This window comes from Orcinus orca, chromosome 4 (assembly GCF_937001465.1).
Source record: "Orcinus orca chromosome 4, mOrcOrc1.1, whole genome shotgun sequence".
Classification (NCBI taxonomy): Eukaryota; Metazoa; Chordata; class Mammalia; order Artiodactyla; family Delphinidae; genus Orcinus; species Orcinus orca.
This window is the reverse complement of record NC_064562.1, coordinates 86,352,618-86,424,706: the sequence shown is the minus strand read 5'-3', so window position 1 is coordinate 86,424,706 and position 72,089 is coordinate 86,352,618. Positions and strand designations below refer to the sequence as shown.

General features: G+C 36.3%; 1 pseudogene; it reads right to left on the bottom strand.

Annotated features, from left to right (window-relative positions):
• Positions 1 to 38,733: 38,733 nt before the first annotated feature.
• LOC117200813 (peroxiredoxin-4-like) lies at positions 38,734 to 52,435 on the bottom strand (annotated as a pseudogene).
• Between the last annotated feature and the right edge of the window lie 19,654 nt (positions 52,436 to 72,089).

Genomic DNA, 72,089 nt, shown 5'->3' with positions numbered 1-72,089 from the left:
TTCAACAACACATATTCAGCCAATAGGTAGTTGGCTATTTTTAAATTCTCTGTCATTATGGTAGTCTCCAAAATATACCCTTAAATTTCAATTTCTTGAATTAAAAGACTGAATTTTAATTAATTTTTGACCTATAAAATTTGTGCATAATTAATGTATAAAACTTTGAGTTTGGAACTAAGTCTACACTAGTGAAACCATCACCACAATCTATGCCATAAACATATCCACACCTGTAGAAGTTTCTTCCCACCTTATTATATTTATGTTTAAAGATGAGAAGCATTAACATAAGATTTACACTCTTAGCCAAGTGTTAAGTATACAGTACATTAACTATAGGCACTATCCACACCTGTAGAAGTTTCTTCCCACCTTATTATATTTATGTTTAAAGATGAGAAGCATTAACATAAGATTTACACTCTTAGCCAAGTGTTAAGTATACAGTACATTAACTATAGGCACTATGCTGTACAGTAAATTTCTAGGACTTCTTCATCTTGTATAAACAGAACTTTGTACTCCTTGTCTAATATCTCCCCATATATCCCCACCCTGGCCCTTGGAAACCCCCATTCTACTCTCTGCTTCTATGAGTTTCATTATTTTAGATTCCTCATAAAAGTGATATTTGTCCTCCTGTGTCTGGCTTATTTCACTTAGCATAGTGTCCTCCAGGTTCATCCATGTTGAAACAAATGGCAGAATTTCCTTCTTTTTATATAAGAATATTCCATTATCTTCATCCATTGAATATTTAGATTGTTTCAACATCATTACTGTTGTGAATAGTGCTGCAATGAACATGGAGGTCTTAATATCTTTTTGAGACTCTGATTTCATTTCTTTTGGATAAATACTTAGAAGTAGGATTGTGGGATATGGTGATTAAATTTTTAGTTTTTTGAGGAACCTCCATACTGTTTTCCGTAGTGGTGGTACCTGTTTACAGTCCCACCAACAATGACCAAGTGTTCCAATTCTCCTCATTCTTTCCAAAATTTGTTATTGTTATTTTAATAGCCATCCTAACAGATGTAGGGTAATAAATAGCTCATTGTTGTTCTGATTTGAATTTCCTGATGATTTTGTGACATTAAACACCTTTTCATATGTTTGACATCTGTATGTCATCTTTGGGGAAATGTCTATTCAGTTCCTTTGCTCATTTTTGAATTGGGTTATTAATATTTGCTATTGAGTTGTAGGTGTTCCTTATGTAGTTTGGATATTACCCCTTTATCAGATACATGGTTTATAAATATTTTCTCACATTCTATAGGTTGTCTTTTCATTTTGTTGTTTGCTTTGCTGTGAGGAAGCTTTTTATTTTGACATAATCTCACTTTTGTATTTTTGCTTTTGTTGTCTGTGTTTTGATGTCATATCCCAGATATTCATTGCCAATGTCAATGGCAAGAAGCTTTTTCTTCTAGGAATTTTAGGGCTTACAGTTAAGGCCTAATTCAAGTCTTACATTTAAGTCTTTAAATCATTTGAGCTGATTTTTTGGGTATGGTGTGAGATATCCACTTTTCCCAGCACCATTTATTAAAGAGACTCTCCTTTCCCCATTGTGTATTCTTACCACCATTGTGAAAAATCAGTTTGCTGAATATGCCTAGGTTTATTTCTGGGCTCTCTGTTAAGTTCCATTGGTCCATACGTCTGTTTTTACACCAGCACTATACTATTTTGATTACTGTAACTTTATGATACATTATGAAGTTAGGAAGTGTGATGCCTCTAGCTTTGTTCTTACTCAAGGTTTTTACTTGGGCCATTCAGGGTCTTTTGTGATTCCATATGAATTTTAGGATTGTTTTTTCTATTTCCGTAAAGAATACCATTGGAATTTTGATGGGAATAGCGTTGAATCTGAAGATCACTTTGGTTAATAGGGACATTTTAAAAATATTAATTCTTCCAATTGATGAACATTTATTTGTGAAGAAAGACTGATTTTCCCTCATATTTATTTTTGCTTGTATATGTTCTTTTGTGATCTGTTACTTTTCCACTTTTCTTTCTGCTATTCATAATGTTATTATTGACTTATGAGTCCTGTACAGATGGAAGCTTTTAACATTTTTGTGTGCTGTATTTGAAAAGAGTATTCCTATTTATTGATTTGTGGTATTACAAATTGGGAAAGAAAGGAATATTTGATAAATGGTGATGATAAATTATTTTGGTAAGAATACAGGGAAAAGAGGCTTAGAATAGGTATTAAACCTTTACTCTGTACATTCATAAAAGTTCACTTCAGGTAGGTTGAAGAGGCAAATGTAAAAAAATATTAAATTAAGAAGAAATCATAGGATAATATCTCTGATTTAGAACTGGTGACATCCTTTTTAAGCATAAAGGTAATAAAAGAAATTTGTAAAGGAAAAAGTTAAGATTTGGCCATAGTGAAAAAATAAATAAAACCTACAGTATAGGTTTAATATCCCTTTTTTTTAATATAAATTTATTTATTTTGGGGGGGCTGCATTGGGTCTTCATTGCTGTGTGCGGGCTTTCTCTAGTTGCGGCGAGCGGGGGCTACTCTTTGTTGCGGTGTGTGGGCTTCTCATTGCGGTGCTTCTCTTGTTGCAGAGCACAGGCTCTAGGCATGTGGGCTGCAGTAGTTTTGGCACTCGGGCTCAGTAGTTGCGGCTTGTGGGCTCTAGAGCACAGGATCAGTAGTTGTGGTGCATGGGCTTAGTTGCTCCACGGCATGTGGGATCTTCCCAGGCCAGGGCTCGAACCCGTGTCCCCTGCATTGGCAGGCAGATTCTTAGCCACTGTGCCACCAGGGAAGTCCCTAATATCCTTTTTAAAAAAGATTTCCAAGGGTAAATGACTGACTTTAAATGTAAAATCATCCTAATAATGGGTGAAACCAAACAACATAAAAATACTGTTTAACTCTTTTCTGGAGTCAATATTTTAACTCATATTCTAAAATGCAGAACCATTTTTATAGTAAGATAAGATTCAAGTAAACTGGAATTTCATATTTAAGAATGACACTCATTTTGAAGTAAAAGTGTTTGTATTTTGGTGGTGTTTTATTAAAGAACAATATTGCCTTTCTAATTGGCATGCATTTAATTCCAGAGAGTCCTTCTGTTCGGCCTCTCTTGAGCTGAAGTCCAGGTGGCAGTACTTACTATGGAGACCACACTAATGTCACCCATGTTGTCTGATGACTCATGACCAGAGCCCCAATCTCTTTCTTAGGTTCAGAGCTGATGTTCCTAACTGCATATTAGAGCACCACACCTGGATGTCAGGCTGTAAATTAATCTGTCCCAAGCAGAAGTGATCATTCTCTCTCTCCAGTCTTCTCCTTAGTTATCTCCTCTGTCAGTTAATGATATCATTGATCACCTAGATGCCTGTTCTTGGTGTCATTCTGTACTCCCCCTTGTTTGCCATTGCACAGACCTAATTCTCAATAATCATTTGTGATTCCACTTTAGAAACCCTCCTAATTTTCTTCTTTTCTTTATTTCTTAATGGTATTTGTCTAGTTTAGGCTCTTCTCATTGATCACCTCACTCTTTCAAGAGCTTGCTAATTTGTCTTTTTATCTCTTTTCTTTTCTTCATTCCAAAACCTAGTTAGATGCTAAAAAAATATCTGTAAAGAAACCCTCCTTGTATATTCTGGAATATTCACAACTATGAAGACAACTTTAAGAAAGTGTGCTCTTCATACATCTCTTTCAAACCTCCATATGCCGTCACACTTTTTTTTTTTTAATCTTAAAAATTGCAAGTGTTTCCTAAGCAGAAGTAGTTCTGCCAAGTAACATATAGAGCTCTGTTAAAGCAATGACTGGGTGCTTGCCAGTGATTGTGGGTGAAGGACAAGAAGAGGAAAACATGAGAGGAGAGTTATAGTATTCACTCCTTTCCTCTACCTCCTGCTCAGTTTGCTCTCATCTCCTCCCTCTTCTTCTCTCAACTCTTAACTTTTTAGATCAAGGAGTATGGTGGCCTCTACTCAGTACACTGGCAAGGGATACAGAAATAGCTGAAATTTAATCAAATATGGGTCAAACACTGAAATGAACCACTAAAACAAAGAAAATCTTTCACTTATAAATTGTCTATCTTTAGATTTGCCATAATCAAGTACCTCACAGATATAACTTCGCTTAAATAAGGTTTTTTTTTTCTCCCCAAAGTGAGGAACCCTTGTATTATTCAAGAAACTGAGATTACAGTGATTTTTATGTTAATTGTTGAGAAATTATGGCTTCATCATTGTAGTAAAATGTTGGGACAGATGTCTAATTAAAGCTGATGAAATTATTGAAGTTATCCACTGAAGGGAACAAAATGCTTAGCAATTCTTCTTTGACGTCAGTGTACCCACAGTGATTCTGCAGTGAAATTATCAGCAGAACAAAGATGAGAGTATATACTTAAATATAGTAATTCTATCAAATAATATATTTTCTTAATTGTAAAGGGCTTTGATTTATAAATATATCAAATTCTTCAAAAACTAAATAACCAGCTTGATAGTTGGTTATATAGATGTAATTAAAATGAAATGATCTCTAATTCTCATTCATTACACTGAAGACTTTTCTCTATAAAATGGAAGGTAATGCTCAGTTTGATAAAAAATTTATTTTGGTAATAATAAAATTATTAACTCTCCTGTATGAGTTTCTGTGGAATTTTTTATGAGAGCTAAAGTCTACACGTTCGTAAGCACATATTTATTTGACTGGAAAAAAAGAAAGTGAAAATTTCCTTCAGAATAAAGCTTGGAAATAATAGAAAGTGATATTATTGAAGTATTTTTGCGTAGCATGTTTCAAAAGTATATTTCTTTGGGACAGCCACCCTGTTAACATTGAAGAACTTAGGGCACTCTCTCGATAAAGTATTTAAAGGAAGGAGGTTATTCTGGCCTCTCCCTAATAAATGACCTTTGGTATGGTCTTAGAAGAATGGGGCTAAGCTGTCCTTTACTTTTGTTTTTTGAGTCCCATGTGCTTATCATGATTGTGACAGAGTTTAATTTTCTCTAAGTCCTATAATAAAACAAAACTGTAAATAGAAACCAAAAACCATACAAAAAGAAAAAACAATCTTTCGTATCCTTCTTAATACACACAGAATTATGAGGATTCATTTAGAAGCCTGGTGGGAAATTCAGTATAAGAAGGTATTTAAATAGAAAAAATTAAAATGCTAAGAATAACTGTTTATTGAGAACCTGCCATGTGCCTAGCACCATGCTAAATGCTTTACAGACAATATCTCAATTAATCCTCACCACAACTCTTTTTTAACGCATTATGAAAGAAAAGTGATAATCTGGCACCTACTAAAACAAATGAACCAAACATTCAAATGATTTCTTTAACTACACTTAAGGCAGTTATTGAATACCTCTATGTGTTGGATGCCAAGGCTAGAAAAATAGTCTGCTATTGTCCTCTAGTTCATGAGGAAAATGTTATCACAAAGAAAAAGTTGTCAGTTGAATTTAGGCAAATCTGTTTCAGCATAGGCAAGGAACAAAAGAAGATCTGGAAAAAAACTGAAATGCTTCTTTTCGACTGCCACCCCTGACTTTATCCACTCTGCCACTCCACACTGGTTCCTGGTACCACACCTAACTCACCCCTTCTCTCCTCCCAGTAGAACTCCTCTCAGATAACTCCATCCTGTAGCTCCCCTCTTCACAGTATCTTCATCAAGCATGTCTGGTCTCTGTCCTATTCTATTAGAGCACTTTTATCTACCATCAACTGTGACAGTGAACTAATTGGATAAACGAATCCTTACTTTTGTGTTAATAAGAAACAATAGCTTATAAGATATTCTTCCCAGGTAATTTTCTCACTGAACTCCTCTTGCAGTAAAGTGTCAAAGTATTTCTAGGAACTGAGAAAGGGTGATAGGAGAGCAATTTGGGGGCAGAGTAGAAAGGGCATTTCGTTTCCTTCAGTGTACTCACTCGTAAATTTTTCTCTTGATAAGTTGTCTTTCCTTAATTCAACAAGTGTAGCATCTTTCATATGTAAGGCTAGTTTTAGGTGCTGGGGGTACAATGGTGAATGAGACAGCATAGCCCTCACCAGGCCCCACCTAGGGCTGTTACATATTTCTAGGATCGGTAAAGTGCTCAGAGGAGAATAACATACAGACTCTATGCTCAAGAAGTTTATGAGCTCAGAAGCCATAACTTAAATACTTCGATGATGCTTTTTCTTTACCTATAGAATTGGTCATATATAGGTCAAACACTGACCTCTACTTGCTCGTTAACAAAGCGTGCTAAAGGCTGTTGAATGAGATCACCCGAGTGTGCTTTAGGAAACTGTCTTCTCTGACCACTCTGTTAGGAGTATAACTACAAAGCAGGGTTCACAAACTCAAATATGTACACAGGCCCAATATGTTAAAAAAAAAAAAAAATCAGTGATGTCAATTGAGTGTAAGACAAGATAGGTTGATTGGGACTGTGTTCATTTGAGAAATATGTATATTACTTGATGACATTCAAATACAAAACTTAGAAACATAGTGCCAGCCAACTAAAGCACAGCCAAAGACCCCAGAATTCGATCTCCATGTCACTACATTTTTATCTCTGATTGGTAGGATTGACTGTGATATTCAAAAGATGAAAAACCTTAACAAATCAGTGAATTAAAGTTCTATTTATGCTTCCATGGGCTAACTAAAATTAGCTTAAGAAATGTTATCTTATTCTCTTCAAAACTAGTTATTTCATGCCTACAATGTCTTGGACTCTGTTCTAGGTGCTTGGGATACATTTGTGGCAAGCTAGATGAAAATATCTGTCTTTGTGGGGTTTACATTCTAGCAAGGTAAAGAAGTAAATAACAAATGATTTTTAAAAGTACTCTGGCAAAAGAGAAAATGGGGACAGGTTAATGGTAAATAGAAGATAGTTGTAGTGGTTGCAATTTTTCATAGGCGATCAAGGAGAACATATTTAAAAGGGGGATTTGAGCCATTTCTTCAGAGTCATGGTTGAGTTGCCATGTGATCGGTCAGTAAATACTTTTCAAGCTGAGGAAAGAGCCACCTGGGAAGATAATTTGCGATTTTTGTGAGGCCTGTTCAAGTGACATTTAAGGGGGCCAGTGGTTGGAGTGAAGTGAATGAGGGGTACAGTAGAACGCTAAGGGACTTATAAACCATTTTAAAGACTTGCTTTTCTCTGAATAAAATGGGGATTGTTACATGTTTCCCCCCACCCCAGAGGAAATTATCTAAATTATGTTTTGAGGATTATTCCAGCTATACTGTTGAGGATAAACTCTCTGAGAACAAAGGTAGAAACATGGAGACAAGTTTGGAGGCTATTTAATAATCCAGGCAAAAGATACTAGCTTATAAAATATTCCTTCTTAGTAACATGTAACGTTCTCACTGACCTCCTTTGGTGATAAAGTGTCAAGGTATTTCTGGAAACTGAAATGGCTCAGATGGCGGTGGTAGCTGGGATTTATAACTGTTAAGAAACTTGACAAATCTATTCGGGTGGTAATGACAGCAATGGTGAGTTATCCCCCTGATGACGTGTGATTAAAAGCTATTGTTAGGGAAGAGGGAGCAGGAATGTTCTGAAAGCAGGAATGAGGACTAAGGAACATAAGAATATTATCTTCAGACCCACTTGTACAAAGGCTGTGTTTGTAGGTTTTGGCAATGGTCACTCCATAAGAGAGCCCATAGGGAAGCACAGTCCTCAGGAAAGAACCAGATTTCAGCTTCGGAAAGGAAATAAAGGGAATATTAAGAGAAGAGGCTGAGAATGAATATAGAGCATTTTGGCTGGTGGTGAACCATATATCTCAGAAGGTACAATGGAAGTTTGAAGAATTGATTAGGGATAGGCGAAAGATACAGAAGGGGCGGGGTGAATATATAATTTATCTTCCAAATGGGGCATTTCTTAAAGTGTGTGGGACACCACTGATACATATTCCAGGATAACAGACATATATCAGAAACACTGCAGGCCCACCTGGACTCACGGTAGAGGTGGTAACCCTGATTGCCTTATGAAGATTAGAATGTGAGAGATGAAGGGTACTCTGGCATCTGGGGCTTCCTTAAATGACAGTCATAAATAGGGTTAAAGAGCCTAATGCGGTTTGCTGAATTTAAGGCAGATAATAGCAGCGGAGTTGGAGTGTAGAGAGGAAAGTCACACATTTGAGCTGAGATCTGAATTGTTACTGAACACAAGTTCATGCACCAAGGCACAGTGAGGACAAACAATACCAAAATATCTCACTTTGGAGCAGAGAAAGGTTTATTGCAGAGCCATGCAAGGAGAACCGGGTGGGGGGCCTCATGCCCCACCCCAAACCCTGAACACCGCAGAGGGTTTCAGCAAAGCATTTTTAAAGGCAAAGTGATGGAGGGGGTGGTTCACAGGGTATGTGATCAATTTGTGCACAATTACTCTTTTTTCCTTTTTTTGAATTTTATTTATTTTTTTATACAGCAGGTTCTAATTAGTCATCAGTTTTATACACATCAGTGTATACATGTCAATCCCAATCTCCCAATTCGTCACACCACCATCCCCACCCCCCAGCGGTTTTCCCCTCTTGGTGTCCTTACGTTTGTTCTCTACATCTGTGTCTCTATTTTTGCCCTGCAAACCAGTTCATCTGTACCATTTTTCTAGCTTCCACATACATATGTTTATATACAATATTTGTTTTTCTCTTTCTGACTTACTTCACTCTGTATGACAGTCTCTAGATCCATCCACGTATCAACAAATGACCCAATTTCGTTCCTTTTTATGGCTGAGTAATATTCCATTGTATATATCTACCACAACTTCTTTATCCATTCGTCTGTCAATGGGCATTTAGGTTGCTTCCATCACCTGGCTATTGTAAATAGTGCTGCAGTGAACATTGGGGTGCATGTGTCTTTTTGAATTACGGTTTTCTCTGGGTATATGCCCAGTAGTGGGATTGCTGGGTCATATGGTAATTCTACTTTTAGGTCTTTAAGGAACCTCCATACTGTTCTCCATAGTGGCTGTATCAATTTTCATTCCCACCAACAGTGCAAGAGGGTTCCCTTTTCTCCACACCCTCTCCAGCATTTGTTGTTTGTAGATTTTCTGATGATGCCCATTCTAACTGATGTGAGGTGATACCTCATTGTAGTTTTGATTTGCATTTCTCTAATAATTAGTGATGTTGAGCAGCTTTTCATGTGCTTCTTGGCCATCTGTATGTCTTCCTTGGAGAAATGTCTATTTAGGTCTTCTGCCCATTTTTGGATTGGGTTGTTTGTTTCTTTAATATTCAGCTGCATGAGCTACTTACTTAATTAGAGATTAATCCTTTGTCCGTTGATTCGTTTGCAAATATTTTCTCCCATTTTGAGGGTTGTCTTTTCATCTTGTTTATGGTTTCTGTTGCTGTGCAAAAGCTTTGAAGTTTCATTAGGTCCCATTTGTTTCTTTTTGTTTTTATTTCCATTACTCTAGGAGGTGGATCAAAAAAGATCTTGCTGTGATTTATGTCAAAGAGTGTTCTTCGTATGTTTTTCTCTAAGAGTTTTATAGTGTCCAGTCTTACATTTAGGTCTCTAATCCATTTTGAGTTTATTTCTGTGTATGGTGTTAGGGAGTGTTCTAATTTCATTCTTTTACATGTAGCTGTCCAGTTTACCCAGCACCACTTATTGAAGAGACTGTCTTTTCTCCATTGTATACCCTTGCCTCCTTTGTCATAGATTAGTTGACCATAGGTGCGTGGGTTTATCTCTGGGCTTTCTATCTTGTTCCGTTGATCTATGTTTCTATTTTTGTGCCAGTAGCATATTGTCTTGATTACTGTAGCTTTGTAGTATAGTCTGAAGTCAGGGAGTCTGATTGCTCCAGCTCCGCTTTTTTGCCTCAAGACTACTCAGGCTATTGGGGGTCTTTTGTGTCTCCATACAAATTTTAAGATTTTTTCTTCTAGTTCTGTAAAAAAAATGCCATTAGTAATTTGATAGGGATTGTATTGAATCTGTAGGTTGCTTTGGGTAGTATAGTCATTTTCACAATATTGATTCTTCCAATCTAAGAACATGGTATATCTCTCCATCTGCTTGTATCATCTTTAATTTCTTTCATCAATGTCTTATAGTTTTCTGCATAAGGGTCTTTTGTCTCCTGAGGTAGGTTCATTCCTAGGTGTTTTATTCTTGTTGTTGCAGTGGTAAATGGGAGTGTTTCCTTAATTTCTATTTCAGATTTTTCATCATTAGTGTATAGGAATGCAAGAGATTTCTGTGCAAGAGATTTCTTTAATTTTGTATCCTGCAGCTTTAACAAATTCATTGATTAGCTCTAGTAGTTTTCTGGTGGCATTGTTAGGATTCTCTGTGTATAGTATCATGTCATCTGCAAACAGTGACAGTTTTACTTCTGCTTTCCCAATTTGTATTCCTTTTATTTCTTTTTTTTTTAACTGATTGCTGTGGCTAGGACTTCCAAAACTATGTTGAATAATAGTGGTGAGAGTGGACATCCTTGTCTCGTTTCTGATCTTAGAGGAAATGCTTTCAGTTTTTCACCATTGAGAATGATGTTTGCTGTGGGTTTGTCATATATGGCCTTTATTATGTTGAGGTAGGTTCCCTCTATGCCCACTTTCTGGAGAGTTTTTATCATAAATGGGTGTTGAATTTTGTCAAAAGCTTTTTCTGCATCTATTGAGATGATCATATGGTTTTTATTCTTCAGTTTGTTAATATGGTGTATCACATTGATTGATTTGCGTATATTGAAGAATCCATGCATCCCTGGGATAAATCCCACTTGATCATGGTGTATGATCCTTTTAATGTGTTGTTGGATTCTGTTTGTTCGTATTTTGTTGAGGATTTCTGCATCTATATTCATCAGTGATGTTCTGTAATTTTCTTTTTTTTGTAGTATCTTTCTCTGGTTTTGGTATCAGGGTGATGGTGGCCTCATAGAATGAGTTTGGGAGTGTTCCTTCCTCTGCAGATTTTTGGAAGAGTTTGAGAAGGATGGGTGTTAGCTGTTCTCTAAATGTTTGATAGAATTCACCTGTGAAGCCATCGGGTCCTGGACTTTTGTTTGTTGGAAGATTTTTAATCACAGTTTCAATTTCATTACTTGTGATTGATCTTTTCACATTTTCTATTTCTTCCTGGTTCAGTCTTGGGAGGTTATGCAATGCTAAGAATTTGTCCATTTCTTCCAGATTGTCCGTTTTATTGGCATAGAGTTGCTTGTAGTAGTCTCTTAGTATGCTTTGTATTTTTGCAGTTTGTGTTGTAACTTCTCCTTTTTCATTTCTAATTTTATTGATTTGAGTCCTCTCCCTGTTTTTCTTGATGAGTCTGGCTAATGGTTTATCAATTTTGTTTATCTTCTCAAAGAACCAGCTTTTAGTTTTATTGATCTTTGCTATTGTTTTCTTTGTTTCTATTTCATTTATTTCTGCTCTGATCTTCATGATTTCTTTCCTTCTGCTAACTTTGGGTTTTCATTTGTGATCCAAGATGTGATCTAACCTGGAGAATGATCTGTGTGCACTGGAGAAGTAAGTGTAATCTACTGTTTTGGGATGGAATGTACTATAAATATCAATTAAATCTATCTGGTCTGTTGTTTCATTTAAAGCTTGTGTTTCCTTATTAATTTTCTGTTTGGATGATCTGTCCATCGGTGTAAGTGAGGTGTTAAAGTCCCCCACTATTATTGTGTTACTGTCATTTTCCTCTTTTATAGCTGTTAGCAGTTGCCTTATGCATTGAGGTGCTCCTATGTAGGGTGCATATATATTTATATTTGTAATAACTTCTTCTTGGATTGATCCCTTGATCATTATGTAGTGTCCTTCCTTGTCTCTTGTGACATTCTTTATTTTAAAGACTATTTTATCTGATATGAGTATTGCTACTCCAGCTTTCTTTTGATTTCCATTTGCATGGAATATCTTTTTCCATCCCCTCACTTTCAGTCTGTATGTGTCCCTAGGTCTGAAGTGAGTCCCTTGTAGACAGCATATATATGGGTCCTGTTTTTGTATCCATTCAGCAAGCCTGTGTCTTTTGGTTGGAGCATTTAATCCATTCACGTTGAAGGTAATTATCGATATGTATGTTCCTATGACCATTTATTGTTTCGGGTTTGTGTTTATAGGTCCTTTTCTTCTCTTGTGTTTCCCACTTAGAGAAGTTCCTTTAGCATTTGTTGTAGAGCTCGTTTGGTGGTGCTGAATTCTCATGGCTTTTGCTTGTCTGTAAAGCTTTTGATTTCTCCACTGAATCTGAATGAGATCCTTGCCTGGTAGCGTAATCTTGGTTGTAGTTTCTTCCCTTTAATCATTTTAAGTATATCATGCCACTCCCTTCTGGCTTGTAGAATTTCTGCTGAGAAATCAGCTGTTAGCCTAATGGGAGCTCCCTTGTATGTTATTTGTCATCTTTCCCTTGTTGCTTTCAATAATTTTTCTTGGTCTTTAATTTTTGCCCCCTTGATTACTATGTGTCTAGGCATGTTTCTCCTTGTGTTTATCCTGTATGGGAGTCGCTGTGCTTCCTGGACTTGGGTGGCTATTTCCTTTCCCATGTTAGGGAAGTTTTCAACTATAATCTCTTCAAATATTTTCTCGGGTCCTCTCTCTCTCTCTTGTCCTTCTGGGACCCCTGTAATGCGAATTTGTTGCGTTTAATGTTGTCCCAGAGGTCTCTTAGGCTGTCTTCATTTCTTTTCATTCTTTTTTCTTTATTCTGTTCTGCAGCAGTGAATTCCACCACCATTCTGTCTTCCAGGTCACCTGTCCATTCTTCTGCCTCAGTTATTCTGCTATTGATTCCTTCTAGTGTAGTTTTCATTTCAGTTATTGTATTGTTCATCTCTGTTTGCTTGTTCTTTCATTCTTCTCGGTCTTTGTTAAACATTTCTTGCATCTTCTCGATCTTTGCCTCCATCCTTTTTCCGAGGTCCTGGATGATCTTCACTATCATTATTCTGAATCCTTTTTCTGGAAGGTTACCTATCTCCACTTCATTTAGTTGTTTTTCTGGGATTTTATCTTGTTTCTTCATCTGGTACATAGCCCTCTGCCTTTTCATCTTGTCTATTTTGTGTGAATGTGGTTTTGTTCCACAGGCTGCAGGATTGTTTACCTGTGCACAGTTCTGTTAGGTTGATGTTTAGGTAACAGGGTGGTTAACTTTATCGGTCCTTAGGCACCAGGATGTCCAGGGTCTGTGTGCTCATGATCATCAAGTAGTAAATGTCTTCCATCTGGTGATGGTTTTTAGCATCTGAAAAACTCACGAAATATGCATGGGTCCTTCAGAGAGGAGCTACAGCAGAGGATATGGGAGAGGGGTCTGTCCCGGGAAGGCCCCCTGGGATCCTGCTCCGTTAGAATGACAAACAGAAGCAACCTGTTTCAAAACATGGGAGACACAGGAGGGAGGGGATAATTGGATATATGTATACATATAGCTGATTCACTTTGTTATACAGCAGAAACTAACACAACATTGTAAAGCAATTATACTCCAATAAGGATGTTAAAAAAAAAACAAGCATAAAAAAAAAAAAAGCATGGCATCAAGGCCAGTGTGCCCTAGAGTGTAATAAGCAGGGGAGGCTAGGTGAGTAAAGTAGGCAATGGCTGGATGAAGTGTCTTTTAGGCTAAGCCTCTGTTTATTAATGTTATGAATTGTCATCTAAGCTAGGAATATTTTGAGAATAAAAGGCGTTTCTAATATTGAATATGCTGACAAGAATGTAAACCTGTCCTTTCTTGGGCACACTGGGTCATCTAACTTTTGAAGGCGGTAAATGACTCTAAATTGCTGTAGTGAGACAGTCTTATTTATATTATCCTCCTGATGGCAGTATAGGACAAGGTAGGTTGTTTTCCTGCCCCTCTAACCTGACAGATATTTTCAGGAAGCCTGTGTGTGTGTGTGTGTGTGTGTGTGTGTGTGTGTGTGTGTGTGTGTGTGTTTCCAAAACTCTCTGCAATTTGTTAATTGTATTCATGGAATACATCCATGCATTTTTATTTTGTGGGAACATTTATAGGGACTGTAAAAAAATAGAACATCCACCCTAATATAAAACAGCCTTTTATTCAAAATAGATATAAACATTTCTTAAAATGCTAGTCATACTTCCTTAAAAGGAAAGCCTTGTTGCTTTATAACAAGATTATGAACAAGGTGTATACATTTAAAAGTCTATTATGGGGCTTCCCTGGTGGCGCAGTGGTTGAGAGTCCGCCTGCCGATGCAGGGCACACGGGTTCGTGCCCCGATCTGGGAAGATCCCACATGCCGCGGAGCGGCTGGGCCTGTGAGCCATGGCCGCTGAGCCTGCGCGTCTGGAGCCTGTGCTCTGCAAAAGGGAGAGGCCACAACAGTGAGAGGCCCATGTACCACAAAAATAAAAAAAATTTTAAAAAGTCAATTATGAACTATGAGCTGACTCTTCTTTGGGTTGTTACTGAGTCAGCCTGACATAGCAAATTTAGGCTTGTTGGAGAGTCAAGACTTCTAAATCAACATGCCTTTAAGCTCCATCTTAGAAATTTAATGCCAGACTTTCCTTAAATGGTAGTGTCTAGACTCTGCTACTGGTTGTGAGATGAGCCAGCTTGGGAATCAGAGCCACCAAGAGCCTCTTGATGGGAAGTGCAGGCAGATCAATTGTCATCACCAAGGAAGTCCAGGGACAGCCAGGCAGGCAGGTGGCTTTCTTGGCAGGTTAGTGAAACATGGCAGGAGAGGCCTTTGGCAGAAAGTTATAGAGAAAGCTCCAGGAAATTTATTTATGTCTGGGAACCTTGGTGGTAGAGAAGGGTCTTAATCACATGAACAGGGATTTTGTCCTTAGATAAGGAAAAAGAACAGCTATTTTCAATCACATCTCTCCAACTACTATGCTCAAGGGTGAGAGTTATTGAAATACTGACCGATTCCTTCTAGTTGTCTCTGGGAGAGGCTCAGGATGGCCTCTATAGAGCTGGATGTGGATTCTGAACAGATGGATGGAGGCTAGGACCAGACAAACACTGATAGACCATTACACTACAGAACTAATAACTTCTGCTTAAATAGCTGTGGGCTTTGCTCTGGCACGTTAACCTCCGAAACCACTAGGACTCCCTTTTTAGTGCAACAATAATCAGGACTCATTTTCTTGTCAGTACCATGCATTGTAAGGATCCAAACACTAGATGGAATCTTTAGGAGTTAACTAAGACACTTAACTGACACCAGGAAATTGACTAAGGGGCTCGGAAAATAGGATTTCTAAAGCCCTAGAGCTGAGCTGACCTAGAGTCACCAAACCTACTTTTTACTTCTTTAAACTTATCTCCATATAATTCAGGTAAGAGAAAAATAAGGTGTTTTTTCTGTAATATATTCGGTATTATCACATACACAGAAATCTGCGAAAACCTGACAAAATGTTGAACAAACATAAAAGCAACTTTAATGAAATTTAGCCTTATTACTGGATTCACCTTCAGCTTGCCTTTTCTTCCTGGCATTGGGCAGGTAGGCATGAAAATGCTCATAGCTGTGTTAAATGTTGTTATTAATAGCAAATCTTTCCTTAGTTCTTAGCTAGAAACAACCCATTCCCTTTGCAGAAGCTCAGTAGTTAATTTTATCTTTCATTTACTGCCTAAGACTTTTGTCATTATGATGATTGTGATTATTATTAGCTATAAAAACAATCAGTGTGCTTATAAGTGCAAAAGATATTTTGGGGAGGAAGACAGGGTAAAAGTAGTATGTCTCAGGAATTGTAGGATGCAAAGTTCATTTTTTCTCTTGCAAACTCATATGTATTTTTGAAGTTTCTTCCATTTTCAGTTTCAGGTAAAAGAGTAATGCTGGTTGTACAAATTCATCGTTCGTGTGATTTAAAACAAATAGATAGATATCAAGAGTTTTTCCATGTTGGCTTAGGCTTGACCTGTGATGGGAGCCTGTTATAAATTACAGAAGTTTTAGAAAATGTTCATTCCGGTCACATAATATGCCCATTTTTGAAAGTCATACAAGGCTTTCTTCTAGAAAGATCAAAATAGTGTTCAGAGAACTATCATAAAATGAATGCTACCTCCTTTCATGCCATAAAGAGTCTGATGACTAAATAGGGGAAAAGACACAAGACACAGTGAGTGCTGAAAGGGAAGAGGAATGTAGAAAAGCACAGAATAAGAGAAGGAAGGAAAGAAGTATCTTTTAAAAGGCACTATAGAACATCTTTTAGTTTTCTTTGTATATTTGAAAAGCTGTACTTCTGTGTGATAGTGAAAGAGGTAATTGAAAAAGGTAATATTAGGTTATTGAATCATGACATTACAGTTAAAAGCTGTTCACTTTTTAGGCAGCAATTCTGACAGGGACAAAAATCACAAGATAGGTGCACAGCAATGACTTTTAATACTGAGAAAAATAACAACAAAAAAAGTCGAGAAAGAGTGGTCAATTCGCCTTATTGCTTTACCTCAAGGCTAATGCGTCTTTATGGTAACAATGCTAATGATTAATCTGTCCCTCCAAAGAAAACTGAAAGCTACATTCCTATAAAATATGCTGAATTGAATGAAGCAAAATTGGGAATTCTATGGCCGTTTTCATATTGGCTTCTTTTTAGGTAGGCTTTGAAATTCATAAATTACTAGCTGTTTTCTATGAACTGCTTTCTCTGGAATTTAAAATGTCGATAATGTGGATGTTTGTGAAAATTTTATTTGCTTAACAGCTGGCACCAGAATTAACTTGGGAGGACACATTTTTTGTTTAGAATAGTGGTTTCCTCTGGTTACCCACAGGCCTTAAGCAGCCTACAGACATAATGACCTGAACGATAGATATTAAAATAAGCTCGTATTTTAAACTTAGGAAATTGTACATCAATTTTGGATTCTAGATTTCTTATAAAGCCAGATCGGTGTGCTCACATATCAAACACTTCTTGTAGCTATTATAGCTGTACCCCTAGACTGGGCATGCCCTTTTCAGTTTGTTACTGTTGCAATCTGTTCCTGTTAGCTTCCCAGTACTGAAGTAACACGTTAGTTGCCATATTTCATTGGATTTGCATTCCTTTTTACTGACATCCAGTTTGCTTTAGTCATTCATATTATCATTCCTCCTTGGTAAGCATATGTATATTTACCCTCTTCTATTTTAGAAAAATACCTGTATAGAGGATCATATCTTAAGGACAGGAGCCAAAGCAAATATAGTTCAGTTGAGAGAGGAAACGAAGAGAATTTGATTTCTGTTTCTAAGAAGGAAGAGGGGAGGAAAAGGAAGAGGAGAAGAGAGATAATTCTAAAAGATTTTATAGCACTAAGAGTACAATGGGGCATGGGGTGGCCTAGGAAACTTCCCTGGTGTTAGAAAGGCCAGGGGTCATTTCATTAGGAAGGTTATCTAATTGTCAATTTCTCATTTATATTAGTTTATATGGGATGGCTGGATAGCGCGTTAACTGAGAACCTTCTGTTGAACCATAAAGCTAGAAGCCAAGGAAAGTAGGGGGAGGCCTTTTGTCTTGTACAGGGTTTAGAATGGCATTCCAGAGAGATGTAAATTTCAGGAAGGTAGCAGATACCTTTTGACATGCTTTTACATTATGATTTTGCTTTGGATTATAAAGTCCTTTGCATAAATGTGCAGTTTGAGAGCCCTGAGAAGAGGAAGTAGTAAAGAACTAGATTGACTAAAAAGTATCCATTAAAAAGGAGTCATGTTATATTAACCTTACTACTGTCTTCATGGGTGGATTAGGGAAATGTGGCAGATACAATGTATCTGGGCATCAGCCTTTGCAAAGATTCATGATATCAAATAATAGGCTGCAAGTTATGTTTACATAGTTACTAATTATTCAGAAAACTGTTAGAGTTCTTCTCAGCTTATTTTTGTTGATTAAATATCGAGTCAATGGTATCTGAAGGTGGATAGTTATAAAATAGTGTAAAAAGATTTCCCAAGCAACAAGAATCTGTTGAGTTGAAAATATTTATTAATTTATTTGAAGAGATAAAAATAATTCTTGTCACATTTTTAGATGACTTCAGGCTGAAAATGAAATCGAAATTTATTGTATGAGAGCCTGATTCAAATGTTTCTATAGGTTTAAATACAACTAAACATTAGAGCTTCTCTAGAAAGATAAAATTCCATAATGTCCTGAACTTGCTAGTATGGCTTTATAGCAACATAGATGAAAAAAATGCTTACATATATTGTAGAAAGATAGGCTCACCATGAGCTAATAGTTTTATATGATTGCCAGAATGGCTGTGTTAGTCTTAGAATCTATCAGAAGAAATATAGCATCTATAACAGGTATAAAAAATTGATTTCATCTCACCTGTCAACTCTGATTAGTGACAGGTTCTGCCTAGAATGCAGTGTTGAGGGGGAATCTGAGGCTGTATCTGAATTTGGCAGGAGAGCATTGCCATCAACTTGTGACACCTGTCATGGTCACATCATGGGGAGGTGGTACTTTTATGCACCTGCTGTCTTAGGTGGAGAATGAGGGAGATGGTGGGATAAGCCTCATTTTGCTCTGTAATGGTTATACAGCATTTGAAACCTTTATTTTTTGTGACAGTTTCCACTCTTAAAGCTGGTTTGAGTTTTCACGATGTATATGTGTATTAAATCATCACATTGTACAACCTAAATGTATACAATTTTTATTTGTCAGTTATACCTCAGTAGGAAAAAAAAATAGTTTGAGTCCTTGTCTTTCTTAGATGGGGGTGAGCGGAAGAGAGAAATGAGACCTTGGAATTGGAGATAGTGCCTTTCCTTTTAAAACATCCTTTTGTTTGTTTCTGGGTGTGTATCAGTTACATTTGGTACTTTTAAACTTTTTTTTATCAGATTCCTGGCTACATACTGCCTCTCCCTTTTTGGTATGTTTTTGTCTTCTGTAGTCTTTTCTTGGTAAAAATACATATGCTTACCAAGGAGGAATGATAATATGAATGACTAAAGCAAACTGGATGTCAGTAAAAAGTTTTTCTCAAAACTTCTACTCTGGTAATTTTTCTTTTGTATCAAGAGGGAAAATTCTCTATCCTTGTCCCCAAAGCAGTGGGTCTCAACCCAGGGTGTTTCTTACCTGCAGAGGATGTTATTTTTGGTTATTACAACAGAGTAGTTGCCATTGGTATCTAGGGACCAGAGGCCAGGGATGATGCTAAATATCCTGAAATGCAGAGGGGCCTCAACAACAGAGAATTGTCTAGTCCCAAATAATTGTGCAAATGTTGATAAACCTTGCTGTAAAGTACTGATCCTGCTTTCTCAGTCAAAAACAGGCTGGCCAGAGTAAATCACCGTTCCTCTTCCTTGGGTTCTGTCTAGTTCAAAAGCTAAGATGAGCTGGCATAAATTGTTCTTATTATAATCTACTATCCTTTTAACATGACAGACCTTCAACTATTTAAACAGCTGTATTATGAAAGACGGTACAATATAGAAGACTGTGAACCAGACTGTCTAAATTCAAATCCAAATTCCCCTCTCATTAGTTGTATACCTTAGTTTCCATTTTTGTAAGACAATAATAATAAAGTAATATATAATAGTAATAACACTTAACACATAGGGTTGTTTTAAGAATTAGTGGATATACACACGTGTGTATAATGTGTATACATAGCCAAGATGTCTATATTAATCTTAGACTGCATCAAGAGAAGTGTAGAATCTTTAACGAAGATGAAAAGTAGATTTGCTTTAGGGCAGTAGATGGTATGTAAGTATTATTATTATCCATCCTGAGGTTCTTTTTTTTTTTTTTTCCTAGATTAAAAAATTCCACCTATTTCAACTCTTTAACAAAGAACATAAGTTGTGGCCACCATCATGGGGTCAGTAATTTCAAGTTACCCTCTAGTCTGTCAGCATCTTTTCAAGATAGATAAATCAAGATTCTGCACTGGGTTCTAAAGTTAATCTGTTAGAACCACTTACTTGTTAAACTTACCAAATAGAATTTTTTTTTTAACAAGGAGAAAGACCTTAAAACTTTTCTCTTAAGTGAATGTGCCCGATTTCCTGTAATTGATTAAATTAATATGCAGTTAGTAAGGTCAAAGCCAGTGGGTTAATATTTACAAGGTTGGTGAATAAAATCAACCTCCTGTGATTGAGAAGATTTACAGCTTGAAAATTTTCTACAACGAATTTTAATAAATGTAGTATTTTTTACTACAGAAATTAATATTCTCAAGGATAGGTCAATACTCTTTAGATGACATCACAGATTTTGCCCTTTTAATTTTTTTAACATTTTTTATTCAAACAGAAAGTCACAAAAATTATGATCATCCTCATCAGTTCACTCAGTCCCATGTAATTAATTTTTTTTATCTTGATCTTTTGTTAGCACTTGTATGAATTCATCAGTGTTCATTTAGAGTTCTGAAAATGCTTATTCATTCAGTTCAGCAGTATAGTCAGTTACCAGAAACCTGTACTTGTCAGTCTTTTCCATGAATTCCTTGAAGATGAAACCCTTTTATAGGAACATTTTTGCAAAAGCATCAGAGTACACCCACAACTGTCTGTAAATGACAAAACACTTAAAAATGACCACAGTTAAAGATTTGATGAAAGTTCATAATAATGCAATTGACAAGGAAATTTACTTATTTCTCAGATATACATTTTAAAGTAATAACTAGAATTATGACTTATAAGATTATACCAGAACATACAAGATTTTTAGGAGTTTCATGTAATGTCTGAAACATTTCTATTAACATATTTCCATACAAATAACCCAAAGAAAGTTTAGTATTATTTTTTAATTTAATTTTATTTATTTTTTATACAGCAGGTTCTTATTAGTCATCCATTTTATACACATCAGTGTATACATGTCAATCCCAATCTCCCAATTCATCCCACCACGACCACCACCACCCTGCGGCTTCCCCCCCTTGGTGTCCATGTGTTTGTTCTCTATACCTGTGTCTCAATTTCTGTCCTGCAAACCAGTTCATCTGTACCATTTTTCTAGTTTCCACATACATGTGTTAATATACGATATTTGTTTTTCTCTTTCTGACTTACTTCACTCTGTATAACAGTCTCTAAATCCATCCACGTCTCAAAAAATGACTCAGTTTCGTTCCTTTTTATGGCTGAGTAATATTCCATTGTATATATCTACCACAACTTCTTTATCCATTCATCTGTCAATGAGCATTTAGGTTGCTTCCATGACCTGGCTATTGTAAATAGTGCTGCAATGAACATTGGGGTGCATGTGTCTTTTTGAATTATGATTTTCTCTGGGTATATGCCCAGTAGTGGGATTGCTGGGTCATATGGTAATTCTATTTTTAGATTTTTAAGGACCATCCATACTGTTCTCCATGGTGGCTGTATCAATTTTCATTCCCACCAACAGTGCAAGAGGGTTCCCTTTTCTCCACACCCTCTCCAGCATTTGTTTGTAGATTATCTGATGATGCCCATTCTAACTGGTGTGAGGTGATACCTCATTGTAGTTTTGATTTGCATTTCTCTACTAATTAGTGATATTGGCAGCTTTTCATGTGCTTCTTGGCCATCTGTATGTCTTCTTTGGAGAAGTATCTATTTAGGTCTTCTGCCCATTTTTGGATTGGGTTGTTTTGTTTCTTTACTATTGAGTTGCATGAGCTGTTTTTATATTTTGGAGATTAATCCTTTGTCTGTTGATTCGTTTGCAAATATTTTCTCCCATTCTGAGGGTTGTCTTTTCATCTTCTTTATGGTTTCCTTTGCTGTGCAAAAGCTTTGAAGTTTCATTAGGTCCCATTTGTTTATTTTTGTTTTTATTTCCATTTCTCTAGGAGGCGGATCAAAAAAGATCTTGCTGTGCTTTATGTCAAAGAGTGTTCTTCGTATGTTTTTCTCTAAGAGTTTTACAGTGTCTGGCCTTACATGTAGGTCTCTAATCCATTTTGAGTTTATTTTTGTGTATGGTGTTTAGGGAGTGTTCTAATTTCATTCTTTTACAATGTAGCTGTCCAGTTTACCCAGCACCACTTATTGAAAAGACTGTCTTTTCTCCATTGTATATCCTTGCCTCCTTTGTCACAGATTAGTTGACCATAGGTGCATGGGTTTACCTCTGGGCTTTCTATCTTGTTCCATTGATCTGTGTTTCTATTTTTGTGCCAGTACCATATTGTCTTGATTACTGTAGCTTTGTAGTATAGTCTGAAGTCAGGGCGTCTGATTGCTCCAGCTCCGTTTTTTTCCCTCAAGACTGCTTTGGCTATTCGGGGTCTTTTGTGTCTCCTTACAAATTTTAAGATATTTGTTCTAGTTCTATAAAAAATACCATTGGTAATTTGATAGGGATTGCATTGAATCTGTAGATTGCTTTGGGTAGTATAGTCATTTTCACAATATTGATTCTTCTAATCCAAGAAGATGGTATATCTCTCCACCTGTTGGAATCATCTTTAATTTCTTTCATCAGTGTCTTATAGTTTTCTGCATACAAGTCTTTTGTCTCCCTAGGTAGTTTTATTCCTAGGAATTTCATTCTTTTTGTTGCAGTGGTAAATAGGAGTGTTTCCTTAATTTCTCTTTCAGATTTTTCATCATTAGTGTATAGGAATGCAAGAAATTTCTGTGCATTAATTTTGTATCCTGTAACTTTACCAAATTCATTGATTAGCTCTAGTAGTTTTCTGGTGGCATTTTTAGGATTCTCTATGTATAGTATCATGTCACCTGCAAACAGTGACAGTTTTACTTCTTCTTTTCCAATTTATATTCCTTTTATTTCTTTTTTTTAACTGATTGCCGTGGCTAGGACTTCCAAAACTATGTTAAATAATAGTGGTGAGAGTGGACACCTTGTCTCGTTTCTGATCTTAGAGGAAATGCTTTCAGTTTTTCACCATTGAGAATGATGTTTGCTCTGGGTTTGTCATATATGGCCTTTATTATGTTGAGGTAGGTTCCCTCTATGCCCACTTTCTGGAGAGTTTTTATCATAAATGGGTGTTGAATTTTGTCAAAAGCTTTTTCTGCATCTATTGAGATGATCATATGGTTTTTATTCTTCAATTTGTTAATATGGTGCATCACATTGATTGATTTGTGTATATTGAAGAATCTGTGCATCCCTGGGATAAATCCCACTTGATCATAGTGTATGATCCCTGTAATGTGTTGTTGGATTCTCTTTGCTAGTATTCTGTTGAGGATTTCTGCATCTATATTCATCAGTGATGTTGTTCTGTAATTTTCTTTTTTTGTAGTATCTTTCTTTGGTTTTGGTATCAGGGTGATGATGGCCTCATAGAATGAGTTTGGGAGTGTTCCTTCCTCTGCAGTTTTTTGGAAGAGTTTGAGAAGGATGGGTGTTAGTTCTTCTCTAAATGTTTGATAGAATTCACCTGTGAAGCCATCGGGTCCTGGACTTTTGTTTGTTGGAAGATTTTTAATCACAGGTTCAATTTCATTACTTGTGATTTGTCTGTTCACATTTTCTATTTCTTCCTGGTTCAGTCTTGGGAGGTTATACCTTTCTAAGAATTTGTCCATTTCTTCCAGATTGTCCATTTTATTGGCATAGAGTTGCTTGTAGTAGTCTCTTAGGATGCTTTGTATTTCTGCAGTGTGTGTTGTACCTTCTCCTTTTTCATTTCTAATTTTATTGATTTGAGTCCTCTCCCTGTTTTTCTTGATGAGTCTGGCTAATGGTTTATCAATTTTGTTTATCTTCTCAAAGAACCAGCTTTTCGTTTTATTGATCTTTGCTACTGTTTTCTTTGTTTCTATTTCATTTATTTCTTCTCTGTTCTTCATGATTTCTTTCCTTCTGCTAACTTTGGGTTTTGTTTGCTCTTCTTTCCCTAGTTCCTTAAGGTGTAAAGTTAGATTGTTTATTTGAGAGTTTTCTTGTTTCTTGAGGTAGGCTTGTATAACTATAAACTTCCCTCGTAGAACTGCTTTTGCTGCATCACATATGTTTTGGATCATCATGTTTTCATTGTCGTTTGTCTCTAGGTATTTTTTGATTTAATCTTTGATTTCTTCAATGATCTCATGGTTATTTAGTAACATATTGTTTAACCTCCATGTGTTTGTGTTTCTTACGTTTTTTCCCCTGTAATTGATCTCTTATAGCATTGTGGTCAGAAAAGATGCTTGATATGATTTCAATTTTCTTAAATTTACTGAGGCTTGATGTGTGACCCAAGATGTGATCTATCCTGGAGAATGTTCTGTGCACACTTGAGAAGAAAGTGTAATCTGCTCTTTTGGGGTGGAATGTTCTATAAATATCAACTAAATCTATCTGGTCTATTGTGTCATTTAAAGCTTGTGTTTCCTTATTAATTTTCTGTTTGGATGATCTGTCCATTGGTGTAAGTAAGGTGTCAAATTCCCCCACTATTATTGTGTCACTGTTGATTTCCTCTTTTATAGCTGTTAGCAGTTGCCTTATGTATTGAGGTGCTCCTATGTTGGGTGCATATATATTTATAATTGTTATATCTTCTTCTTGGATTGATCCCTTGATCATTATGTAGTGTCCTTCCTTGTCTCTGGTAACATTCTTTATTTTAAAGTCTATTTTATCTGATGTCATATAGCTACTCCAGCTTTCTTTTGATTTCCATTTGCATGGAATATCTTTTTCCATCCTCTCACTTTCAGTCTGTATGTGTCCCTAGGTCTGAAGTGAGTCTCTTGTAGACAGCATATATATGTTTTTGTATCCATTCAGCAAGCCTGTGTCTTTTGGTTGGAGCATTTAATCCATTCACGTTGAAGGTAATTAACAATATGTATGTTCTTATTACCACTTTTAAAATTGTTTTGGGTTTGTTTTTATAGGTCCTTTTCTTCTCTTATGTTTCCCACTTAGAGAAGTTCCTTTAGCGTTTGTTGTAGAGCTCGTTTGGTGGTGCTGAATTCTCATAGCTTTTGCTTGTCTGTAAAGCTTTTGATTTCTCCACCGAATCTGAATGAGATCCTTGCCAGGTAGAGTAATCTTGGTTGTAGGTTCTTCCCTTTCATCATTTTAAGTATATCATTCCATCCACTCCCTTCTGGCTTGTAGAGTTTCTGCTGAGAAATCAGCTGTTAACCTAATGTGAGTTCCCTTGTATGTTATTTGTCATTTTTCCCTTGCTGCTTTTAATAATTTTTCTTTGTCTTTAGTTTTTGCCTCCTTGATTATTATGTGTCTAGTCATGTGTCTCATTGGGCTTATCCTGTATGGGACTCTGTGCTTCCTGGACTTGGGTGGCTATTTCCTTTCCCATGTTAGGGAAGTTTTCTACTATAATCTCTTCAAACATTTTCTTGGGTCTTTCTCTCTCTCTTCTCCTTCTGGGACCCCTGTAGTGTGAATGTTGTTGCGTTTAATGTTGTCCCAGAAGTCTCTTAGGCTGTTTTCAGTTCTTTTCATTCTTTTTTCTTTATTCTGTTCTGCAGCAGTGAATTCCACCATTCTGTCTTCCAGGTCACTTATCTGTTCTTCTGCTTCATGTATTGTATTGATTCCTTCTAGTGTAGTTTTCATTTCAGTTATTGTATTGTTCATCTCTGTTTGTTTGTTCTTTCATTCTTCTAGGTCTTTGTTAAACATTTCTTGCATCTTCTCAATCTTTGACTCCGTTCTTTTTCCAAGGTCCTGGATCATCTTTAGTATCATTATTCTGAATTCTTTTTCTTGAAGGTTGCCTATCTCCACTTCATTTAGTTGTTTTTCTGGTTTTTTTTCTTGTTCCTTCATCTGGTACATAGCCCTCTGCCTTTTCATCTTGTCTATCTTTCTGTGAATGTGGGTTTTGTTCCACAGGTTGCAGGATTGTAGTTCTTCTTGCTTCTGCTGTCTGCCCTCTGGTGGATGAGGCTATTTGAGAGGCGTGTGTAAGTTTCCTGATGCGACAGACTGGTGGTGGGTAGCTGGGTGTTGCTCTGGTGGCCAGAGCTCAGTAAAACTTTAATCTGCTTGACTCTTGATTGGTGGGGCTGGGTTCCCTCCCTGTTGGTTTTTTGGCCTGAGGCAACCCAACACTGGAGCCTATCTGGGCTCTTTGATGGGGCTAATGACAGACTCTGGGCGGGCTCACAACAAGGAGTACTTCCCAGAACTTCTGCTGCCAGTGTCCTTGTCCCCACAGTGAGCCACAGCCACCCCCCACCTCTGCAGGAGACCCTCTGACACTAGCAGGTAGATCTGGTTCAGTCTCCCTTGGGGTCACTGCTCCTTCCCCTGGGTCCCGATGTGCACACTACTTTGTGTGTGCCCTCCAAGAGTGGAGTCTCTGTTTCCCCCAGTTCTATCAGATTCCTGCAATCAAATCACGCCAGCCTTCAAAGTCTGATTCTCTAGAAATTCCTCCTCCTGTTTCCGGTCCCCAAGGTTGGGGAGCCTGATATGGGTCTCAGAACCTTCACTCCAGTGGGTGGACTTCTGTGGTATAAGTGTTCCCCAGTCTGTGTGTCACCCACACAGCAGTTATGGGATTTGATTTTACTGTGATTGTGCCCCTCCTACCATCTCATTGTGGCTTCTCCTTTGTCTTTGTATGTGGGGTATCTTTTTTGGTGAGTTCCAGTGTCTTCCTTTTGATGATTGTCCAGCAGCTAGTTGTGATTCTGGTGTTCTCGCAAGAGGGAGTGAGAGCACGTCCTTCTACTCCGCCATCTTGGTTCCTCTAGATCTTTGCCCTTTTTAAGCATTAGTGAAATTAGAAACTTAACTTTGCATTGACAATGTCCATAAGATGAATAGATTTAATGTAATTATAGTGGTAAGTGATAGGGAATAAAGGCAGTGAATATTTACCTATTAATCTAAAGTTAATGGTTAAATATGTGCTCTGTGCTTTCAATATCACTTGCATCAACAGCTTCCTAATATATTTTTGGTATCACCTCACAGTGGTCAGAATTTCCATCATCAAAAAATCTACAAACAATAAATGCTAGAGAGGGTGTGGAGAAAAAGGAACCCTTTTGCACTGTTTGTGGGAATGTAAATTGATACAGCCACTATGGAGAACAATATTGAGGTTCATTAAAAAACTAAAAATAGAACTACCATACGACCCAGCAATCCCACTACTGGGTATATACCGTGAGAAAAACATAATTCAAAAAGAGTCATGTACCACAATGTTCAATGCAGCTCTGTTTACAATAGCCAGGACATGGAAGCAACCTAAGTGTTCACTGACACTTAGGTTGAATGGATAAAGAAGATGTGACACATATATACATTGGAATATTAGCCATAAAAAAGAAATGAAATTGAGTTATTTGCAGTGAGGTGGATAGGCCTAGAGACTGTTGTACAGAGTGAAGTAAGTCAGAAGATAAAAACAAATAGCCCATGCTAACACATATATATGGAATCTTAAAAAAAAATGATTTTGAAGAACCTAGGGGTAGGACAGGAATAAAGACTCAAACATAGAGAAAGGAGTTTAGGACACAGGGAGGGGGAAAAGTAAGCTGGGACAAAGTGAGAGAGTGTCATGGACATATATACACTACCAAATGTAAAATAGATAGCTAGTGGGAAGCAGCCGCATATCACAGGAGATCAGCTCAGTGCTTTGTGTCCACCTAGAGGGGTAGGATAGGGAGGGTGGGAGGGGAGACACAGGAGGGAGGAGATATGGGGATATATGTGTATGTATAGCTGATTCTCTTTGTTATACAGCAGAAATTAACACACCATTGTAAAGCAATTATACTCCAATAAAGATGCTAAAAAAAGAAAAGAATTGAGACTTGTGGCCTCTTGTTTAAATTTATTTTTAGTCAGGATTAATTAAAAAATGTTAAAGTTTGTAATAATTTATTTTTGCATCCCAGAAATGTAGGGGCAGACCAACATATTACACTATTGAATTAAAGCCAACATTTCTAAGTTTTTGACATAAATATGACTCTTAAGCCACCCTTCTTATCTTGTAGTTTGACATTTAGTTATAGATAATGCTACCTTTAGTGATACTATTTAGGCATATTTTTCATCATAACTGAATTTTCCTTTGTAGTAATTGAAGCATTGTGCAGAGTAAATGGTAAAGGTGTCCATACTGGAGCCAGACAGCCTGAATTCTATCCATCTTACCTTCAGCAGGTTACGTGATACCTCTTTGCCTCTGTTTTCTGATACATATATGGTGTGTATATATGCTATATGATGATTATAATAGTGACTTTTTAATAGGATTTTTGTGATGATTCAATGCATTCATATATTTAAAAGCACTTAGAACACTGGCTAAGTTACTGGTAAGTCTTAATTATCCACAATTTCAGAAAATTATATTTCCTGTAAACTCAGAACAAAAACTATATAACTGTTTCATGCAAGACCAAAACCCTCCTTTTTTAAAATCAAGGGTCACCAGCATTTTTCCAAGGAGAAGGAAAAATAAATTATGGAAAACTCTTTGTCTTCTTGGCTTGAAGCCTCAAAACAGTAGACAAGAATGCATTTATGAGTTAGTGATCAGAAACCATTGATTATCAACTGTTATCAAATATTTGGGATTAGGGAGAATAATAGCACTGACTTGGTAAAGAGAATAAATTTTAAATCTAACTACATCATTCTCCTGACCTTGAGATGCCTGAAATCACTGTAATAAAATGTTTAAATGTAATTTGAACTCAGAACTATGGCTGCATGGCCAAAAATTACTACTAATCATTTTTTTTTTTTTTTTTTTTGCGGTACGCGGGCCTCTCACTGTTGTGGCCTCTCCCATTGTGGAGCACAGGCTCCAGATGCGCAGGCTCAGCAGCCATGGCTCACGGGCCCAGCTGCTCCGCGGCACATGGGATCTTCCCGAACTGGGGCACGAACCCGTGTTCCCTGAATCGGCAGGCGGACTCTCAACCACTGCGCCACCAGGGAAGCCCACTACTAATCTTTTAAGATCACCTGCATTATGGTGAAGTTGAGGTCTCTCAAGGGGGCATGATCAGTAAATTTGTATTTTTCTAGCTTAGTATTTCTATGTAAGCTGAACACTAAACTGTTTTCTTTTTCACTGTGTAGCAAAATGATAAGACATGTCTAGGATCAGTAATAATAATGGGCATTATTAATTTACTAATAGAGATTTTACTTCTAAGCACTGGGTAGTTTATATAGTTGTTCCATAAGTAATTATTGAATTGGTTTTTGACAAAGTCTTATGACTTTCAAGAACTTTCAAATGAAATGTGTATGTATTCCCATATGCATTTCATATCTATTTTACATGTAAAGAGATAACCTTAGTTATCTTGTGAGTGAGAAGACTTGGGTTGAGTTCCCTCAAAGCAGAGCCTGAGGAGACGGGATTTGGTGCCTCAGCTTTACTGAGGCTGTGCTCTCTAGGGAAGGTCTATAAAGAAGGAAGTTAAGCAAGATAGGGGAGTGGAAAATAACATGTTGCCTCGTGTAAAGTGGAACTGGCTTGATCCACAGAGATGTTTCTGAAGCATAAAAGGCCCATACAAAGTTGTCTCCCCTTGAGGCAAGATGGCCACCCATTTGTAAATTGTATCACTCAGACATTGGCTATAAGTCACCTTGGGAGGGGCAGTGAGGCATAATCCCCATGCTGAGGCTGCTCTGGGGCCATCTCTAGAGAAGTGAGCAGTTTTATTCGATTAGCATGCAACAATCACAGCAGCTAGGGTATGAGTACACCACCTAATAAAGCATCTACTCTAAAAATCAAATTATTCTTGAAGTATTTTCAAAGCAGCTAGCCTACTGAAATATTCAAGCAACACATACTAAAATTGACCTCATTTTTAAAAAAGATATATTAGGAAATGTTTTTAATATGCTCATATTTTCTAGAGCAATTTATTTTAGAATGCTGTTGACGTAGAAGGAAAAGAAATTATGGAAGAGAAGGTATTGATTGTGGAGGTACCCTCCGCAAGAAAATGCCAAACAATGGGGAGAATGAAATGATGACATTAAAACTTGGTAATAGACCTAATGGGGTGAATTAGTATTGTTCCTTTAATGTTTATTTATTTAAAGTTCTTAAAGTGGTTTTAAAGCCAGTCATATTTGAGGAGTTTAAAGATTCCCAGAAACAGAATAAATCTGTTGTGTAACAGGGCATATTTTGGGTTTACCAAAGGGGAACTCTGAAGATTTATAAACTAAATTATTTGGCAATCATTGCAGCTGAATCACAACTCTTTTTGCAAAATACTTCTTTTTCACACTGCCAGTTTCAATCATCTATCTTGAGAATCTAAATGTACTACGGCGATCATTTAAGAGAGAATGAAAAGTTTTGTTGAAGTGGGAAGATTTTTTTTCAGTTAGTGCTTGTGCTGTATATCTTCTGGATCTAGGTTTTAAGTGTAGAAATACAAATGATGATTGGGCTGCTACTACTTTTGAATACATTACAGAACAAACACTATCCTTGGGAATTGATGTTATTGGAGAGTCAGTTTTAGATAATAAGTCATATTAATAAATACCATTTATACTTTAGAGTCTTCAAAATGCACACACATGAAATATATATATGCATATATATATATATATGCATGTATATATATTCCAATTTGATATTTATAGCAGTCCGGGGAGATGGACATATTACTTTCATAAACCTCTTAGAAATGAGGAATATCTTTGAGACTCAGTCATTGGTAATCAACCGTTTACACAGAAGTAAAGTGACATGATTGCTGATTTCTCAATGCAGACTATGTTGGTCAAACCACACATTAGGTTTATATCCTCTTTTCTTTCCTCTTATATCCATCTATCTCTGCACTACTTACTTCTATCTCCACACTGTTTTCAAATTATCTTCTTAAAACACAGTCTTACTTAAAGCCTTTGATGCTTCCCCATTACCCATGGAATGAAATCTAAACTCTTAGTAGAATAGTCATCACCCTGAGGATTGGGCTTTAATTTGCCTACTCATCTTTACACAATTTATAAGACATCCTGTACTAGTATAAAGTCAAAATCATCTCCGATATTTTTATCAGATTAAAATATGCCTGTTTCTATTAAGCTATGTTACCTCCTCTGACATACTCACTACTATTCAAGGTCTTTATTTCCTAAGATATCATTCATTTCTTATCCATGGCTTGTAGGACCTGATATTTACATAGGGCTCAACACAAACCAGTATATGTTATTTTGACAGAGAGAAAGCAGTTCTGCACTTAAAGAGAAGTCAGGAGACTTTCATGTTGAGTTACAAGCAAGTTCAGTTGGTGTAATACAGTAATGGGGGAGACAAAGCAAAATGGAGCCACCCAGAAAGAATTATCTTAGTAAATCCTTATATAGCACTTACTGTATGGCTGGCACTGTCTACGTACTTTGCGTGAGTTAACATCATTTAATCCTCAACTCTATTTCCCTATTGTTAAGTTGAGGAACCTGAAGCAGAAAGAAAGTAAATGACTTACCTCAGGTCTATGGAGTAGGTAAGCTGGAATATGAATCCAGGAAGTCTGGTTATATTGGTATAGTCAATATCCAAGATATGATGAGAGAAGCTTCTGTTCCAATTTCTAGTTCCAGTTCCTGCCAGACCCAGATGTACTTTGTTTCTTACCTTTGGGTTTTTGTGAGGGTCTGTGGTATAGGATACAGCCTTTTTTAGTTGAGCTAATTTAAATATATTTCTATTTATTTCATCCAAAATAGCCTTAGTGAGACTTGCCAATTTCCATTTTAATAAAGTTCTAATGTAATCTCTGATTGAAATGTCTTTTCCACCATTTTTGTCTGTTGAAATGTACTAATGCTTCATGATCTAGCTCTAGTCCTGCTTATTTGTGGCTTTTCAGAATTCCCACCTCCAATTAGGATTGTTTTTCTTCCTCTTTTTCTTAGTGCACGTCTTATTCTGTTTAAGGACTTGAGACATTCTAATTTTGATATTTTAAGTTCTCTACCTATTTTCCATAATATTAATTTGAACCATATGAAACTGTCAACCCTAAAGTAGTTTTAATTTACTAAAATGGCAATTTCTTGTGATTCAATTTAATATGTTGGAAAGAAACTGATTGACCAGTAGGTATCTTAATGATATTTGTATCCTGGATATCTGATAGATGGTAAGGTCTCAGTAAATTTTGATGGCATTAAACACTTCTTGGATATAATAAAATTTTAGTAATTTGACAGAATTTTCCCCAAATAGTTTCTGTGGATAATAAAATGTTTAAAAGTATAAATATATCATTTCCCCCTGTTTTCTACTTCTGATATTATATGTGTCCATTTCCAAGAAAATCCTAAGAGTAGTTAGTGTTCTTGTGTGTGGATAATCACAAATGGAGACTAATTTCACTGCAAAAAATAAAACAAATTTGCATTTACTAAAAGTAGATTCATAAGGATTTTTGAGTTGTTATTTTCTAGTGATATCCAGGTACATGGGTCAGAATATTACAAATAAACAACCTCCCAATCCTCAAAGTTTATGGAATAGTAAGGGACCACATGTAGATGCAGTTATTTGGAAGGTCAAAGAATGGATCTATATCAGGCAGTTATGGGAAATTTCACAAAGAAGCGGCTGAGTAGGAATTAATCAGAACAGGAAAGAATATGGGCTGTTGCAGAATATGATAGGCAGTGTGAATACAGAGTTTATGAAAACTTGGGAGAACTGGGTATAGAACCATGTTGGTAAAGTAGATAGGATATGAGATGAGTTGGGGGAAGTGACAAAAGGAGTCATTTGAACATTTTAAGTAGGGTATTAACATTGCCAGATTTGAACTTTCTAAAGGTTAAAAAGAATCAGGAATTACAAAAGAATGTAGAAACTGCTGATTTAAATGAAGTGACCACTCTGGCTGCAAAGGACTGCAAAGGATGATGGAAAGAGAGCTATGGAGACCAGGTAGATGACTGATGTGATCTGAGCAAGGATGACAAGGACCTTGAATAAGGATGTTGATGTTGAAATCAATAGGAAAGTGGATTCAAATAATATAGGAAAATAGAATTGGTAGGAACTGGAGATCAATCAGGGGCTGGGAGTAATCCCATTTGTGTCTCCTGTCAATTTTATCTAAGTGGTTTATTTATTTAGAGTAGGGCCAGATTACTTTGAGCTCAACTTAATTGTGAATGAAGCTTCCAACAAAGTCCTCTGTGAACTGAATATTCAAAATACAGACATAGCCCAGAACAAATTGTTGCTTCTCCAGAGGTACTCTTTTGAATGAAGTTTCGTATAAATTAAACATTCCATGATGGTGAGCGCAACACACTTCAAATTAAAACATGCAATAATGTTAATTAAACAGAAAGTTGTAAATTGATATTGGCATACATCTTCACCTTCATTCATTTTTATGAAACTGCATTATTAATGTCCCTTCTAAAAATAAAGATTAAATACCATTTTTGTCATTAAAACATGTGTACCTAGACTCCTGTTGTCAGATAACAAGCTAAGAATGATGAGAGAGTTTGTTTTGTCAGACTCATGTATTTTTTTTTTTTGGTATCAGCATTATGTGATAATAAGAGAAAGGTGTTTCATAATATATTCATATTTTTTGGCCTTTTATTTATTTGAAGCTGAACAGATTTAAAGAGTTTAAAAAATTTATAGGTGTTGGAGAATACTTTTCTTTTAAAAATCAAAATGTTTATTGCAGTGTTGTATGAAATGTCATAAAATGTGTATTATAAATCATTGGGGAAAAGGGAGTACTTTAAAGAATAAAGTCATAAAATCATAAATCTCATGCAAATGTAAACATACATTTGACAGTTCATTAGTAAGTTCAAAGGAAAATTTAAAGAACACACACGAAGGCAATCAAGAATGTTGAATGTGTTTGCCAGTAGATGCAAAATAGGTCCATATATATATAGGGAAATAATTGCAATCCACTGGGAAAATTCATTTGTATTACTCTCAGCTTTCTATATCTTCAGAGTTTTAAAATAGCTCAAAGATGATAAAAGGCACATTTCACCCATTTCAAAGTCTTTTACAATTTTACTTGACATAGGAAAAATCACAATAGAAATGAAAATCTGAGAAACATACATAGAGACTGCTTCCCCATGGCACTTTCCAGAGCTCTCAACAAATCACCTTTTTCCTTGCTTAGAGGTCTGTAGTACATCTTAAAGCCAAGTCCAGTTTTGAGTGGGAGAATAAACATTTATCACATTGTTCATTTTGTCAAAAACTATATATTGAGAATTTAGTCTGCCAATTGCTGAGTGACTGCTTATTGGTACTGTAACAGTGTAGAAATAATATTGTGTCTGCCTTCATGGAACTTACATTCTAGAAGGGAATACAGACAAGTAGGGAGGCAATCCTATTGCCATGATAGGAGCAAGGTGATAGATCAGGGAGGTCTCTTAGAGGAAATAAACTTAGACAAGCACCTGAAACATGAGTGAGCATTATGCTGGTTACTAAGATACAGAGGCAAGAAGCATTCCAGAAAGAGGAGATGTGTGATGGATGGACTGGGGTATAATAAGCACCAAGATTTAGGGGGGCTCACAGAGCTTCAACATCTCACAACTCATTTATTTATTTAATAAATTTATTTTATTTTATTTTATTTTTGGCTGCGTTGGGTCTTTGTTGCTGCATGCAGGCTTTTCTCTGGTTGTGACAATGGGAGGCTACTCTTCGTTGCGGTGCAGAGGCTTCTCATTGCGATGGCTTCTCTTGTTGCAGAGCATGGGCTTTAGGCATGCAGGCTTCCGTAGTTGTGGTACATGGGCTCAGATGTTGTGGCATGCGGGCTCAGTAGTTGTGGCTCAAGGGCTTTAGAGCGCAGGCTCATTAGCTGTGGTGCACGGGCTTAGTTACTCCGTGGCATGTGGGATCTTCTCGGACCGGGGCTTGAACCCGTGTCCCCTGCACTGGCCTGTGGTTTCTTAATCACTGCGCCACCAGGGAAACCCTCACAGCTTATTTAATGCCTCCAAATCACGTTGCCAGTTTGGCACATATGTGTTACAAAGGCTAGAAGGAAAATTTCAAACGTCACGTGACATTTTTCTTTGACTTTTTTAAACTTCTAAATTACCATGATCTCTATAATTTATCTTGAAATGAAGAAACAATGTAGAGAAAATAATCCAAACATTTAGAATTTAGGACTAGTTAAATTCATTTTAGTTTTTCCATAGTAGCCTATCCTTATCATCAAATAATCTATCCTCTTCAGTTCTTCCACAAATCCCTTAATCTCTCTACCCCATGACCAATGACTCATTTTGTAAGTAGAGAGAGCTTCCTTTTTTTCTTTTTTTTCCTGTGCAGAGACTATTTTTGCATCCCTCTGTGTTTTTACACAAGTAGCAGTGTAGGAGAGTTCATTTCTTAACATAGTTTACAGTGCAATAATAAAATAACCAGTTCAGGTTAATGTTGTTGCAAAAGAAGTAAGTGTAGAAGCTACAATTTTGACCATAGAAATAATATGAAATAATGAAACTCCACTTTTCACAGTAGAAAGTTAGATACGTCCAAGTTGACATACTGTATTTGGATGAAATCTCTAAGGCCATTTTTTTTTTGTTTATTGCTTTGGGGTTTTCAAACTATTTTGATACGCTCGGCTCTACATTTATTCACATGATAGATTAGGAATCAGAGATTATGAAAGTCAAGTAGGTAGTAAATAAGTGGATCAGCATATAGGTTAAACTATGTGGGAAAGTGCGGGAAAAAAAAAGCCCACTCTATTACAACAGAATGCAATAATTAATGGCTGAAATTATGCCCTTAATCCAAGGGAAGGGTAATTATTTTCAATATCTTCTATTTAAAGAAAATATATATGCATTTTATTTTTTTTAATTAAACATTGTCAATTTAAAAACGTACACAGAGAATTAACGTTTAGCTGCCTTGGTGATTACATTGGTGATGCCTCCTAATTCCAGTCATATGTGATATAAGGACCCTTGCTATTAATAGTATAAAAAGGCAGAGAGCAAAGCTGTAGAGTGCTTGGGTTAAAGGGTGTAGGATCCTTAGGAGAAACTAAGAACACAGGACAATATTCAAGTTAAGAGAGCAAATAAGGAAACAAATAAGGAGAAACATATTTAGCAACAGTAATTAGGGGGTTTCACCCATCCCTCATGCGGATTTGGAAAGGGTTTGTTGCTGGGGTTTGAAGAAGATCCAAATAAGCAGCCAGCAATGATTGCAGGGACTTAGCTCTTCTGGCAGGTGGCCACTACAACAGATTGCTTCATAAGTGCTCAGGAGATTGCTTTGTGCCAAAAAGGTGGTGATGTCTTGAAGAGGATAAAAGTGTGTTGGAGTTCCATGGTGGTCTGGTCGCCATGGGGAGTCTGTAGGACAAGGCATTGGTTTTGACTAAAGGTGGGTGATGGCGCTGTAGACAGTGAGTGACACCGGCCTACACTTCAGATGTTTGATAAATGTTGTGTCATATTTTCAGTTTATTTCATTTAAAATCTGTGTGAAAAATACTAATCTGACATTTTTAGATATTCCCAGGAGAGCTAAGTAAAGGGAATGTGGCCCCATGTCTCTCTGGCTGCTTTCACCCTGCTTTATTTTTCTTCATAGCCTTCATATTCTGATAAGGTGAGGTAGGAAGAATAATGGCCCCCAAAGATACCTGTGTCCTGATCCTCAGAACCTGTGAACATGTTCTCATACATGGCAGAAGGGACTTTGCAGATGTGATTAAGTTAGGGAGCTTGAGGTGGGGAGATTATTTGGGATCGTATGCGTAAACCCAGTCTAATCCCATGGGTCCTTAAAAGCAGAGAGAACGTTTCCTAGCTGAAGTCAGAGGGAGATAGGACTGTGTAAAGATAATCAGAGGGGTACAATGTGGTTGCCCATGAAGATGGAGGAAGGGACCCATGTGAGAAGTTTCTAGAAACAAGAAAAGCAGTGAAACTAATTCCAAGAGCTTCCAGAAAGGAATGCAGCTCTGCCAACACCTTGATCTTAGACCAGTGAGACCTGTGTTGAAATTTTAACATAAAGAACTGTAGGATAATAAACTCATGTTGTTTTAAGTTTGTGATAATTTGTTACAGCAGCAGTTGAAAACTAATACATATGGTATATATTTTTCTCATTGTCCTTCCCACTCTCTATATATACACACTGGAATGTAAACCTCAAAAGGACATGAAATACCTATTTACTTAGCACTCTCTCCCTAGGATATTTTGAAATGTAGCAGATGTGCAATAAATACTTATTGAATGAACTGATGATTGAATGTGAGAAAACTATTTAAATAGGATTTATGAAATTTTGCTCCAATAAATGTGTTAAAATAACAACGTTGAAAGATACATTCTTATAATTTTGAAGCACTGTTGTCTATATTTTATTTGAGCTTCAAAAACACTTCTATCATGTTTTACAAATGTGGAAATAGATTTTCACAAGTAATAAAAATATGGGAATTTTTCTTAATATTTATTTATCAAGACTAACAGCAAACTAACATTTTAAAACCCATTTAAATGTCTCGGAACCATATAAGTACCATATAATTCGATAAAGCTAAGAAACTGAGAAATTTTATGTAAGGAAGACAGCTGACATCCCAGAGGTGCTTCACAAATTGGTAGTACTTTGGGGTCCTTTCTGTAGTCCAAGGCTTTGGCTTTGACCTTGCCATTTCAAATCTAGACAAGGGATACAGTTGTTGCATTTGGAAGCAGTCAGATTCTCGAGGGACAACCCTCATTCATTCATTAAATAATATTGGTGAGTGCTTGCTATGTACTAGGCATGGGTCTAGGTGCTAAGGACATAGCAAAGTACAAAGTAGACAAAAATTCCAGCCCTCATGAAAACCCATTCTAGTAGGGGAGGTAGACAGTAAAATAATGCAAATATAAAGTATAGATCTCCCCCACTTTTTGAAAGTTTGCTTTACACCACTTCACTTTTGCAAAAACCCTGCATTAGTACCTGTTTTCACTAATGGAAAGAAATCCAAAGAGAATTTTCACTTTTCCAAAAAGTGAAAAGCAAATATAGCATTCAGCCTTTGTTTTGCATTGAGCCCTTATAGAGGCAGCACACACCTTATGCAGAGAGAGAGGCACTGCCAAGTGCCTTCCTGGGAACCAGACTCAGCATCAAGCTGCCATAGCTTTGAACTGTGTCTGTGAGCATCTGTGCTTTATCTTGATTGATTTTGTGCATCTGTTAGCAAGATGTGTCCTAAGGTAATTGCTTCTTCACTTTATGCCAATTCAGCTTAGGAAAAGTTTCATAGGAATGTTACATGGCGATTAGATCTGTGGAGGAAAGTATGACAGGGCAAGTTAAACAGGGAGAGAGTGTGTGTAGTGTTTCTTTTATGAAGAGGATGTCTAGGGAAATCTTCAATGAGCAGAGGAAATTAAACAAAGCAAGAGGGTGGGCTATGAAACTCTGGAGGAAAATTATTCCAGGCAGTGGGAACAGTAAATGCAAAGCTTTGAGGCAGGGTCAACCTGGTGTATTTGAGGACTTGCAAGAACATTTCTTATTTATAATACTTTAATTAATTTTAATGTATAAATTTGAACTTTATTGAAGACCTCTAAACCAGACAGCATAGCATGACCTGAAGAAGTACTTTCCAATTTAGTGTATCAAAATGATTCAGTTTTTTAGTTATATCTGGGACTATTGTTTACTTGCTGAGTTTCCAACTGGCAGGTCAGACTTTTCATTTGTTGGTATTCTGGGATGCTTGGACCAAAAGTAGTATTTAAGTGACCTATCAACAGAAAGACCATTCCTTATCATCTGTCTTAGGATTCCTTTATCATCAATATTGAAGTGACCTCTAAGAGTATGGCCTGAATAGTCTAGATATACCCATAATCCTTTGAAGTCTGTTACGTGAGATCTGAAGGAAGTGAAATCATCCTTGTTCCAAGTCTTTGTTCTGAGAAAGGATGATGCAAGTCAAATGAGCATCCTGTGAATCAAGAGAACATGCCATCATTTTCTTATTTATATATCTGAATCACTCAATTCTATCACAAAAAACAATAATTTCATTTGGACATAAAATGTGAAATCAAGTAAGTAAAAGAAAAAATTCCAGGGTTGTACACAATAATCAGTTCACATGAGCTCTTCTTTCTCAATAAGGTTCTGGCTTTGAGATCTTGGTTTTGCTGATGTGTATGGAGTAGCCAAATACCAATACCAGGGAGGCTTCCCTGAGGTTAGGGAGAACATATTTTGAATTATTGAGTAATTAAATGAAATGACAACTACATAACTTGTAATGGAGGCTAAAACTATCTAGTGGTTACATGTACCACTTTTGCCTGGAAGAATGGCTCACTAATGGTAAGGTTCCTTGGACATGGCATGGGATCAAGGTCAGTTAGCATATCAAGAGAAATATTTCATCCTGGACATCTGTACTTCTGTGCCCCAAGTGTGAATCCTACTCATTCATTCATTTGATGAATATTTGCTGAGCATCTACTTAATAAAAGGCACTCTTTTCTGGGCTAAAGATATGGCAATGAAGAAAGTAGTTTGAAGTCCCTAACCTTCACAAAGCTTATACTCTAGTAGGTTTTGGTTGTTAAATAAATTCTTTCTTTTCAGGTTATCAGTTGAATTCTATAGTGTCTCTCTGACTTGGGCAGTGCTGAATAGATAAATGTTTTTCTGCTTGGTCCCTCTTTTAGAGTTGTTATGAAGGTAATTTATTGTGTTTTGGCTTGGCTACATTTTTTACATTCCATTTGTTTATGTTATTGGCTTTAGCTATGTTGATACACACGTGTCCACACTTATGTGTTCCTACACTTTCTCAATAACCCATTTATTGACTGCTTTTTTAGGGTATATTCTAAAAATGTCAGCTCTCAAATACTACACTGAAAATACTCTTTTAACGCTGAAAACAGAATTTATAGGCATTGTAAAAAATTTAAAATATAGAGTGTATAAGGTATAAAATAAAATCTACTTCCCCATTTCCCTATCTTCTCTAACCAGGTTCTCTGATTAATTTCTCTCCTTAGAAATAGGACCTTTCTTTCTATATCTTTCCTCTGAACACGCACCTCTCTTTTTTCCCCAAAACAAAAATCCTACATTACATTTTTTTCTTTTTCCCAGTTTAATCATTATTTGACTTTTTTTGGAGTATAGGAATTTCCTCCCTTATTAAATATATGTTCATGTCTATATTCACATGTTAACACCTCTTTCCTCCATTATAAAGATGAAAGAAGGAAGACATAATTCTCAGTCCAAAAACTTTATGGTTCTCCAGTAATAATTTTATGGGAAGATGATTTTTAAATATATAAAGCTTCTCTAGATCAGATTATTTTAACTAATTTTCCTTACCTCGAGTTTTATTTTTATTACATGTAATTTGTTAAAGTAGAATTTTAAAATTTCTAGTTACTTGTTATAATTAACTTTACATGGACTATATATAGTTATCAAATTGCTTCAGTAGATTTCAGAATTGCAGATAACTGTCCAATATCATGAGCTAAATGAAGCTTATGTAGATTCTCAAATAAAGGTCATAGAAATGTAAGCAGTAAGAACTATTTAGCCATGGCACAGATGTTGTGATCATTACAGGAGTTGTGTCTTTAATTAAATTTGTTCTCTAGTGCCAGTTCAAAAATTGTTTTTCACACAAAAACCCAATTATACAGGCAAAAGATGTCATGCTTCCATGAGTTGAAAGTCAAGAAGAAAAATGTTACAAAATTAATGCAAGCTTTTTATTCAAACGTTGTTACTGTACTATAATAGAGAAACTTTCTGTTATTGCCCATATTGAAATGTACAGATGACCACAATAAATGGGAGAGGGAGTTAAAGATTCTTTATTCTAAAATTAGGTAACTTAAAGGTATAGAGCACTAATGTTTTTTACTAGATGATTAAAATATCTCGAGAAAGTCAGAGTTTATTCTGCAACAATAAAATATGATTCAAACCAAATGGAAATGAAAATTTAAAACCAAGTTTTGAATATATTGACATTTTGTATTTTTCCATCTATTTAGATCTGCTTATGATATAAGGCATGCTATTTTACCATTTGGATTTGTATTTTAGGTAACAGAAATTCTCCTCACTCACATTTGAATCACTTACACTTTCAATTCAAATAGCCTAAGTCTTTTAGAGAAGATCAAATAAATTGAAAAGCAAGTAACATTTCTATGCTTTGATCCAGAATTAATACTATGAAAGGTAAAGTAGCAGAAAAATTATAACATTTATTTAATGTAATGTGAACAAAAAGGCTGAAGATATTGTCCCTAATGCAGTTATCAATGATGTCCGTCAAACTTATACAACACAGCTCTGTATACAGTTATGTCCCAAAATGTATGAATGAAAATTTAAATTTTTAAATATTAAGCTCAAGTTATTCCTTGGACTGTTTACTAAAGAATGTGGAAATTCCAATTGCTTTTGCAGCAGTGAAATTTATTTTTAAAATATTACAATTCTATAATGTCAAAGTCTTGAGCCTTTTCATTTGCATGGTTTTCATGTGAGTAGATTTTCCAGGAAAGTAAAAGTAAAAATTAAAGAAAAATGAAGAATATTTCAGTGTTTTAAAAAAATTTCTTGACACAAAAATCATTCAGTTATGTTTGTAAATCCAGTTTCATTAGATTGATACTTTGTCTTTTTTATTCTTTTGAGGATTTTAGGATGGAACGATCTAGGTTCACATAACATCTTGAGCCAATTTACTAATGTTTCTTTGTGCTCCAATTCATATTCTTGTGTGTGTATGTATGTATTTTATATATATATATACATATATATATATGTGTATATATGTATGTACTTGACCAATTCCTCTAAAGCTGGCTAGAAAAGTCCATATAGAAATTAAAGTGAGATGAATCTGAGAAAAGTACAGGTTGGTAGATCTAACTCTTGAATCTCAAGTGATTCAAAAAGAACACCTGAAGGTGTCTCTATTTCCAGGAACGATATAATCATCTCACTCCACCACCCCAATTATTATCTGCTGCCCTGCAATGGACATAAAATTTACCTTTCTTTTGAAATATATTCTTTATATTTGAGGATGGAGAAGGGGAAAATTAAAGTGAAAACAACTTACTCTAATCCCCTAATGTTGGTAATCATAGCCTAATTCTATCCCTATCATAAAAGGAAATAAGTGTACGAATAAAAGACTTGGTATTGCTACTGACTCAATCTCTTCAGTACCTTTTTGTGTGTTGAAAGTGAGATTTCTAGATTTGCAGTTGGGTTGTTTCTCGCTGTGACTGTTACGCTCGCCTTCCTGACCAGAGATGCACAGTCCGGAGGCAAGTGATCAAATGATTCAAAACCCTGGGTGTACGTGCAACGGGAAGCTGGCATCCTCAGCTGGCTGTAATTCGCTAACCGCTGACTTTCCATTCTCTGCTTAAACCACATCCATTTTCCCCTTGAATTTTGGAAAATTTCTGTGTTACTGGCACTGTTTCTTTTCCCAGCTTTGAAGTCCTTGAGAAGAACAAGGTCCTCAATTGGTTGCAGAATTTTAGGAAGTATTATTAACCTTCAAATACTTAACTGATGTCATGGGAATGTTAATTGCGATCTCAAACTTACTTCCAAGGGATTAAATCCCTACCCAGTTTACACAACAGCCTCTCAGTTAGCTCCCTCCAAACATCACATCAATCTCAATAGGCACAGAATTATCACAGAAGACCAGAGGCACCGGCCTGCAAATGCAGCCTGCCTTCTCTACCCTACAACCTTGCCTGTCATCTGGAGATGCATGTCCTCAGTGGGTCTCATTTAAATCTTTGTTCTTTTTCTTTTTGACTTACGCAAAATTATGACATCAGGGTCAGTCTACTAATGCTGGAAAACTTCACAGCTAGTTTGAGTTTTTTCTAGACATGTATGTCTTCCCCAATTTGTCTTTATCCCTTATATCAAATTACAGAAAGGTACCACGTACATGACCAAAAGAAACAGTTTATCCGTGAATGTCCCTATCTGTAGATATTGAAATACAGCATATGAGAGAACAAGGGCAAATATTTATATATTAGAATAAAGAAAGAGGTTCAGGCTGTGGCTGTGTTTTAGGCATTAGAAGTCTACTTAGCTCTGTTGCTTTGGTTGGTACTTACTATATTGCACTTCAAGCTTGTTTGGTTGTCCCTTGTTTTAAATGTACTTCAGTCTTATATTGTTGCTACTACCACTTTTAGAGCTCACCAGGCATCCATGTATGTAATGGAAGAAGATACTTTGGCAAAAACTTCTACAAAATTCACTCAAATCCATGTTCTTCTTGTTGCTTCTCTTTGGAGACATAGGTAGATAATATTTCCCAATCTCATTTACTGTCAGGTGTGGCCATGTGACTGGCTTCTAGCTAAAAGTCTGAGTAGTAGCGATGTGTGCATTCCAGATCAAGCCTTTGTGAAGGTAATGTGCCTTCTCTTCACTCTCTTTCCCCTTCGCTGGCTAAATGCAAATGATGAGAGGCCCCTAGGGGATTTCAGAATAAACCAGAAGGAGCCTGGATCCCTGAATCACTTATTGAAAAGAATCCAATGTTTTCCAGGAACACCTCTTTGGATTGTTAATGTGAGCAAAAATTAAACTTCCATCATGACTGAGTCACTGTATATTTTGGAGACTATTCATCACAGCAGTTAGCTTCCTCTAATAGAGATCAACCTGGACAATTTTATTAATTGGGTATTCTCATTAATACTGAAATAAAAGAGTAAAACCACTAAAGTTATGAATGTAATATGTATATTGTTGCAACCATAAAAAAAGCCGTAGATAGACGATTTCTGAATTGATTTAAATGCTACAGAAATAAACTCCTAGTGCCAAGTAGAGTTACTAAGCAAGTATTTTTTTTAATTTGGTGAAAGTCTCAGCTCTCTCCAGGCCCTACTTTCTAATCTAATCCTGAATATTGCACTTTAAGACTATAACCATCCCTGGAGCTCTATTCTTGACTTGGCCCATCTGTCCCTGAAAGTCTGTTTTTGATTTCTGGGGCTACTGTGAGTGACGAAGGCACTTTTCTACTGACTGCGTATAGGACTTTGTAGGTTTCAGCCCATCTTGTATGATGCTTCCTTTTCTGCCCTTTAATATGTCTTTGCCTTTGGTCTCATAAATATCCTGTGCACAGTTAACTTTCCTCTTCTTTGAGTAATTTATTTTTGCTAGTTGTATTCAATAACCAGTTCTAAGGACGATTCCCATTTTGGCTGAGCTAGCATTTTTACTCGGAGCTCTCATTGAGTGATCTAGAACATGGCTTCTGTAGGCATCATGTGGACTCTATGAAGTTTGTTCACTTTATTTTCCTAGACCCTTCCAGACTGTGTCAGATAGCTTCTTACTGCTTTAAAGCTAGGACTCCCATTTCCTATCTGAGTGGTGGTGCCGTTCTTAGATCTTCTGCAAAGTGGACACAGTCAACATAACTGAGCTCAGTTAATGAGAGATTTTTCAGTTACTTGTTCATCCACTTCTCTGATTTCTATTCAATATTGAATCATATTGCAAGTGTCAGAGAGGAACGGCCAGAAGTAGATGCCTAGACTGAAATTTAGGCAACTTGGGTTCGATTCAGACCCACTAACTACCAATTAATAATATTCTAAAATATTCCTGATATTTTATCTCTGCTAAAAATTAGGAATAAAAATACTTCTTACTGCAAGTTAAGAACGAACTTGGGTTGCTTCAAGGACTAAATAAAATCACGAACATGGAAGCACTTAACAAATATTATACAAATAGATTATATAAGTGTAGGTATAATGTTTCTAAAGTTCCTCAAATATATCATTAGAGTATATACTGTTTTGAACACATGATGATATGTAAGAAATTCAGAAAATGTAAAGTTCAGTCTCTCATCTTTTATGTTGTGGAGTCTTTTTCTCTTTGTATAATCAAATAATTGCTCTGGCTTTTCTTTTTCACATATATTCTAAATAAAGACATAAAATAGAGGACATTGAGTGGATGAGGAACAGTGTGATGAATCCTGGGGGCCCAGTGAATTTCAGCAGCAGAAAAGCAATCCCTGAGGTCTGCTGGCCTCAGACACATCTGTTTGCCTGTTTCATAGCCTCTTGGTATACAGAATATTGTTTTGGAGGGATAATTTTGTGGTTGAGCATCAAGGCCTCCTGTCTCGGGATATGAGCTGAGACATTTTAGGAGATGACTACTACAACCAAGAGAATAAGCCGATGCTATTAACTCAGTCCAGCAGGAGCCATGAATAAATTACATACCATGAAAGCTTTTTGTGAACTGAATTTTCCAAAGACCCTTCTTCACTTTATGCTCCATTTCTTTTAGCTGTCTCTTTTTCTTTTACTTTTCCCCTGCCTTAGAAATACTGAGGGTTTTTGCCTATGATGCATTTGATTAAAAAATATATATAACACATGGGCTCTTTAGATGAGGCAAAAATGAGATATTCTATTTTCCACAGATAGCAATTGAATTATTACACTATTCTGTGTTGTAATATATCACATAGGTTTAATATTGTACACCAATTATCTAACCTGGGCCCATAGCATAGTTTCTAACACATAGAAAGCATTTACTGTGTAATTTTGAATAAATGAATGATGTAATATACAGTATTAGTTCAGAATTATTGCTTGCATTTTTTCTACACCCAAAAATGATAAAGGAAATTTTCATATCTTTAAAATTTTTTTTCAGGCCAAAGACCTATGCTTCAGATAATCTAGATACTTTTATAAAGATATTCATTGAAAAATATATCCATTCCCTGGAGGACAGAATATAAGATTTTCTTATAGCAGCTTTAGTGCACCTCCAATAATTAATTAAAAATTGACCTGCTTATTTGAGGCAGATAAATATTTGCCTAAAACCTTAATCTTAAATGAAGGAGATTCATTAAGAAAATTAAAGGGTAGTTATTTTGGTGGTCTAACAGCCTTCTGTCTGCAGAATAGACTTTTGTTGTTGTTTTTGTTTTTTTGCGGTACGCGGGCCACTCAGCGTTGCGGCCTCTCCTGTTGCGGAGCACAGGCTCCGGACGCGCAGGCTCAGCGGCCATGGCTCACGGGCCCAGCCGCTCCGCGGCATGTGGGATCTTCCCGGACCAGGGCACGAACCCGCGTCCCCTACATCGGCAGGCGGACTCTCAACCACTGTGCCACCAGGGAAGCCTTGCAGAATAGACTTTTAAAGAAAGTATTTGTCATTCAGAAGATGGTTCTTCTATGTGAATTTTTGGAAACAATTTCTAAGATTGTTTCATTTTCTGAATTTCATCATAGAGATGGTACCTTGGATTTCCTTTGTGGAAGATTTCTTTAATACCATATCTTAACTCTAGACTATTAGAATGAAATATTTGAGTGACTTGACAACAGAAATTTATTTCTCACAGTTCTGGAGGCTGGGAAGTCCCAGATCAAGGTGCCAGCTGATTCAGTTCCTGATGAGGGCCCTTTACCTGGTTTGCAGACAGCTACCCTCTTGCTGTATCTTTGCATGGAGTGGGGGAAGAAGAGGGAGAGAGGAAAATAAGGTGGCTCTTTTTATAATCCCATCCTGGGGCTCCACCCTCATGACCTCATTTAAGCCCAATTATTAAGGCTTAATAATTAAGCCTAATAATTATTAAGGCTTAAATAATTAAGCCTAATTATCTCCCATAGACCCTACCTCCTTATATTATACCATCACATTGGGTATTAGGGCTTTAACATATGATTTGGGAGGACAAAAACATTCAGTCCATAGCATATCACCAGGGAACCTGTGCTATCACTTTACTGAAGGAGAAATGGCTACATCATGGTTAATAGTAAGTGCTCAAATACAACAAATCAAGTTTCAGAAGAGCTTCTAAGAGTTGTTCCTTGAGAAACTTGATCAAGATTATCTGGTGTTTTACAATAAAGAATCAGGTGCAGGGGAAACATGTCTCATATTTTACATTGTAAAGTCAGCACACAGTGATATTAGTGTAATTATCAGTGATGGTCCTTGAATTAAGTAAATAAAGTGGAAAAATTAATAACATTGATTCTTTTACCATACTTACTTTTATTACCTTCCATTTATGCCTAATGGTGCTAGTTTTCCATTTAAGGTATTAATTTAACAGTTCCTCTTGAAAGCTAAACTTATTTTAAGTCATTTGATTTAAAACATATTAAATATGTTCTTAGCTATGACAAAACTCTAAAGTTGGTATATTAGAAAATAAAGTAGAGGAACACTGGGTTGTCATAATTTTAAAGTGTTCCTTCTATAAACACCCCTAGCAATTTATTTTGTGACCTTTTGCAACACTCAGCAATTCTTATGACAAGAGCTCTTATTTATTCAAATTTCATTTGTTGTACTTTGAGCTAATTTCATTTTTGTTTTCCATCATGGTTACCACTACTCCCTATTACATATACTCAACCATTGTATCTACTATTGGAATTATGGAAAATTATATAAAACCAACTCTACAACCTGGTTGGGTTGGTAAGACACATCTGCAAGGGAGGGTAATTACCGTGAATTGCCCTTTACCCAGTTGCAGAATACTAGGAAGATGATAAGTCTTAGTGTCCACATGCAATGTGTACATTTGATTGTCTTTGGCGGTTACTTAAAATTTATGAAGGGATAATCACCAAATGCATATAATCTTCTAAATATGTTTCTTTTGGCCTGAAATTCTAACCTTTAAAATAATTTATAAAAAGCATGTCATTTTATGTAAGTTAAAGTCTTACAAGAAATAGTAATTAGTTATAACAGTGGTTCATATTGGTCTTTCTAAGAGGGAAATATGGTGGTCCAGATACAGAAAGTAAGAGAAAAGAGAGTGTTGAAACAGGAAGTGGCAAGCTTGAAGGAGAAAAGCACACTTGGCCTTTTTTTTAAATTTTGTATGTTGGTGGCATCCTTTTCTTCCAAATTGTCTCTTTCCCTGGAGGTATTTTCAAGTTTCTTAAAAGATGGTTTGAAGAAACTTATCTTAATTTAACTTAAAAAAAGAATGTCACATATATCTTTGGGAAAGAGAGAAGGCTTTACCAGATCAAATACAGGATGTCAATTTGCTTCAGTATACAAGTTGATAATGAAAGGTTTTTGACATTGTATACTAGAAGAAAATAATCTTTAGCCATAGATTTCCATAATAATACATTTGTTTTTATTGATGAGCTAGATCTCAATTCTTGGTGGTATCCTACTGGCTTAAAAAAAAGAGATTTTATATCCTGGGGTAAATATTGTTGAATATTTTTTCTTATGCCTCATTTTCAAACAGCTATATCTGTAAAATACATAGGTGTTAAGAAAAATACCTAGCCTAATGATGGTCTACTGCTATATAACCGCTACCCACAATGACAAATAGTTCTGCCTCATTGCGACCAAAAGCCACATTTAACTTAATACAAGAAGAAGAGGATTATTCCCCAGTTTCTCCTCATACCCAGACACTCCACTGCTTGACCAGGTTGTGTTATTGTCTTTAAAGGAGAAGTTCATGCCAGTTTGTTCAAGTTCACAATAATTAACTGGGCAACATTGGAGTGGATGCTGTGCCCAAGTGGGAGATCACATCATCTGATTGCTCACTTCTACTTCATGTGAGCTAAAGTGGCCAAGTGGGTCAAGAAAACCAGTAAGGATCTTTCTCTTTTGCTTCCTTCCCTTTGCGTGTGAATAAGCGATTAGGTGGGACTGGGGACTGTAGTGTAATGTTGAGTATGTAGTGATGAAGGTGTCATGATGGTAATGATGATAATGATCCTTATTATAACTAATATTTGAGTGCTTACTATTTATCATCCATTATTTGAAGCATTTAACATTAATACGTTCATTACAACTCTAGTATGAAGTGGATATGATTATTATTCCCATTTCACAGATGAGAAAAATGAGGCACAGAGAAGTTAAGTGACTTGTTCCAAAAGTTGGCATTGCTAAGATTGAACCTAGCCATCTTGCTTCTTTATTTTTTACTTCATTCCTCTGTTCATCTATTAGGAATGAGCCAAGATCTCAAGATTTGAATTTGGGAGAGGAGGAGATGTGAAAATGGTGGAGAGAGTAGATCCCAGGACTAAAACATGTGTTTGGACTCAGCTTTTAACAGAGTGCTAAAATAAGGGTATCGGGTGGTATTAGATTCTCATCTTGCTGCTGTTCCTTGTGTATAATTCTTTGAGAAAGCTTGTGGGTAGAATTTAGGAGTGCAATAATTTAATTGATAAGAGCAATAATTGGTCATTTCTTCCTTTAATGTCAACTAACTTCACCCAATACCCATCATTATTTCTAACTTAAATAATATTAATTGCAGCTTTATAGCATGCAACTAGCTTAAATTGACCTTTTTATTGCTTCCATTTATTAAAAGCAACACAAGCAAAATTTACCTTCTTTTCCACAATCTTCAAACATTTGAAACGTCATTGTGGTGGAGTGACCAAAGCAGAGTGACTGCTTGGTCCATACTTTTCCAGTTCTTTGACACTACAAAACAGTAAAGGGGACAGAAAAGTCATTGTGTTAAGGTCCATGTCGCTTTCAGCCTAAGCCTAAGATGTGCTCGTTTCAGGGCAGATAATGAGGATGCTGTAAGGAAACTGTTTTCATAGAGGAACTTTTCAGAAGATAATTCTACCTTAAAAGAATTAGATACGCTTGGTCATATCCCACATTTTTAGAGTTCAGAATTGAATCTGCTCACATGATGATGTTTATTTATCAGATGTGTTCCTTGACCAGCCACTAGGATCTTATTTATATAATCTGGGGAGCAGGGAGAAGAGCTGGGAATGTAAGCGAGAAAAGGGAGAAATCAACCAAGAGATGTAGAAACTGATGGAGATGTTTTGCCTCAAGAGTTCTTAACATTTAGAGACTCAAATCAGTATTTCCTAGATATTCTTAAAGGAAACATGCATTTTTTTTCTTTCCTGTTGAACATACCACCTGGGTTTGGGACGCTAACATTGGATAGAGTTTAACATTGCTTTGTTATTGGCGGTGTTCTAGGGTGTGTAGCTACAGTGCTGCTCAGCAGAAGTAGCACTGAAAGTACTTGGAAAAAAGGAGGCTCTACTTAAGTAGGTATGAAGTGTCTTCATGTAGCTTTGGAGACAGTTGAGGCCTCAGAAACAGTACGAAAAAGGGCCAGGGTAGAAGAAATAATTCTTGGATGCCCTGTGGTTGCTAATTGACATGGTCGTGATGTCCAGGAAATACCCTGCAGGGTGACTGGAGTGATTTTGGAAGGGAATGTTGTGCTCAAAACTGGAAATCCTGCAATAGCAGGTGGGCAGTGAAGGAGCAGAGCCAGAAAATATTTTTTTCTAAATCTGATACTTTTTCAAACGCTGGTCTTTCTTGGCTACATAACAAAGGGTTGCACATGCCTGGAAATGATTTCTAAACTCTCATTGAATTATATGAGCCTCCCTTTGCTAGTTAGTAAATAAGAGAAATATTAATAACAGGTATTGCATATTTAATTAAGGAATCATTTATGAGCACACTATGTATACAGTACTGAGCTAAGTTGGTGCCTCGGGCAATTGAAGGATCCAGTGCTTTTAAGGGGAAAATGGTAGGCAAACATGAAAGTTTTACAGAATGTGCCACAATTTATTGTTTAGGAATATATGTCCTAAATGTTTTTCTAGAGAAGGAAAAAGTAAAAGTGGTTTGGGATGTGTTATAGAAGGTGGCATTAGGGACAGAGTACTTGATAAAGAATTTAAAAGATAAGTACGATTTGGATCAGAAGAGAAAAAAAACAATAGCCCAGGTGAATTTAAGCTTCACACACTTTACAGGCTAAGTTCCACAAAGACAATTTTTTTTTCTTCAGCACTATATGCTCAGAACCCAGGACAGAGCCTGGCACATAACAAACATGTTCAATAAATGTTCACTAAATGAATGAATGCTGAATTGTTAAAACACTTTAAAACTATTGTATTCCTTTTGTGATGACATTTGAGATGATCTAATTAAAGAGAAGTTTTCCTCCTTGGACTTAAACTTGGCAGTGAATGTGGCTAAGGTTGACCAATTTCTGTCTCATATCAATTAAACCTTTCATGGGTTTTTTACTCGAAATTCAGTCATTAATGAGCAGCTGCCCAGGGCAATGATAATGATGATGATAATACATTGCCCTTACACCGTCTCCCTTATCCATGGGAACCTAAGTGCTTTACCAATAATAATTAACATAGCTCTTATGGGAGGTAGGAAAGTATAATTAACCATTTACAGATGAAAATGGAAATAGAGAGATATTAAGCGACCATCTCAGAGAGATGTAGTAGGTCAGCCATTTATTATTTTCAAAATGTCAGCCTTCACATCTTATTAAGGCTTGAGAACAGTGAATGACCAATATCTGTTAACTGTTCAAACCGTAAGTTTGTCTCTCTTTTAGAGATGTTAATAAAATGACAGAAATGAAGGTAAATTTTGAAATTCATCAATCAGTGCACTCCTTGAGACCTAATCTGAATTCTTGTTCAAACTGATGGGTGCTAATAGGTTAAGGAAAGTATGCATCTCTTGAAAGTCTTCTACATGAGTTCCCTTGGCTCATGTAAATTTAGGAGTGTAATAATTATTCAATTCTCAAGTCAAAATGATTGTTTTATCACATGTTTTGTTCCCTGTTCCCAAAACTCTTTTGCTTTTTTCTCCTCATTTATAAAAATGGCCCCACCCCAGACACTAAGATCAATATGGATTCTGTCAAGTGATCTGAAGAATAATTGAGTTACAGTGATTCACCATCAAGATAAGCTTATTTTGTGTTTGATTTGATCTTGTTTTCTCCTCATAGTGATGAAAACTCTCCATTGATGTGTGTGTGTTTATGTGTGTGTGTGTGTGTGTGTGTGTGTGTGTGTGTTTCAGGAACACTAAGTATTTGTTTCCCTCTTCTTTTGTTAATAGTATACTTGCATCAGGATATTTCTGACACAAGTGACAGAAAACTACCCCCAAATGGATATAAGCAAGAACGTTTATTGGCTCTGTTAATTAATTCAGTGGTAGAACTGGCTTCAAGTTTGGTCTCCTTGAGGTCAAAAAGTGTCACCAAGATCTAGTTTTTTCTCTCCTCTTGTTCAAGTCTCATCGGTGTATTGGCTTTACATGTGGTGGCAAGATGACAGCTACTCCTATTACAAATTTTCAGGTTCAAGTTCAGTGGAGGAGAGTATTGCCAACATCCTCGAAGCCTCAGAAGAATTTCCATTGTACCATACTGGCTCTGATTGGGTGACCTGTTCATCCCGACCAACCCTTGTCCAAGGCATGCTATCCAGTGCATTAGGTTGGAAAAATTAGAGCCCACCCTTGATGAGGGGTTGGAGTAAATCATCACTCAAACCATACCTCTGGTTGTAACATTACAATACTTACCTTTCTCCTAACCTTTAGGGACTTGATCCATCACCCAGTGCAACTCTGATTGGTCATACAGCTGTCAATCACAGTACTCCACAGTAGCAGTGCCTCCACCCCCCCACCCCCACCCACAGAGGCTTGATCATAGTGCTTATCCTCCCGTCTAAAGGATAGGTCCAGTGAGTGACCAATGCCAGTTAAATCAATGTCTATCCCTGAGAGTTAATCTCTTATAAGAGGCAGATAGAAACTCAGAGATGAGCTAAGGTGAGAGTTTGAGAAATGTATTCATAGAACGTTGGCTTAGTTTTAGGCACTGAGATTACCAGAACTTCCCTGGTTTCTGCAGCCTCTCCACTGATTCTGTGATTTATCCTAGTATCCCTACAAAATCTTGTTGTTGTTGTTTGTTTAAATGAATTTTAGTTATATTTCTATTACTAACAATAAAAAGTCTTTGGTAACACTCTTTTGTTCTTGAGACTTCAGTTTCTTCCTAGTTCCAGTAAGTGGGCCCTCATCTTGCTTTCCTAGGTCTGAGTACCTGCTTTGAAACATTGCCTAGTTGAAAAGCCCTTTTGTATTTTGACTGTGACATATTTTCAGACTTACAGAAATAAATTTGTATAGTAGTCCAGAGAATTTCTTTATACCCAGGTCACCCAAATGTTAACATTTTACCATGCTTGCTTCATCCTTGTCTTTCTCTATGTAGACATGATTTGTATAAATTCAGACTAAGCTGCATACTTGATGCCCCTTCACCCCTAAATCCTTAGTGTGTTCTTCCTAAAGAAACGGTGTATCATCTTGCTTAATTACCATAAATAAATCAGGAAATTATTGTAGACCAATAATAGTATCTAACCTATAGTTTTTATTCAGATTTTGTTGTCTCAGTTATGGTATTTATAGCAAAAAAACCTAAAAAAACAATCCTGGATCATACCTCCAGTAGTCTTATTTCTTTAGTCTCCTTTAATCTCATACAATTCTTTACTTTTTCTTTTTTTCCTAGCATTGGCATTTTTGAAGATACAGGCCAGTTATTTTGTACTATGACGAATGATCCTGATTTGTATCAATGCTGATGCGAATCTTGATCACTTGGTTAAGGTGGCATCTGCTAGTTTCTTCACAATAAAGTTTACCAACTTTTTCTTTGTAATTAATATATATGTTGTGGGAGGTGCTTTGACTAACATTCTTTCACTCCTCATACTTTTACTCATTTTTGCCTCCCTAGGTCTTTATAAATGATGTCCCTTCTCTACTTCACCAGTTTCCTCTGAGTGATCATCTACTTGCTCTCACCTTGCTGTCCCTGCTACCACTCACTCATATGCACAACAAATGTCCTGTTTCTGGTGCCCCTTCTGTAATCGGAGTCTTGCTATGCACTAGTGCTGACTGCCCTTTGCCTGGCATAATCTTAGGCTTTTGCCATCACCTTAGGCATCTTGTCACTCATCTGCTGGATTTGCCATTTTGCATTTTATTGAAACTAGCCTCTATTAATGCCTACTTATTTCTGGCTTTATCCTCTAAACAATTGACTCTTCCTAACCAATTTGATGACCTTCTATCTGTAGCTATAACCTCTCCCAATTGTTTTGTTTTGCTTTTATTTTTAGACCTTCCAAGTCTCCTAGCTATCCTAATCTAGCTAATCTTATCTTCTTCTGATAATAGAGAAATACATGTCAGCCTCTGGCTGCTCTATAGCTGGTAATTAATAAACATGCAAAATATTGTAGAGCGATTCTACTGTCTGGCAGTAAAGATGATACTATTTCCAGTAGGCAACCTTTGTATCATACTGTTTTTAAATTTGAATTTTACCATAAACTTGTGAAATCTAATCTATATGGTTATATAAGTTACTTGCACAGAGGAATGCGCGATATTCAATCTTGAAATCTTCATGAAGAAAATTGACCAGCTGAAGCAATGGGGGAAATCAAAGTTTGTTCTGGATACATTTTCAGTCTCTGTCTTAAATTCAAGACAAGGTCAGGATACTGGGATGGTGGAGAAGAAGGGTTCTGCTAACCCAAGAAGACAAGTGTAATGTAGAAATAACGCTTTCTATCACTATCATAGCAAGGAAATTTAAAAAAAGAATTCACTTGGGATTATTTCTGTAACAGTTTAGTAACATTTCTTAGGATTTGTGAATTCTTGATGTTATTTTTATCATCTTTTATTTCTTTGTGACAAATAGCAATAAAACTCTTAGTTACAACTGTGACCCTCTGTAGAGGAACAAAAAGGAGAAAGCTAAAGAAAAGGGCTCCTGTTCTAAAGAGTGATACCAATGACAGGAGGAAAGAACAGGTTATGTCCCCGATGCCTGAGAAAAGGCAGAAAAAGACATTGCGGAGAGTTGTTCTGGTCTGAGAAGCTGTCCTACGTTTACCCATAAATGGTCCACAAGGGCTTCCAGACACTGAACACTTATAGATGATTTAAAACCCAAAGGATTATGACTTCTTTATTCATGTTTATGCTGTAGCTACAACATTATCATAGATTCTAGATTCTGTGTACTTGCCTTTTGGAGAGTTTTATAGGCATTTTTCATATTCTCTCAGCATCAGTGAAAAAAGATAAATGGTGTTTTTATTTCTATAGGGTTATTATTGCAAAAGTGAAGAGTTTTGGAGACTACTTTTCAGTCTGTATACTCCATGAGCACAAGAGCCTGTATTGTTCACTACAGTGATCCAGACATAGTGCTAGTTACATGGCATATGTAGCCAATAAGTATATGGTTACTCACTAAGAGGCTTGGTGGCTGCAGATTATAGCACTTTGCCTTTGTTTTATTTCCCCCTCTCGTAAGGATCTCAACAAATCATAGTTTTAACTTTGTGAAAAGACATGCAAGAACTTAAAGAACTTGACATACTCATTTTTACAAATTTGAAAAAACTAGTTTAGGAAGGTTATAGACCGAGTCAAACATCTGTTTATTCTAAACTCTGGAATCCCACTACATACTGAAAAAAAAAGGATAACTGGAGCATATTAGGGTGGGCTGTAAATTAGTAGAATTTGGAGGCTGATTTCTTGCCCTTATCCCCAGCGCTCCCTTTCTACAAGGGCAAAGAGGAAAACCATGCCAAATACCAGACCGAATGGATGATGTTCATGTCTGTTCTCTTTCCTACTTGTAATGGAGCTGCTCCCAAACTTCACAGAGAGCAACCTTGTCTAGATTTATACTTTTAGTTAAGTGCAAATTCTAACCTTAACTGTTAAGAAAGTTGCCATATTATCAATATTAATAACATCCAGCCTGGAGAAAAATATGAAGAGTCTTCATGATTGACTCTTCCTTGGCTGACCAGTGTTCAGAGACAGACCCTAAGGGTTACATTAGCGCTCTCCATACTCACCTCCAGGATTTGATCTCAGTGCCCCCATTTGGGAGACCGCAATCACAGATTTGTAAACCTATTGTTGCATTTTAACCCTTCTCAAATCCTCATTAAGTTATGGTTTTAATGCAAAGTAATTATGTTTACTTACAGACCTATGATTAATGCAAGCCACAAAGCAATTAGCTGAAGAGAGACAAAAATATGGTTAATATCATTGACATACTGGTCCTAGGCAGAATTAACATTATCTGTGAAATGTGGACACTTCTGCACAGATGGTTGACGTGGTTGTCATAGAAACTGCTTGTCTTGTCATTACTGCAGTCTCCAGACATCTGTTCTAAGTTCAAACACTCATTGACATGTGCATTCATTTGGTCAGATAAGATGTCTTATCTCAGGCACCTTTATCATCCATGAGTATGTTGACTCCCTTTAAATAATGAAACACCAGTTATAAATTCGTAACCACAGGTGTATCAGCATCTAGAGCTTTGGTTGATAATCGCTAATAGCATCACTGAGACTTAATTGTGTCTACTGTTATATGGATTTTATAGTCAACTATGAATTATTTGCAATAACGGATTAAAGCTCTGGGATTCAAGAAATATGAATAGTTTCATTTTTTACCTAAATGGAAGAATTCTTGAAATTGAGTTTTTACAGATATGCTCGAATATAGCCCCAAAGTGTTTGATGTTGGAAAAATTCACCACACTTCAAATAAAGAACGAAATTATACTAGGAAGATCTAGTCACAGAGAACTAGGAAAGATATTTAATTTCCCCCTTATTTATTGGCTTAAATTTGCTAACTGTTTCAGCCATTTCTAGGAAAAGATAACATTAGCCTTCACCTTAACATATTGAGCAGAATAATACTTAATTTTGCATGACTGTATTTAGCATTTTAGGAAATTTAGCATCCCTATCCTCCAAATGCTAAACACTAGTAGTAACTCTCTGCCCTGGTCATAGTAGCAACCAAATATGAATCCACACATTTCCAAATGTCCCCTATGTAGAGCATGGGATAGAGTGGGAGAGGTAGTACCACTCATGATTGGAAACCACTGTAAAGGTCTTAGCAAAGATGTCTTTTGTAGTTCTGTCATTTTCTCAACAGATGATTCTTACCTTGTTACATTTAAATTTATCTGCTGTGAGTCTCATATTAATTGAAGTCTGGAAGGTAACAATTGCTTTAAGGTGTCAAGAATACTATAAGAATGTCAGGAAAAGAACAAAAAAGGAAAATTAAAAAGATTTGGTACCCTAAAAAGAAACTGATAAGGAAAAATGTCACTAGATTACTAAACACTAAATAAAATTGCATAGAATAGAATAGTTAAGGATTTGTATTTCTCTCTGCTAAAGGTTGCGATAATATTGGATTGGGTTATTTGTTAGACATAAGATAAATTGATGGCAGGACTGAGAGTCTGTGTTGTATGAGAGGGATTCACAGCAATTGTAGAAGAGATAAGCTGATGGACCAGAAGGAAATATCTTATGATTTTATACCAAAGAAATTTGGATGAATAGGTCTTTTGGAAATGATACCTGGTGATGGGATGTCTCATATTTTTCCTGAAGTTGAAAATTCATGCAATAAAATAAATAATTGAGTATAATGAATAGCAGAAAAGTCTTTTTCTCTTATCCACCCAAAACTCTGGCATATTTCATTGATTCATGATTTTCTGCTGTTGAATGTACAATAAAGAATTCCCACTAAACATAATTACTATAAAATATTTGTTGCCGCAATTATTGTCTCAGTACACAATAAATAATAATTGATTAAAATAAACCCAGAGGAGGCTAGAAATATAATAGACCTTAGAGACAGTCTAACATCACTTTCTCTACATAGGAGAGGAAATTAATGTTGAAAGATATTATTTAAAACAGTCCCTTAGCTACTTACCTGCAGAAACTGGCTGAAATTTTGAGATATATTTTGAACTGAAGTGACTTGGGAGTCACCAGATTTCTGTGTGATTAAAATGTAACTATTTCTTAGGATGTGCTCAGAAATGATGCTCAAGTGGGAAGCTTTGGAATTCAGAGGCCAGGGCTTGGTAGATGTCGGTTTGGGAGACTATATCAAGTTTGGGACACTATATCAGGAACTTTTTCTTAGCCACTGAGCATCAGTTAATAATGGCAAGAGAGAGGACGATATGGAAGAAAGCTGACTAGGGTAGAAGAAAAAGTGCTGTGCCATGTTACTGTTGAAGATTATGATATTTCAGTAGCATCAGTCTGGATAACTATGTTTTTTATTGCTGTGTTCATTACTTGGGAGTAGCCATATAAATGATGCATTTTTTTGATTTAGGGCTAAATTTTGATGGAAATAAGCTGGTGCTAGAAGCCTAAGCTAGAAGGATAGGATGTTATGATCAGAGTGAGAGCTTTTAATTTAAGATTTCAGAAGAAGAGTTTTTGGGTGATAACATAGTCCAGAATGTGGACACCAGAGTGGACAGGGGAAAGGAATGGGCATGAAATAGCTGGAATTATGGAAACCAGAAAATAAAGGCTCAACATTCAGATAACTTTGTCACTTGGTCATTAGTTTACTGAGGATGGGGGTAAGCGTTGGAATAAAAAGGAAGGTGGCAAACCAGGAGCCAAGGCCACTGATGAGTCAGTGAGATTGATAGGAAGCTACAAAGACGCAGAGGAGGAATAGTGAGGATGAAGCAGTGATGGTCCAAAATGAGCACTATGACGTGAACGACTGCCCCGCAGTTCCCTTGCTTCTGGACTCTGAAGAAAGTAGGATATGGGAGACTGAGAGCTCAGCACTTAAAAAGGGTTTTGTAAGGAAAGTAGTATTTGTAAGTAGTATTTGTAAGGAAAGTAGTATTTTGTCTGCCAGCAGTCTTCATGAAAACTGAAGCCTCTAAGTATTTCAAGGAAGGGACTTACTACAGAGAATCAGAGGCTTACAAAAATGGGGAAGCTGCTCTGTTCATTCAGGAAGTTACTACAGAAAAAAACTTGAGGAAACCACTGCTAATAATGATAGCTGCCCTCCGACTGGAAGTGGGAGATTAAGAGGAGGAAGCACCAACTCCACTGGATATGTCTCAGATGCACAGTCAGCTGAAGGCCAACCTACTAGTGCTCTTCCTCTAGCTTCCAAGTCTTATACCAATGACTCTTGTTAGTGGACTCTAAAGCAGAACCCTGCTGGCCAGTGAGTCTGGAAATCATTTTCCCAACCTCTGTCCCTTATGATACGTGATGATGCGCTGCTTAGCAGGTGGGAATAATAGTACTGAGTCTGAACAGATAATATCAAGGAGAAGTATGTTCAAGTAAGATGAATTAAGACAAGGAGGTAGAAAAGACATTAAGAATAGATTAAATATAGAGACTTATTTGTCACTGTGAGACAAGGCCTAGAAAGGTCAGAGGAAAAGTTTTGCAAGAGAGAACAACGGTGGGAAATTGTATCCAGACCAAGGAAGCATAGAGCAGTATGACTGTGAAACTTTATGGGACCAGAAAAAGACTAGAGGGAATCATTTTTTGGATGTTAATTAAATATCACAGCAAAGTGAGGCATGGTAGGACTGATTTCAAGTTTCCTTGAAAAAGAAAAGTTTTCATTAGTTTTTTTTTCTAATGAAAAGGAAAACTCAGGTCTTCTGGATGAAACTGGCAACTTGGATTGTTTGTATATCTATAGCAATTCTAACCTGACAGGCCAACAATGAAAGAGTGACTTTCTAGGATCCTAATTATGTGTTAGAAATGGTGGCAACTTCTGAAAAATGGCAACCTACTTCTAATATACTTCTAACATAAATGGAAGTCAATTTTAAAGGTCTTTGTTTTTTTTTAATTCAAAATTCTGCAAAACATTAACACAACATGTGACTATAAAAGAGGAGGCTATGATGTGGTGCATGAATTAGATTATATTGTTCCAATTACTTATGAGTCCTTTGAGGGGATTATGATTCCTCCTCCATTAACCTGGTTTTGGTGGGGGAAAAAAAAAAGAGTGAACACGTGCTATTTATGAACAAAAATTTAAGACGCATCACATGTTTCCACAAACCTTTTTTCCTCTGTCACCAGCCAGCATGTCCTAGATAGGGGCTGCTCTCTAAGCTTGAGTCCCTGGATGAAGACACGGTTGTAACTGACCAGTAATAAACTGACACGAGAAGAAAATCTGCTTCCATTTTTGTAACTACAGAGATTTTGAGGTTGTCTGCAACTGTGCTGATACTTCTTTGAATGGTATACATTCTATTTTCCAAATGTACAGTATACATTCTAATATTTCCAAATAACTATGAAAAAAATTTTGCACTGGCTCACCTGATTGTTCAAACCAGCTTCTATATACAACTGATGAATAGCTTGAGCTATGTGAAGTCTGGATATCATTATAATATTATTGAGCTGTTTTCATAGAGTAAGCCCTGGTCACCCTTAAGTATTAAAGGTTAGAACATCTACTCATTTTTTCTACTACGTTTGCCAAATCAAGGTGAGAAAATTTCTGTCCTGTTTGTCTTTTATACTATTAGGTTTGGCTTGGAGGCCAGAATCCTGGGGTGAGTCACAGACTGGTTTTCTAGAAACCTGGGAACGCTTGGTTTTGAGAGCCCTTTCCTCTTTGGAGCTGAATTCTATGATGTCTACCTTGTCTCTCTCTAAGTAGATCAGCTGCCCAAGATATTGATTCTTCTTCTCACCTTGTCTTTAAGAATTTGTTCTATCAGTCCTCATTCTGTTCTACTGCTCCCACCCTCCCAAATTTTATTCAGTCATTGACACCTGTCCAGATCATCTTGCATTTGCCCATTTGAACATTTCATCAGCCTGCCCAGTTTTCCTATTTTAAACACACTGTGACTTTATTATCTCTAGTGATTGAGATCTCTGTGCTTCACCCTACGCCTCTGAGTTATAACAACTGTTGTGGGTAAATGTAATACAGATGCTTTATACAGTTTGATGAATGTTTTTTAATCAATGTATTCAAAAGACCCAAGGCAATTAAAATCTCAAATTTATCAAGTTTTTATGAATTTCTGAGATGTAGTAATATCATAATGTAAAAACTATGTTGGTTGAAAGGTATTTCACATTGATTCTTGGTTTGGTAAATAATGGGAAAGCAAAAACGATATATATTTAAAAGAGGTATACATAAACTTGATAAGATTACTTCACTCAGGTAAAACAATATAAGTTCAAGATTATGTGATATGTTATTTTTTAACTCTTGTCCAGTTGATATTAAAACTTTCCTCCACTAAAGTCAGATAGCAAGCGGGGACAGACTTGCAACCATGCCTTTTAGACCAAAGCAAATGTTAAGAATTCAGAGTAGCAATGCATTAAACAGTGATACTTTCAAAAACAAAAAAGTTAGCAGAATAGTGTTACTAAAAACTCGCAGCGTCTGTAACACACCATTAGAGAGTGTGACTTGAGTAATGAAAATGGAAAATGTGTTATTTGAACAGATGTTGCAGCCTACTTAGAGAGGTATATCCGTTCACCTATGTGTATATTTGTCTTCAAATGGCCAGGCTGACCTTGGTTGAAAACAGAGCAAATCCTTTTTAATAGAGACACACCCAAGTTCAAAATGGTTTCTGTTGTGTCCTCACTAGTGCTTGCATTCCATTAAAGTGAGCCTACTGGAACAAGCAAACCGAAAACTCCAAGATTCATAAAGTTCTTGAAAGATTTTGAAATTTCATTTGAACATAATACAGTATGGAATCCACACATCGGCTGTTAAAGTCTTTTTTTTTTTTTTTTTTACATCTTTGTTGGAGTATAATTGCTTTACAATGGTGTGTTAGTTTCTGCTTTATAACAAAGTGAATCAGTTATGCATATACTTATGTTCCCATATCTCTTCCCTCTTGCGTCTCCCTCCCTCCCACCCTCCCTATCCCACCCCATTAGGTGGTCACAAAGCACCGAGCTGATCTCCCTGTGCTATGTGGCTGCTTCCCACTAGCTAGCTATTATATGTTTGGTAGTGTATATATGTCAATGCCACTCTCTCACTTCGTCCCAGCTTACCCTTCCCCCTCCCCATGTCCTCAAGTCCATTCTCTAGTAGGTCTGTGTCTTTATTCCTGTCTTACCCCTAGGTTCTTCATGACATTTTTTTTTCTTAAATTCCATATATATGTGTTAGCATACGATATTTGTCTTTGTCTTTCTGACTTACTTCACTCTGTATGACAGACTCTAGGTCCATCCACCTCACTACAAATAACTCAATTTCGTTTCTTTTTATGGCTGAGTAATATTCCATTGTATATATGTGCCACATCTTTATCCATTCATCCGATGATGGACACTTAGGTTGTTTCCATCTCCTGGCTATTGTAAATAGAGCTGAAATGAACATTATGGTACATGACTCTTTTTGAATTATGGTTTTCTCAGGGTATATGCCCAGTAGTGGGATTGCTGGGTCATATGGTAGTTCTATTTGTAGTTTTTTAAGGAACCTCCATACTGTTCTCCATAGTGGCTGTACCAATTCACATTCCCACCAGCAGTGCAAGAGTGTTCCCTTTTCTCCACACCTTCTCCAGCATTTATTGTTTCTAGATTTTTTGATGATGGCCATTCTGACTGGTATGAGATGATATCTCATTGTAGTTTTGATTTGCATTTCTCTAATGATTAATGATGTTGAGCATTCTTTCATGTGTTTGTTAGCAATCTGTATATCTTCTTTGGAGAAATGTCTATTTAGGTCTTCTGCCCATTTTTGGATTGGGTTGTTTGCTTTTTGTTATTGAGCTGCATGAGCTGCTTGTAAATTTTGGAGATTAGTCCTTTGTCAGTTGCTTCATTTGCAAATATTTTCTCCCATTCTGAGGGTTGTTTTTTGGTCTTGTTTATGGTTTCCTTTGCTGTGCAAAAGGTTTTAAGTTTCATTAGGTTCCATTTGTTTATTTTTGTTTTTATTTCTATTTCTCTAGGAGGTGGGTCAAAAGGATCTTGCTGTGGTTTATGTCATAGAGTGTTCTGCCTATGTTTTCCTCTAAGAGTTTGATAGTTTCTGGCCTTACATTTAGGTCTTTAATCCATTTTGAGCTTATTTTTGTGTATGGTGTTAGGGAGTGTTCTAATCTCGTACTTTTACATGTACTTGTCCAGTTTTCCCAGCACCACTTATTGAAGAGGCTGTCCTTCTCCACTGTACATTCCTGCCTCCTTTATCAAAGATAAGGTGACCATATGTGTGTGGGTTTATCTCTGGGCTTTCTATCCTGTTCCATTGATCTATCTTTCTGTTTTTGTGCCAGTACCATACTGTCTTGATTACTGTAGCTTTGTAGTATAGTCTGAAGTCAGGGAGCCTGATTCCTCCAGCTCCGTTTTTCGTTCTCAAGATTGCTTTGGCTATTCGGGGTCTTTTGTGTTTCCATACAAATTGTGAAATTTTTTGTTCTATTTCTGTGAAAAATGCCAGTGGTAGTTTGATAGGGATTGCATTGAATCTGTAGATTGCTTTGGGTAGTAGAGTCATTTTCACAGTGTTGATTCTTCCAATCCAAGAACATGGTATATTTCTCCATCTATTTGTATCATGTTTAATTTCTTTAATCAGTGTCTTATAATTTTCTGCATACAGGTCTTTTGTCTCCTTAGGTAGGTTTATTCCTAGATATTTTATTCTTTTTGTTGCAATGGTAAATGGGAGTGTTTTCTTGATTTCACTTTCAGATTTTTCATCATTAGTGTATAGGAATGCCAGAGATTTCTGTGCATTAATTCTGTATCCTGCTACTTTACCAAATTCATTGATTAGCTCTAGTAGTTTTCTGGTAGCATCTTTAGGATTCTCTATGTATAGTATCATGTCATCTGCAAACAGTGACAGCTTTACTTCTTCTTTTCCGATTTGGATTCCTTTTATTTCCTTTTCTTCTCTGATTGCTGTAGCTAAAACTTCCAAAACTATGTTGAGTAAGAGTGGTGAGAGTGGGCAGCCTTGTCTTGTTCCTGATCTTAGTGGATATGGTTTCAGTTTTTCATCATTGAGGATGATGTTGGCTGTGGGTTTGTCATATATGGCCTTTATTATGTTGAGTAAAGTTCCCTCTGTGCCTACTTTCTGGAGGGTTTTTAATCATACATGGGTGTTGAATTTTGTCAAAAGCTTTGTCTGCATTTCTTGAGATGATCATATGGTTTTTCTCCTTCAATTTGTTAATATGGTGTATCACGTTGATTGACTTGCATGTATTGAAGAATCCTTGCATTCCTGGAATAAACCCCACTTGATCATGGTGTATGATCCTTTTAATGTGCTGTTGGATTCCGTTTGCTAGTATTTTGTTGGGGATTTTTGCATCTATGTTCATCAGTGATATTGGCCTGTAGTTTTTTCTTTGTGACATCTTTGTCTGGTTTTGGTATCAGGGTGATGGTGGCCTCATAGAATGAATTTGGGAGCGTTCCTCCCTCTGCTATATTTTGGAAGAGTTTGAGAAGGATGGGTGTTAGCTCTTCTCTAAATGTTTGATAGAATTCGCCTGTGAAGCCATCTGGTCCTGGGCTTTTGTTTGTTGGAAGATTTTTAATCACAGTTTCAATTTCAGTGTTTGTGGTTGGTCTGTTCATATTTTCTATTTCTTTTTGATTCAGTCATGGCAGGTTGTGCATTTCTTAGAATTTGTCCATTTCTTCCAGGTTGTCCATTTTATTGGCATAGAGTTGCTTGAAGTAATGTCTCATCATCTTTTGTATTTCTGCAGTGTCAGTTTTTACTTCTCCTTTTTCATTTCTAATTCTATTGATTTGAGTCTTCTCCCTTTTTTTCTTGATGAGTCTGGCTAATGGTTTATCAATTTTGTTTATCTTCTCAAAGAAAGTCTTTAATGAAGACTTAATATGTTCCATAAATAAAACAATACATTCTTTGAAAAGAGAAATGACTGATTAATTTATCTTTTTGTTCATGTACATGACTTTTTTTTCTAGTTATTTTTTATCTGTAGCTTTTGTATGCCAGATATTTCTCGTTTTGTGTTTTGTGGTGAAACTGTTATTCAGCACTTGAATTTATAAAATGCACCACAAACATTTCATCAAAAAAAAAAAAACATTCATTTTAACCATTAGTCAAACTTGTATATCCATCAAGGAGGCTAGGATTTAGGATATAAGTGATTGTTCCATACTTCTATTTATTCTTTTGTTGATGCCACAGAAATACTTAGAAATTTCAGAATGTTATATCCACTTATATTTTCCAAATAAAAAGCCATCAAATGAATATATGTGAAAACTCATATCAAATAGTTTTTAAAAAGGCTAAAGGAGATTGGTAGAGGGATCCCAATGTCATTAGTAGAGGGATGTAAATGGCAAGGCTGCTCCATGTTACTTTTTAGATTAATAGTGACAAGATTATAGTTCAAATTCTTGTTTTGTTAATCTTATGCTTTTCTATAGTTAAAAGTATTTCTACTTCTATAAAATATAGTATATTAGTTTATAATTTGCTGCCTAGCAATCAAAATTCTAATTTTAAATATCATGGTACTTTTTACAAGTCAAAACTAAAGCAGCTTTCTGGTGTTCACTGATATTTTTATTCTTATTTTTCCTAAACCTATTGAATATACAAAATTTTCACAGTCCATGTTTCCAGGTACCTGCTGCATCTCTTTTACATAGCAGTTATTGTAGATATTTATGCTACTTTTCAGAGTCATGTTTTAGTTATTTCTGATTACCACAGACTGTATGAATGAATGATGTGTAAACTTTGTATTTTTGGAAGGTATGAAGAAATTCTGATATATTACCAACATTTGGCAAAAACTAAAATCATTCACAAAGCTATATTCAAATGGGTAAATGTGTTCCCTAGCCCAGATTGCATTCATGTTGGGCTTGTCAAAGTAAAATTGCTCTGGACAAAGAAGACTTTAAGATTATTGCAATATAAGAGAGATCTGAAATCACCCTGAGATAAAAGGCGGGGCATTTTTTAAGCATTGGAGTGAGCTAATAGAAAAGGACTGGGGGACTTGAGGGTAGAGGTTAATCAATGGAATGTGTTCAGCCCAATGAATTATTCCTGATTTTGCAAACTATTTTTCTTTGATTAGGCCATCTTTGTTTGCTAATTAACACCTGTAGGAGTTTGGTTCTTACCCTCCCACAGAGATGGGGAGATAGGGGTACTAGCTCCTTTAATATTTCATCAGGCTCAAAACATGTTGTTTGAACTAAGTCTTATACACATTTGCTACTGATACTGGAAACTCTTACTCCTTTTACTGCGACCATGACTCGCTATGAATCATGGGAAATTTATGAGACTGAGAACTTTGGCCAGGGTTTTTGTGGAGGTTTTATTGGCACAAGACATTGTCAGCCTAAGGAACCAGGTTTTGTTCCAGCACAAAGCCTGATTTAGAGATACCCATATTCATAAAGATTATAAAGCTGCAGTATTTTAATAACTTTCTGAGTTTCTCCTTCCCAGTGTTAGGGCAGCGCACAGAACAACAATGTGGAAAGAGGTGTTTCAGATGCTGTCTTGTTTGTTTACTTTGTTTTATGCTTTGATATTTCAAGGTACACTACGCCACCACTAATACATTTAACACTGAGCGCTGACGACAAGTAGCATACATTTTAGAGCTCAGAACGGCTGGTTTCTCACAGCGATTTTGGGAAAATCAGTGGAATGCTCAAGCAATTAGCTAAGGCAACAGTAAGGACAAGCAAACAAAGCCATTATGCAAATTTTGAGTCTTTCACAGTTAGTTGGCTTTAAAGCTTTTTGCCCTGGGATGGGAGAGAATGTTTTTTTCCTGGAACAGCAACTTTTAATAATCAACTCTGTAAGATTATTAATATTCTTTGTTATTAATACTATGTGTACTGATCTTAGTAATTATCATTAACACTAATTCAGGTATTTTGACTTTCCCATTAACTTTTCTGCAATTTGTTTCAGTTTCCAAATTTGCACATTTATATCTATTCCCCTTATCCCCATTCCACACTACCATCATTGAGTGCCCCCAAATGGCTCATGCTGTCACATTCCCCTACCTGACACCAGCCATGTACTTCCTCTATCCTTTAACAATAACTCTCTGCTCATCTCCTTAACCCTGATGTAAAGGAAGACTGGCCTCTACAGTGTGTATCTTTCTCACTTAACTTACCTTTCCCTTGGACTTTACTAATCAGAAAGCAATCTTACATAATGTAAAGGAAACATGGACGCTTGGAGAAAAGGCAAATATTAAAAACAAAACACAACAGAACACACAGGAGTAAAGAGCAAGGAGAGTGTTGCTGTTATTTCTGTGAATGATAAACATAGCACTTGCGAGCTGTTTTCTCACCTGACGTGTAAAGAACAAAAGGGAAGAAATGAAGAAATACAGAAGTTAAAATACCTATGGCATCTGCACAGTATTTCCTCTGAAACAGAACCAAGTGGGAATATGAAAAATTTTGGAGTGTTAAAAGTGATTCAATATAATATTTCCTTACCAGTGACTTAGTGATACATTTCATTTCTTACTCACATTGTTCTTCTTCAATATTTATTCAAGAAGTATTTGTTACGCACTTAATTTTTCCCAGACATTATAGAAGATTCCTGGATATACAATTATTTAGAAATAATTCCTGCCCTTAAGTAATTTAAAAGTAGCAAGAAAGATGGTGAGAGAGTAGGTAAATGTGATACAGAGAGATGAGTGCCTTAATAAAGCTAAGTAAGGGAGACATGAGAACAATTAATAGGGATGGTGAACCAAGTTTTGGAGCAATCAAACAAAGACTATCTCGGGTAGATATTTCTAGTAACACGCTTCCGCAAGCATACGTGGGTTTCTCTGTAAAATGTTACTTTTGAAGTTTCATTTCTAGTATTTGTGTATTTAATTTTGATTACTTTCCCTCAATTGCTCTTTGAAGGGCTTGTACTCATTTATGCTACTACTAAATGTTTTATACCCTCACTAAATATTGGGGCTCTGCATGGACCACCCCAAACTCCACGTGAGTTGCTTTCCTCCCCTTTGAAGTCCCAAATATTTACTCCGGACATCCTCATTTGTCTTTGGCTGAAGATGGTATTTGAGGTGAAGGTTTCAGCCATTTTGGCAAGTTACTCAGTTTTCCTGGGGCTCTGCTGTGTATACAGAAGGTATACATGTTGTTAAACTGCTTTTCTCTTATTAATCTCTCTCATGTCAATTTAATTTTTAGACCAGCCAGAAGAACTTAGAAGGGTGAAGGAAAATATCCTCCTCCCTGACAATATTAAGGAATTATATTATGCACACTCTGCTGTGACAGGCTCCCCTCCTCAGCCCTATTAATAATATGTAGTGCACAATTTGGAATACCTATAACCTTAGCTTAATCTTTCTAAAAACTGCAGATATTTCTCTCATATGGCTCTACGATAATTTATGTGGCCGGTCCCTTATTATACATATAACCTTCTTGGCATCTACAGAGAAGAATGTAATATTTTAACTTTTTGACAAATATCACTGATTATATTAAATTCCTGATATTGAACTATTTGTCTCCCTATTTTAAGTACTACTGGTTTTAATTTCCTCATATTTTATTTCAGATTTTAATATATTTTCATTTGCTTGCTTATTTATGCTTTCTTCATGAGATTAGTCTGATTATTTTTTAAAGGTTACAATGGTGTTTTGTGTTGAGCCATTTTTAGAGGGTTTTTTTTGTTTGTTTATTAAGGGAATGTTTTGATATCTTGATATGACAGAAGAGTTTCTATTTATGCCTATAATTTATTTTTCTTATAGCTTCTCTTTTTATTGTGCCTTTAAAAAAATTGCTCACTCTATCTTTGTTGTATTCGAGTTGGTATGTGTGTGCCTGTTTGTTCATTTTTAGAATGTGAAGCTTTTATAATTTCTTCAAGTGGTTTCTTCATAGCTATTTATCAGTAATCTTTAAACTATTTTGATCATATACCACTATTAGTAAGAAAAGAAAAAAAAAAGAAATCCAAAAAAGAGTCCCAATACGTATACAAATTTTTATGTACTTTTTATATGTAAAATTCTCAGTATTTATATTAAACACATGAAAATAAAGTTCTCATTCTGGATACAAACAAATACAGATAGAAATGGCAGTATTTAATTTTGATACTCTGGGGAATCTTCTTATGTACTTCCTGTGGTATAGCGAACACTGGATCTTAATGTAGTCATTTTAGGCCTGATCTATTGACTTCACAGTCTAGAATAAGGTAATGTGTGTGCTTTCATGTCCTTCCAGCTTACCCAACCTTAACTATCTGACTGCGTTATTATTCCTAAAGCTTCCACATCCAGTTACCTTATTTCTAGCTCATCTGATGGTGCCATACACCTTGAATGAAATACGTATACCTCTTTTACTGAACTGATCAGTTCCAAATGGTTTCCATTGAATTCTCATTCCTTGTTCTGAAAAAATAGGGTTGTAAGTTTATACTAGAAGCTTTTCTAACTGATCTCCACTTAATGCTTCTTTTAACCCTTGCTTTTCTGTTCTCTCTATAAAACATAACTGATGGATGTCCACCATGTGTGAAACACTTATTTCTAGGTGGCCCTGATGTATCCTGCTCTGGCAAATTATATTTTCCAAAGATGGATGAAACATCCCAGATGCTCTTCTACAATCTGACCTTGCCAACCTGCCACCTCTGACCTCTCTGCTTGAATCTGGGTAAACAGTATGTTGCTCTTGACCAATCAAATGCAGTGGAAATGATGTTGTATAACTTACAAAACTAGGTTAGAAAAGGCCATGCAACTTCAGCTTGTTGTCTTGAGACATTCTCTTTAGTGACAGTCAGGGGCCATGGAGGAAGCAAGACCATTATGCAGGAGAGGCTACATGTAAATCCAGAATATCCATAAATCTTTCTTTTTTAACCTTTATATTTAGAAGTTCCTTCACCCTCCCCCATCTTTTTTTTTTCTTGCTGAATAATTAGCTCTCTGTTGGTATCCCTCTGTTGTTACAGAATGTCTTTGTTGATATCTTTCAGCTATGCCTGAAGTTCTTACTTTTATGGATGTCATATTTTCTTCCATGGCATGTTTTAGTTCAAGGAATAGTAATTGTAGTTTTCACTAGTTACATACATATGTGCTCCTCAACTGCCTTTGATTTGTGATTTTCTCTTTCTAGTATGGTGATTTTACATAGATATTTCTAAACTACTTGTATTTAAATCAAGGTTTTTCTGGGATCAGATCATTATTCTGTAAATAATGCTGTATGTGTCTGGAGAGTTAGGAGTAATTACAGGCAGTTAGAGCTTCCTTCTGTGGTCTATGGAAACTTTCTCGTTGACACTTGCCTTTTTTGACTTGATTTAGCTTCCTGTAAGTTGAAAGAATGAAGTCTTGTAGGTTTTTTTTGTTTGCTTGTTTTGTTTTTTTAACAGTCTCTCCTCTGATACATCCTTTTTTTCAGATGACAAAAATTGGCAGGTGCAGAGCTTCTTGTAACTTAGAATTTTCCCTCTTTTCTAACATGAAGATAGCCTGCTGGCAAACACGGGTATAATTGCCAATTTCCAAATTCAGTGCAGTCTTTCTGCCATGCCATGGTATTAAACCTATTTTAGGGAGTATGATACTGTGGCTTATAAGAAATCTGTATTTGGTTTTAGTCACTGTTTCTGTCACCAATCTCCTAAAACTCCTGGAATGTCCTACGTGATGAGAGCAACAAATGTGTCTTTTGTTATGTTAATGATATTACTTTTGGACCTCACTAAGGATGGAGGTTTGTTGCCTGAGGAACCAACCACATGAGGTGAGGATTGGAACTTTTTCTTCTACCCCCTGACCTCCAGGGAGGGGAGAGGGACTTGAGGTTGACTCAGTCACCAGTGGTCAATGACTTAGTCAATCATGCCTGTATAATGAACCCTCCACAAAAACCCAGAAGGATAGGGTTCAGAGGGTTTCTGGTTTGGTGAACACATCGTAGGGCAGGGAGAGTGATGTGTCTGCAGAGAGCATGGAAGCTCTTTGCCCTTTCCCCTACCTTGCCCTATGCATCTTTTCTATCTGGCTATTACTGAGTTATATCTTTTTTATAATAAACCAGTGATCTAGTTAGTAAAATGTTTCTCTGAGTTCTGTGAGCCACTCTAGCAAATTAATCAAACCAAAGGAGGGCTTGTGGGAAGCTCTGATTTATAGCTAGAACTCCAGGTAACAACCTGGACTTCTGAATGGTGTCTGAAGTCTGAGGAAGTTGTTGTTGGAACCTCCAAATTGTAACCAGTTGGTCAGAAGCAAAGGTAACAACCTTGGCTTTCAACTAAGGTCTGTAGTGGGCATTGGATGGGAGACTTGTAGGGCTGAACCCTTAAACTGTGTAATATGATGCTACTTCTGGGTAGATAGTGCTAGGATTGAGTTGAGGTGTAGGACACCCAGCTGGTGTCCAGAGCATCGTTTGTTATTGGTGTTGGGGACCTCCCCCTCAATACATACACATTGGAATTGAGTCCGGGAATCCAAAACAGGAATGCTTCCAGAGACAGACCCTGCTTTTTATTCATGAGGTCCTTTTTGTAACCTTGTAGGAAGGGAGAAAATGACCATCCACTTGATTTAGAATGACAGTTTTTCTGGAACATTCTGAGATATAAAGCTAGGTAATTATAGAGATGTCTCAAGCTTTTCCCGTGGCCTGCCTGTGAAGAGATTTGCTTTCTACATCTAATATTTTATGTCCCTTTTAAAAAATATAATTTTATTATTAACCTGTTAATCATCTCTCATTAACTCCAAGTTCTAAGTAAAATAAACTTAGGTAGTGCCTTGCTGGGTAGCTTCACTTACTTTAGAAAAATCTTTGCCCTGAAAACTAGGTCTAGAGGAATGTAAGAGTACTAGACTTTGCAAGTTTATATTTTATGAACCTTATTATCTTTGGCAGTTATTCTTTTTAACATAGGATTTGTGATTTTACTTATTTACTGTTTCATTAAATTTTCTTTTCTTTGGTTATAGCTTAGGCAGAAAATAAAAATTTCTGGAGTCTCATGTCATTTATTGTGTAGCCACCCCAGATTTTCATTTTAAAGAAGTTCTCTTTGATCATTGATTATTGGGGGTAG